The following is a 63,840-nucleotide window of genomic DNA, read 5'->3' as shown; positions in this document are numbered from 1 at the left end:
ACTTTGTAACATGTTTTAACAAGGTTTTAAATTGTTACATGTCTTGAATAGTACATAAAATATGACATGTTTGATCTGCTGCAGTTGTCAAGGCAGCACAATAAATGAATACCTTGAATATCATGTTTTAGTGAGTGTGTATCGCTTTACATATGATCGATGGTGCATCATTGTACTATTATTAACAGTGTGCTGAGGGAGTAAAGTCATGTTTTATCATATAGTAGCCTGAGAAGTGTGTGTTGATCGTATGGTATTTAGCCCAGGGGACATCTGGAGTTAATCTTAGAAATGCAGTCGCATGTTGGGGCTAAATGCAAAACATATTATGTAAAAAATTTTGTAGAAATCTAGATTTAATTTCATGCTGACTTCCACATCAAGCTAAAAATAAGTATACAACTTGCTTATAAGATTTAAAAAATAAACTAAGTTATACACTTGAACTCTCATTTTTTGCACACTATAAGACAAGATACTATGTTTTTCAACAGGGTCATGTATAGAAAATGTTATTTATATGTTATTTATAGCATGTCTGTCTCGAGATATAATCATAAAATACATATAGTTTGCTTACACCAGTGACCTATTTATTACCTTAAATCATACGACTTGATTTTGACCATGCACGTACAAAAAGAACACAGTTTTCAGTCTCTTTTCAGAACAGGGATTTGTTCAAACTTCTGGAGCCACCATCTTCTAAAATCATTTAATTTTCAATTTCTGACTTTTTCAGTGATGTGCTCACCAGCACATCCCACTACTGACCTGTGCTGGGTAGGTGTTGATAAATAGTAGGGAGTTAAAAAAAAAAAGCACTCAGCCTATACAAGTGAAAGTAAAAAAGCATGCTAAAGCAATAAATACATATATTTTTAAATGTATATTTATATATATTTTTTTGTGTGTAAAGCTGCTTTTTGACGATGTCCGTTAAAAATGCTCTACAAATACAATTAAACTGAATTAAAAAAGTAAAAAAGCAGTAAAGCAATAGCAGCGATTTCAGATGCCTTTACTGATAGTGGATTGAAATATTTTTACATGGTGCAATTTCATACATTACATTGTTCTAATTTGCCAATTTAATTCAGCCATAATATATTTATGCCATAATAGATCCTCAGGGCAGCATCCTGGGTCCAATGTAGTTCCTTAAAAAAGCTCCATTTCTACACAAAAGCAATTATCATCTTTTTTATCATTGTCATCATTTAATTTAATAAAATTAGGATTCTCAGTGGAATCCTGGTGTGCATTTGGAACTTTCATCACCATCGCCCAGGTTCTACACCTAGAGACATAGGGTTGTATAAATTATTGTACACTAAACAGTAATCCCAAGCTCAGATGATTTAGGGTGGGTTGCATTAAAAAGGGCATTTGGAGTAAAACTTGTGCCAAATTTATTATATGAAAAGAAGAGAAAAGATAAAAGAGAAAAAGGGGAAATTCAAAGGTATTTGTCTGGTTATGTAGGTTATAGGGTAAGCAACTAGAATTGTTCTTAGAATAAAACACAAAAGGGAAGAATAATGAATGACTTCAACCTTTAAGTGAGTTTTGCACTGGTCTAAGTAATATACTATAGCATAGTAAAAAAAAGGTGTTTAAGTCAATTAAAGCAGATTGTAGTACTGGAGAATAAGTGAAGCTGTAAGTATTTACATCACATTCTCTTGTGCATTGTAGCGCAGCTGAAAAAAAATCCATTGAAGGAGTGTTGTGCTGGCACAAACCCCCTGATGTCTGAGCTAATAGCACAGGGAAAAAATAAATCAGAGACTTAATGTCTAAAAGTATAGCAGCGACCTGAGACATGAGATCTGGAAAGAGATATTAAAGTCAGTAACGTATTTTTATTATTAACATATTATTCAAACACACAGGGACAGACACACTTTAAGTATTAGAATCTTACAATCCTTTTTTAAATTATAAAATCATTGAAAGCAGTTGCTATTTTCTGTAGTTGCTACAGCAAACATGGTCTCTCACAGGCATCATCACCCCAAAACCTAGATCCATATTTCATATTATAAATCATGCATTCATAAAAAAGGAACAATATGCACAAGCATTATATGGCAAAGCACTTTAAACATCCAACCTCAGCTACTAGTATGAGCCGTAAAACAGCAGGCTTTTTACTTTAGAAAGATTCTTACAAAGAGTAAATCAAGTTTTAAAAGTCATAAACTGAAGAATTGCTCCTTCAAGCTGAGCCAGGCTGTTTTTTTTCCAGTTTATTTCAAAGCTCATGCTGAGATTCACAAGGAACGAGGAGTTTTCCCAGCATTTTCCCCATTATGTCCAACTGATAACCATTACAATTCACCTCATGGCATATTACAATACACACGCATGGTATTTTATTCATAAAAAACATGAAAGATTTTTTTTTTTTTTTTTACACCAGATCCCAACCCAACTTTTTAAAAAGTTAATAAAGCAGTTGTTAGAATAAATACCAAACAAATTGGACCACAGGCCACAAATGATGGCTGCAGGTTTTAATGATATAAGTTTATGAGGGAATGAAGGGCAACGATATATGCGGTTAATTGGATGGGAGGCATCTGTTACTGCCTTATTAAAGGTTCTCTAAAAACTGCTTATTAAACACAAGGAGTTGGGAAATGGGGGGGGGGGGGTGTACACACCCTCTGTGACTGTTAATACATGTAGACTGTTTTCTGTTCTGGTAGGTAGGTACTTAGTTTTAGTAACCTAGTAACCCAGTATAAAGATCTATCCAATGACGGAAACTTAAAGCTCAGTGGTTAAGGTGTTGGACTGCTGCCCAGGAGGTTTGAGCCCCGACGCCAATGGGTTGCCACTGTTGGAACCTTGAGCAAGGTCCTTCACTCTCAAGTGCTCAGATACAAGCGGGCGTGGTTATCAGGACGGTAGACGACTGCTGCATTGTCCAGTTCACATGATCTTGTGCCCACTGCAAACGTTCACGGCGATGTCTTGGTGTCAGTGGAGTCACCTGCAACGGTCGCCTGGCATTTAAGCCAAAGCGGTGGAGGCGGTTGCGAATGGTTTGTCTGGAAACCCTAGAACCCCTCGCATCTCGTAAACGGGCCTGCAGCTGTGTGGCAGTTGCATAACGAGGTCTGAGTGCATAGGTCCTCAGGTACTGGTTATCGTTTCGGTCTGTCACTCGTGGGGCTCCACTTCTGGGTCTGTCATGAACTCTGCCAATAGTTCTGTGTATTGATGCAAGTCTGCTGATGACACTTTGAGACACACCAAGTTCACAAGCAACATCTGACTGCCTGCCACCGATTGTCCGTTAAGTTAATCGGCCTGGTCGTCCGTTAAGTGACGTCGTGTGTTCATGGCTGTTTGAATGATAAACTTGGAATGACTTACTGACAATACAAGCTTTTTATACCCACAGAATGTTGAAATTGATGCCACATTGAAAAAGGTTGTCTTTTGGGATTGGCCGTAATATACGTAACACAATGAGTGTACACAATGTACACAATGAGTCCATTACATGGAAAACACAAAATGAGGTGTGTTTATCACCCCAATACAATTGCCTCCCTATCCCAAAAATGTCTGAAGTGAAACACGGTATGTATGACATCCACTAAGTCTCTCACAATATCCCTAATTTATTGTGAGTATTGTATATACGCAAAATTTTACTGAAGCTACAAATTACTTAAAATGGTTTAATACTGTTGTGGCCAAGCAGGCTTCAGTTAACAAAAATACCCAGTCTACCCAGAAAATTACAACTTTAGTGCAAATAACTTTATATGAATTAATTTTAATAGCTAATGTACAGAAATCAACCCAGTTAATGTGCACAATAATCAAATTTTGTGTCATTCTACATTACTTAAGAATGGTGCTCCTTTAAAAATCAGAACTGGAAAATAACTTAATACACTTACTTTGTTAACGGACATAATTACAGTTTTCAACAAATCTGTACTTTATCTGATTAGTTTTACTACTAGATCATTTGTACTTTTTCTTTATTACATTTTGTAATAAATATCTGTACTTTACATGGTGTTGCGCTACATAACCGCAGTAGTGTGAAGCATTAATATCGCCACCTGCTGACTATTATACATGATTGTGTGATTTTTAAGTGTATATAAGCGTGGATTAAATAGTTACATGCAAATTAGTTACATGCAAATTGTGGCTCTATATTTATTTATTTAATTACAGTGCAAGAATTTAGTGGAAATTTTATCTAGCTTATATAAGTGCAATAAAATGTAGTGTGTGCGAGGAATTCCTACAGGAGTGAGTGGGAGTGTTCGTACACCTCTGCTTCTAGTGAATTCCTTCTATCAATGCAAAATTCCCAGGGTAGTCCTCCCAGCAGCAGTCGACCACCTCCCTTACTAATTGACAGACCACAGGGGTAACTAGCGAATGCATTATTCAGAGACTCAATGCGAACCCTAGCACATGGCTCACCTTCAGATAAACCCTTGGCCAAGGTGTTTGTGCTCATCCTCAGCTGCTGCCAATCCACTTTACTTCCCAGCGTACAAGTCAGATTGTGCTCATTCTGTATAGCAATGCAACACAGATGTGTGTGTTAATATCAAACACACACTGTGGCTGTGTGGCCTGAGCTGAACTCAACTGGTGTGTGAAGGCTGGCGGCACTCCAAACAACTGATGCAAATGGAAAGTGAATATCGATCTAGATATCTGTTTGTGTCATCAATTAACACGACTCAAATGTGTGTGGCTTTGGGTACAAGCCAGTTGGACGGGGAAGAAAAACTAAAGTGCTGCCAGTAATGTATTTTTTTCTCCCAGAAGACTTGCCGCTTGCTACATACAGAAAGTCCTCACTAGTGAAATCCAGACAGTTATGGCGATGTAATGAGATGGAACGGAGGTGTCTGGCATTTAAAAGAAAAGAAGACAGGAAGAAGCATAGCATAAAAATAAAAAAAAAATCAAGGAAATATCAGATGCTAATGTCAATGTCGTGCCTTTCGCTAATCCGTTTCAGCTGTAGCAGCTGTTTACTCTGAGGCTCGTTAGCGCATTTAAAGCAAGCAAATGTTTTTCTAGTTCGTCCAATCTTTCCATTTACTAAAGAGAGAAATGAAAGACTAGCATCCATTCTAAACCTAATATTAGCGCATCCTCTGAATGGATTGGAAATACTTGGCACTTCTTGGAATACAGTTTTCAGACCAGTGGAATTTTAATCTATTCTCTTGACCAAAGGACATGGAATTGTGAAACACGGTGAAGCCATTCTGTAGAAATGCTGACGAACCAGCTTTATTTACACAATGCAAGGAAAGGAAAACTAAGGGAGAAAAGGAAAGCCACATGAGTAGATTGAATTTAGGATACTGTTTGAGATTCTTTATGAGAACAGAGTCTTTGCACCAAATAGCAATCAAGATCAATGTTCACAGATGCTGGATATTTGCTGGATACCTGCTGGATATTTGGTGTGGTGTAATCATTAAACCACACCTCTTTTGTCTTGAACTTATATTGATTAAAAGAGAGATTGCTTTTGTCTTCTTAAGCTTGAGATGTGTTTTTTTCCATCCAACAGCTTTTAATCAGGCAGATCTTATTTATTCATAAATGATCATTATTAATGAAAATACAAGGTGGTATCAAAAAGTTTCCAGACTAGCTCTGTTTACAAGACACTACTTTGTTTATTCATGTTTACACACCATCACCTACTGTATAAAGCAGTCCTGGAGCATAGCAATACAGCACTACCAGCTTTCCTGACACTTCCCTTTTCTTCATTTTTGAGAAGTTGCCGAATCATGTCTAACATCTCTGTGGCATTTGCCTAATTTGCCCAAAATTTCACATTCACTCTTTGATATGACCCGCTGTCCATGATGAAATGATGCAGACATGGTAATGCACGTGGTCAGAATAGCACCATTTGCACAGCTCCTGATGTACACACGACGATGTCTTTTGGCACACTGACTTATGAAGTAAGGTGCTCCCCGTGACTGTGCTGCCATCTGTTGGTTGTTAACAAAACTAGTCTTGAAACTTTTTGATACCAGCTCGTAGTTTTGAATGTGGGTTTTGGCAGACCGTACAGACCTGTTTTCACCCATCCTGTGACAGATTGTTAATTAATTCATTAATGATTTTTAGAGCAACACAAAGCGATAAATATTATCCCCACTTGTGAAAAGCCTCTCATTCAATTAGATCGCTCAGTTGGAACAAATTGTTGTATAATAGAGTCAATACTGTAGCTACTGTACTGTATATCTGTATATAGTTAGCTCATTAATCAGGTTAATACAGAGTACTATGATTATGTAGCACATTTTTATGCCATGAGCTAAACTCTGATATGGATCATTGTTAGTATTAATGTTAAATAAAAATCTCTTTTTCAAATATTTTTCTTCCCCCGTTAGAGGTAGACATTTTAAGAAACCAAACAACAAACAATTTCATGTCTTCCAGCTCAACGTTTCCCAATCTTTCTTCATTAAAAAGCAGATACAATCCAGTGATCCTTTTTCTTTATTTTCATATTTGTCCTCCTGGCTGACAGGCATCTTGGGCTGCCACTCATGTTTCTTTCCATGCAGTGAGCTTTGATCAGGAGGTTTGGAGACCACAAGCTAGACAAACCACAGACCAGGCGTGAGGACGTGTAACACACGGCTGCTGCTGGGTGTGGGTTCATTTATCATCGTTATACAGTGGCTTTGATGAAAAGGAAAAGGCAAAGCCTCTTTGCCTAATCAGCTCTTAATCTGAACTGCTGGACATGTGGGCTCTCTTAGTTAGACCCAGATGTCGGAACACACACATACACACACACACACACAAAACATTTGACAAATTCAAATCCTTCAAGATTTAAAAGTTGAAAATACGAGGACAAATTTGTCTGCGAAAAATGCAAATAATGAAAAGCAGCAGGTTTCATCAAAAAGTACCTGCAAACAGGAGCTACTGCTTGAAACTAAATACCCTCCAGCTGTCAATCAAACCTATATAAAAGCTGACTTGTGTCAAGCAACTATAAACAGCTGTACACATCCATTTCCTGTTCTTCACCGATGAGCTGTTAAAGCGGCCTAAGGTTATTAGGAGGTTTTTTTATGCTACAATAAATTACACAATTGATGACGACCCTTAATTGTCAATAGTGCTACATCGTGCATGTGTCTGTGGAAGCTTGGTGGTTAAACTGTGGGTTAAGGCATTGTACTACTGATCAGAAGGTCCCAGGTTTAAACCCTAGCATCACCAAGTTGCAACTGTTGGGCCCTTGTAATAATCTGTTTCTTGTGCAGGAAACAGACCTTTGAGCCATGCCCTTTACTCCCAACTGTTCATGTATATATAATGAGATAATACATACAGTAGATTACTCTGGATGAGGGTGTCTGCCAAACGCTGTGATTGTGTCTTGACATTAGATGACACTCCTCCTGGAGCCCTAAGCTTCCTAGAATAGCCTTTCTAGGATAGGCTCCAAGGCCCACGTGACCCTGGACAGGATAATGCATAAATGCATGTACTCAATATACATCTCCATCAATTTCATTCCAGCAAACAAGTAAAATGAATAATGTGTAAAAAAAATAAATAAATAATAAAAAATCACATTAAATATGTCGCCACCGCCTACTTCATAATCACATAACACACACCTTATGGACAGAAGTATTTTTTCCATACTCCAAGACTGTATCCAATTACATATACTTCAACCCCTTTTTGCAGCTGTAACATCTTCTACTCTTCTTGGAAGGCTGTTCACGAGATATTGGAGTGTTTCTGTGGGAATTCAGGCTCATTCATTTCGTAGAGCATTTATAGGGTCAGGCACTGATGTTGGACGAGAAGGCCTGGCGCGCAATCTCTGTTCAACCCAAAGGTGCTTAATGTGGTTGAGGTCGGGGCTCTGTGTTAGGGCCAGTCAAGTTCTTTCACACAGGTTTTATCAAACCATGTCTCTATCATCCTTGCTTTGTGCTCTGCTACTGTATGTTGAAATAAAAAAGGGCTTTCATTAAATTGTTGCTGCAAAGTTTAGTGAAGTACAGCACTGTCCAAGATGTCTTGGTTTGCTGAAGCATTAATATAAGATTGCTCTTCACTGGGGATAAGGGGCCTGATTGAAACATCTGGATTCAATAATTACCAGGTTTGGCCAAACTTTTATCCATATAGCGCATGTATATGTATTATGTATATTCAATTGAAAGAAGCCACATTTTTAGATAAATGTCATTTTCAGCAATACCATAAAAACCGTCCTTTTAATCACCTGTAGAGTCTTAAAGTAATAGTTGTTGTTATTGATATTGTGTGTTCCTTTTCCTTAGAAAAATCCCTCCTTTTCTGTCTGTATTATTTGGGTTGTAGATTGTAGTAACACTGAATGTGTGATTTTGTGGAAGTAAAAGAATTGCTTTTAAAAAGTCAGTAGAAATGTGGCTGTGTTACTTTATCTGACCACAAGAGGGCACTGCGCACTACTTTACATGAGCCAGTATTCTCCTGCAGTAAAATTCTTCACTACAAATCTGAACAAAATGCTCTGAGGAAATGTTGAAAAGCAACTGCAAATGATTCAAGTTAATGTAAAAATATATAAATTTTTAAAGTATAAAAATACAGAAATACAAACAGAAACCAGGAGGGGAGAACATTACCTAAACATTAATCATTTGAATGTTAGCTAGCATGATAATGATCAACAAACTAACTGAATGCTAATTGCTAGCTGACCTCACTAGCTAAGAGTATTTAATTCATTATTAAAGATTTTTGTTTTCATACGTGTTATATATAGACAGAACATCTGATCTGTGCCTCATCAGTCACACAATGTAAATGGCATTGACCATTCATGTGTCTAAACAGCTCTGAATAAATCTTACCAGGTCCCAATTATTTAGGAAAAATATTTTAAGCACAACTGAATAATAAAATAAATATTATACTGTATGATCTCACCAGTCCAACAAAGGAAACAGAAGAAGAATAAACTGCTTAAACTGTGAGTTTATTTGTTTGTTTCAACAAAGGCCACTGCTAATTATTGTACGCCAATGGAAAATGCCACTGAACTTGATTATGTACAAAAATGTCCACTGGTAGGTGTTTCGCCTGCCATGCGGAAGCCATGGGTTCGATTCCCAGCCAGAGCCCAAACCCCAGCCACTGGATGCAGTGCCGGTCCCAAGCTTAGGTGAAATGGGAGGGTAGTGTCAGAAAGGGTAGCCAAGTCTCTGTGTGCATGGAGTTTGCATGTTCTCCCTGTGCTTGGTGGGTTTCCTCCCACAGTCCAAAGATATGCAAGTTAGGCTAATTGGCGTTCCCAAATTGCCTGTAGTGTGTGCTCTGTGATGGATTGGCACCCTGTCCAGGGTGTACCTTGCCTCAAACCCTAAGCCTCTTGGGATAGGCTCCAGGACCCTGCGACCCTGAACACAGTATAAAGCGGTATAAAAGATGAGTGATTGAGTGACTAAGTAATTATTTCAAATTTCAAGATTAGCTCTGTTTACAAGCTCTGTTTTTTCTTATCCAACTCTTTAAAACCTGACAATAGAATTCGCTATTGACGGCCCCTGCAGGCGAATTCTCCATACACAATGCCGTGAATATTGAAAAAGATGATGAGCATGCACTTGGTCGAGCTTGAACTTGCCTCACCTGTTTCAGCCGTGGAGATGATTTCACTGTGAAGACTCATGTTTGGTTGTAGCCGTACACCCACGTTTTGTCACCGGTAATGATCCTCGACATGAAGGACGGGTCATGTGGACTGTTCTCCGACAATCATCATGCACAAGTTGCCAAATGGTTGACATTTTCAGTGGTTAAGCTCAGTCTTCCATTATTCCTCTTCCATGTTCTTCCATTCTTGAAGTGCGCGAGACGCTCAAAAAACCTTGAACGACTCGCTGCAGCATTGCTGTAAACTTGTCAAATCATGTCAAACATTCACGGGGCAGATTTGTCCAGCATTTTATGCAAAATTTCATATTCACTCTTTAATCTAACTTGCTGTCCATGATAAAATAACAGACACGGTAATGCACATGGTCAGAATAGCACCAGTTGCACAGCTCCTGATGTACATAGCCGTGCTCCCTGTGACTTGTGCTGCCATCTGTTGGCGTGTTACAAATCTAGTCTCTGAATTTTTTCAGACCCCCTCGTATAGCTTGACTTATATACTATATTATACAGTATGTTCCTTTTTATCCATGAAACCATCCATGTAGCTTTTTTTCGCCTTTTCTGTAGTGACATAAAAAAACTGACACATAGTGATGAATATTTGAAGAATAAACCTCCACTTTTTTAAAAATCATCATTATCATGTGTCTCACAGATAATGGAAGTGCATATACTGTATCAAATAAAAATATACTTTTTATAATCAGAGCCACAGGCATATTTGCTGATCTGCTTATCCAGCAGCCGGTGTATCAGCACTCATTACCGAATCAATGGGCCATTACAAAAATGAAATGGCTCAGATCCAACTATGCTTTAAAGAATCTCATTTCATTCAGGGATGTACAGCGGTGGCCAGAAGTATTAAGACAGCATACAGTATGTGATGTATTATAGATCTCGCTGTGCACAAATCAGATGATGTCACTAATGAGTCCGAGTCTATCTGGCTGAAGAGTAGAATCAGCCGGTTTAGTTAATGGATGGAAAAATACAGTATGCGTCAGGACTTTTACTTTCCGATGCCGGGTGTTCATACAAAAATGGAGAAAACGTGGTAAAGTTTGATCCAGTGTCTATCAGGTTTTAAAGAATAAAGGACTTCATGGTAAATATTAGTTGTTTATAAAAATAACATACGTCATTATTTTTAAAAAATGAGAATCTGAATAAAACATTAAACTTCACTTTTTGTCTCAATAGTTTTGGCCACCTCTATCTGGCAGTACTATGGCTTAGTGGTTGGCACTGTCACCTTGCACCTTCAAATGTGCAAATTTACATGCCTAAATCATTACATCTTACCCAGTGGAGAGTTGTGAATCAAAAATGAGTGGGTGCAGTTTTTACCTCCATGCAGGTATGTTTATTTAACATTTATTAGCTGTATTTGATATGACATGGTGACACATTAACCATCTTTATTCATCCATATTCAGTTTCTATTCATTACCTTATCGGCTGATGAGCAGACTAAACTTGCAAAAAACAGCAGCATCAAGAAGAAAAAAGAAGCACAACCCTGCTTTACAAAATGAAAATGGGGAATTAGGATGTTTTCAACACTCACAGTCTTTGTAACAATGTTTATAAGAAAACATTACTTATTAGAGCGTGTAATGCATTGTAATGTGTCTTGGGTGAGTCACGTAGTCTGCATCATTACATCAGGACAAGAAAGCCATCTCCCTGTGCACGAGTCAAATACACCGGAGAGCTGATGTGTGTTTCTGCCCTAATAGCCATCCATTACAGCATATCAGACAGGCCATTACAAACAGCACTCGCCCATGACGCACGTTTTTGACATTTATGTGTTATGTAGCAAAGCTTGCTGGATAATGAGAGATAGTTGAGATTGAAAGGTAGATGCTCGAACGTCAAAATGGAGTTCTTGGCCGCGTGATCTTATCTCTAAACATGCTCTGCACAGGCATGAGGGTACAAATGTCCATGAATTATGGATGGTGGAGTATACATACTGTGTCATGAATGGAGACCCTAAGATGTGCTGCTGAGTTTTCAATTCTGATTGGTTGGGAAGGTGTTAATTAAGTTTATCTGACTGTGTCTGTGACAGTGCTTTCATCACAGATGACATTAATGTGACTGCTTCACTACACGGGACTTATGATGACTGTTTAAGCTAAACCAAGGACTTCAAGCACAGTACAGTGACGAGACTCTTATCTCCTAATGAGAGTCATCCTTTTTTGTCTGGAGTCGCCCTAAAGGGAACGGGGTCTCTTCATCATCTTGTCTCTCAGGGAGCTTTGTCTTACCCCTGTCACCCCTGGCATTCTCATTACTTATCAGGCGGTTTTCTTTCAAGCAGCTTCATGATAATGTCTATCATTTAAATAGACAGCGCTTTACACATAAAATTAATGTATTGCAGGGCAAGACATGTCCTTAAATCTTCTTAGAAGGTAAACGGCAGGGTTTGGCACCCCAGAGAGGAAACCCCACATCGATGTCAGCAGTCTCAGGCAGACTGTGGAGGAGTTGTGGAGATTAGGGAAGACAGCATGAATCACCTAGAGAGAAGAGGGGGGGTGGGGGGGCACGAAGAGCAAATGAGTAGGCTGAGATTAAATGTCAGGGTGTAGAGTAAAACATAGACGCTGGAGGTTGTAATGATTGGGAAAGTGAGTCATCAGGAGTCAGAAAGTAAAAAAAATAAGCTAGAAGTTTGGACACTCATCATACATAAGGCAGGTGTATTAACGTTAAAGAATAGATGAAAAAGTTTAAGAAACCGAAAACTGCAGGGATAAAGCTAAAAGGATCATGATCTGTCAAATATCTATTGAATATGTCATTGTACAAAATATTCCCCTAGTCTGTATACATCTAATTCAAAGTAAAACTGCTTTTCAATGGAAGATCTTATCTCCTGCTTTAATGAGATCTGATGAGTCCACACATTGGTGTACTCGTATGTTGCAGATGCAAGATGGAAAATGTTTGTACACTGACTGCTACTATTATTTTCTCGAGCCGAAATGGATCAGACACTGCATGTGAAGGGCATGTGATATAAAACACTTAGATTTGTCATGTTGTAGGAAAATAATCAGAGATAATGCGGTGTGTGTCCAGTATATACTGTATACAGCCAGACATTAGAGTTAAGGTTATAGGTCCCACTCACATACTGCAACAAAATCACCTGCAATTACATTTATGTATTTTTAAAATGTACATCATGTTTTTTTTTAAAGAATTTATATGTAGACACATTTAAACCTGCGATTTCTTTGCAGCTGGCACTACTGTCAAAGCTGCTGTTCGTGAAAATAAACCAGAACAAACGTCTGGAATTATCAGATCCGAAAATGGGCAGATTTAACAGCTTTAACAGTCTTGCAAAAGTATTCATACCCAATTTGGCACTTATATATATTTTTATAGAGTTGAACTTTTAAGTCTGACTAAACTGATTTTTTCACCCCTAATTTTTCACTCCTACTAATCTCTGCTTACAATAATCATGTCTTCCCTATTGATTTACATTTCAAATGAGTTATTTCGACCTGAACAGAATAATAAAGGATAACATTTGAAAATGTCATTTTGTGCACCACACAGCCTAAATAACAAATTATTCAGATTGCCAAACGACCTGTTCGTGCACTCTCAGTGTTAGGAAACGTCAGTATTCCGTGACTGCGTAGTAAGAAGTAAGGTGAGACAATGAGTCATAGAGTTCTGTGCTGAATCAATGAAGGCATTTCTAGCGTAACATTTCAGTTAATCAATACATCAGTTCACACAAATCAGACAGAAATAACAGAGTTTACTCGGTACATCCTGTGAAATGTCTCTGCAATGTGTTTTATAAATAAAAGAAAAAACTGGACATACTCACCATACAACTGATCTTCATGACCCAGCAAATCCACATGAGTCCTGAGTAAATCCTAATTATTAACACACTAAGTAGGGAACACTATTTTATAACTTAGCTGTGCGGTTTCACTTGAGCAGCATTTAAAACTCAGTGAAAAACATTAGACAAAAATAAAACGTTTATCTTCCATAATAAAAGATTTGATTATATGGATTATTCTGTATAGAGTTGTGCAGAGCATGGAGCTTCTATCCAATGGCACAAAGTGGTAGACAGTCCTGTAAATCTCATAGGTTTCTCTTTATACTATATTTCTACTTATTCCACTTTAGAATATCAGTTCTTAAACTTCCAGGCTCTGGGATTGAATCCCCAATAGCTTTAAATTGAAAGCTAGTGCTCTACGTTGGGTGTACAATCCCTTGTTCTACACACAAAGTAGTGCCCTTGATTAGGGCTTATAGAGGGATTTGGCATTCAGCCTTGTGTTAGAAGCTGCTTAGCTTTTTAGCTGTAGATGAAAGAACAAGGATGGTTTTTAGGGCTGTTTTGGAATGACTTAATAAGGACACAGCATGTTGTTTAAGATGACATGTTGTTATCCAATGTGTTTTCTTGCTGAAAGTGCTTCTGTGACTGGTTTTAAATGTGGGTTTTGGCAGGCAGCTGCTCTCTCCTCGGTACTGCAGACCGTACAGACCTACTTTCATAATACTTTCCTGTATTACGCACCATCAAATGTTTATATACACGTGTAGCATCCTGACATTAGAAAGTAATTGCTTCTTGTCCTCGCCATTGGTACTCTTGGCCTGCTTCTTTGTATATAATAATAATAATAATAATAATAATAGTAATAATAATAATAAGTAATAATAATAGTAATAATAATAATAAAAATAATAATAAGAAAATTTACTTGATATATATATATATATATATATATATATATATATATATATATACTAGTGCCAATAATTTCAGTTTTATGTATATTTATAAAGCAGATTTTTTTTTATTTAATTCATTTCACAAATTTTATTCAATAAATAAAGATCCATAGGCAGAGGATAGTAATGAAGGTGAAGACTGCATACACTATATTGAGCAAAATTTACATCACATTAACAAAGGGTTGGCTTTTAATATGTAAATGTCATTTTGTTGGTTTTATCTTATCTATTAACACATTATTTGACCTTTTATGTGTAAAAAACAAACATTTTAAAAGATATATTCAATGCAGTTTGTCTTTCATTTATCCTTCGGGTATGCAAACTTCTGCTCTTGTCTGCAAAATTTCAGTAAACACAGCCTGATGCACCAAACCAGCGCCCGATGAGTCACAAACATACCCAATCTGCCCTTCTTAATCTTAATAAGTTCATTACGCTGTGAGATTAACTGAATTGAATTATTTCCTCATTACACTGACTTCCTTTTCCAGCTGACCTCGTCCTTAAGCTTTATAAATAACCTCAGATGCTAAAGTTCAGGCAGTTAAAAAAAAAAAAAGTAATAATAATATCATTTTGGGGAGACACCTAGGTTAAAATATAAGGTTACCCTGTATGACGTCTGGTTATGGACTGGTAACAGACTCTATTAATTTAGTGTCATCAGGGCAGTGAGTTACAGCTTGGTCATGGCATCATGTTGTGATATGAACAGAAATGATGTTAGGAACGAACAATCGATCTTATCTTCATCCTAATAAAGCGCACTAATGTGATTGTTGTTCCTCCCAAGTTTGCCTGTGCTGTAGGAATAACCATCACAGAAAATGGATATAATGTGAACTAAGGACAATAACAGATGCGCTTCAGTGTTGTGGGATCTTCATGTTAGATATCAGGGGTGTGATGGGGTGTTTGTGGCTGAAGCTTCCTGTTTTGCTTGCACTAGTTTTCCGGTTAAAGCTAATCGATGATGGTGTTTTTGCGACTTCTTTTTTCAGTCTCGTCATCTCTGCAGGTACAATGGATTGTGATCATTACTTCTGAGAAAATACCAGGCCGCAGGCCGTATACTGTGTGTTAGCAAGAGATGGTAATGTGATGACAGAACTCATTAGAATGTTTATTTATGCCATCCTCATAGGGCTACATAACCCATACACAATGCTCTTTTAAAGCACTGGAGGTGTTTTTTTGTTTAACTGGTACCTTATCACGTTATCACATTATTAGACCCACCACTCCAAACTGGCTGTTAAACAAGGAACATAAATCATTGTTGGGGTGGTTGTATCCAAGTGAATATATATATATATAGTATATAAACTTCTTGTGAGGCTGTCCACAGGATTTTAAAGTGTTTCTGTGGGAATTCATTCTGTAGAGCATTTATAAGGTCAGGCACTGATGTTGGACGAGAAGGCCTGGCTCGCAATCTCCATTCCAGTTCATCCCAAAGGTGCTTAATGGGGTTGAGGTAAGGGCTCTGTGTTTGGGCCAGTCAAGTTCTTCCACACCGAACTTACCAAACCATGGGAACAGTCATCAGTCATGTTGGAATTGAAAAAGGCCTTTCCCAGACTGTTGCCACAAAATTGGAAGCATACTGTAGCATTGTCCAAGATGTCTTGGTATGCTGAAGCATTAAGATTCACTGGGGATAAGAGATCTGATTTCAATAATTAACAGGTTTGGACCAATACCTTTGTCCATATAGGGTGTATGCATGTTTTTACTCTTGTACTACAACATTTTATTTATTCATTTATTACAAAAACAAGTCTTACTGTACATTTCTGTTTATAACTACATACTGTAAATTGTTGGGATCAAGATCTCATTCATGTTATAGCAGCTACTGTATTAATAACCTCATGTTTTATCATAATAAGCCATTATTGTAAAAATACAAGAGCAATTCACGTCAAACTGGGACTTTTTTTAAACACAGTTATGAGAGTAAAACCTCCCTTTAATTTCTCTATATAATCTCCTGCTACACTAATGCACTTATCCCAGGGTTTCACTAGTGCTTGGATACCATTAAAGTAGACAGTTTTCTCAGTATGGCAGAGACATGATCGGACTGCATGCTTCTTCGTCTGAAACGCCGGCCTCCCAGGAACTCCATTAATGTCCCAAACATGTGGTAATGGCTCGGAGTGAAGTCAGGACTGTACAGAGGCAATAACTTCTAGACAAGTTGCTGTAATGTGCAAGTGGTGTAGTGCGGTATGAGGTCATGCACAATAAGAACACCTTTGGTGATCAAAACAGAATTATTATTATTTTTCATTAAGACCATTTCACTCAGTGTCAGTTGCTTTTTTGCCTTAATTCGAGAGAAATTTCATCATAATTCCCAATATGTCTTGAACTCTGCTCTGAAGCATTTCCCATGGTGAAATCTCCTTACAGAAAACCTCAGCAATTAAACTTATCTTTAGCTAAACTTATCTCAAGACTTTGGATTATGTGGCTTGTGTACAAGTCCATGAGCACATTGTTACTATTAAACACAATAACCTATAAAAACGAGACCTGTGATTCACCTTGTAGCTGGAACTCCTGTAAGAGCTGCTGTTTTGGAGAATTGAACACCTTCTGACCAATCAGCTGCGAGAATTTAAACAATTGTGGAAATGAATAGAATGGCCCCCCGACAGACTTCATTTGATTTTTTATTCTGTTTTCCGACTCAGATACACAAAAGAAAAAGACTTTTGAGAAAGCCACGGAAATCATACAATCAGACATTTTAAATTCTCTGTCAACTTTATTTGAAATCATACAGTAATGTACAGAAAGCGATGATTGTGCAACCTGTAGTGGAATAGTAAAGAGTTTATACAGTACACTACTGATACTTATGGATAACCAGAAACAGAGACACATTGGTTGTTTGTTCATCGTCCTAACGTCACAATATTATCATACCATAGTTTCCTATAAAGGTCTTATAAGAGTACAAAATAGATTTCATTTACTTAATTTCAGCATCATGAGAAAACACTGAGTATAATTATCTGAATCTGACCAGATTGGAGTGTATAAAAGCTACACTGTGAGTTTTTATGACCATCAAAAGTATCTTAAGTCCACATTGTACTGTAAGAGTTGTAACACAACATCATGTCATTAATTGTGTTGGAATTAAAGTCATATAAGACAGATTGGATTTATGGCAGCTTACAGGAACAGAAAGTATCTTACACAGTAATAATATATGTGAACACATGTTAAGGTTAAGACTCGATATGAGCAACGTGCGTCTGTGACATTCCCCACATCAGAAGATAACTGGTTGTGATGTCCTGGATTGTTGATGCTTGTTCAACTCCAAACCTGAAGGAGCATTGATTTCATGGTGTCAGTTTTGGGATACTTGGACAAGCTTGGAATCCACGTTGCCTAGCAACAGTGTTCTCCACTTGATCAGGAAGCTTATTGTATATAGTATGTTCGGCAAAAACTGGAAATTTATTAATTCTAGTGTAAACTAGATTAATTCTTGTCTCTGTAAACAGGAAACGTGCACTGCGCCACACAACACTATTCGAGCCAATCAACATCAAGGGGCGTGTTTGTACACAATGATATTTGTGTATTAATATTGGTTAGCTGGGCCAGTTGTTAGTGACGCTGCCTTGGCAATGCACATCCAGTGGAGAATCTGAACGAGTACTGAAGAGACAGAGTGCTGTATTGGTTTGAGCATTGAGTTGAAATATCAAAAAACTTTCTCCAGTATCACTTACTCCACCTTTAATTCAGTCTACAAAATACACAATGTAGTAATATTAAGTTCAGAAGAACAAAACAGCACAACATCCTATATCTCATACAGTGGGGCAAAAAAGTATTTAGTCAGCCACCAACTGTGCAAGTTCTTCCACTTGCAGAAAATCACATTGAAGGATTTCAATGTGACCAAATACTTATTTTCCAGCATAATTTGCATATAAATTCTTAAGAAATCATACAATGTGATTTTCTCAATTTTTTTTCTTCTTATTTTGTCTCTCATAGTTGAGGTATACCAATGATGCAAATTATAGGCCTCTCTCATCTTTTTAAGTGGGAGAAATTACACAATTGGTGGCTGACTAAATACTTTTCTGCCACATGTCATCTATACAAACAACAAAAGGTTTTGTCTGTACATTGGTCAGAACTCGCTCTTTCAATGATACTATTACATTTCATACATTGAAGGACCATAAACCAGTCTCAGAAAATTCTGTCTGTCTGTCTGTATGTATGTCTGTCCAGACAGATTTTGCTTCAGCATCACACAAAACTGGCAGGATAGAACTAAATGAAACTTTGCCAAACCTTAGATATTAACCCTGCGGCATGAATAAAATCAAAATGTTGAGTAAAAGTTGTGTGCCAGATTATAAACCGCAAGTTTAGACAGTGTACTGCATATGCGTTAACTGTGGGCGCGTCTTAAATCGACCGCTGGACAGAATTTAATAACACTTTTGCAGTACCTAGATATCTGCCTGAAGTTTAATCTGCACCTTAGGTAAAATCAAAATGTTAAATAAAAGTTATGAAACGTTATGAACAATTATGTGCTAGGTTTTATAATCTCCTTTAAAAAGACAGGCAGACATGTACAGTATGTGGCAACAAGACATCAACCTGAAATTATATCACTGATTACATTAAGGCTGATCAGATTATTTTTAACCTTTTACTGTAACTATTCCTGTTTTAAACAATTATGAGCAGTCGACTCTTTTCCTGTCTTTCAAAATCATGTGGTCAGCTATCTGTAATAAAACTTAACTTTATTTACTCAAATAACCACAATCGCTCCCTGACAGGAGGTTTCTTTTGTACACATCTAGACCTGCTGCTTTGTGACAACACTCTTAAACAATGCACAAAACAAATGAAACAGTTTTACTCTGGCACTCCATAGCAAAAATAAAATCATTTGCAACACTTTGCATTAATAAATACTGTAATCACGATAATAAATAAATACTTTATTTCTGTCCCAGTCCAAATAAAATGCTGCTGCTGCTGGAGATGAGTGAGAAACGCCACCGATTAGGAAGCATGTCCTTAGGGTGTATCTGATATTAGTGTGTGCCAGCGTGCCGTTTCCACCTGCCCTCGACTGCACATCTCCTTCCAGTGCTGTTGCCCCGCCTCCGGGCCCTCAGAGCCAATCAGAGCACGGCCTAGCACACTGCTTTTGGTGTACAGCCGTCCCTGAGGAAATGCAACGATGACAAGAGTGAACTTTTATTATCTTTATTCAGAATCAGAGTAAAAACTTACTTCATGTGCCTTCAAACAGAAAATACTGCGAAAACACTGTAACTAGTTATCACAGTCATAAATAAGATCTAAAACAAGAATGGGCATGATGGTATAAGGAAAGAATCAGCAACATTGTGATGTGATGTCACTAATTCCACAAATATTATTTATTATTACATAAATATATAATATTAGAAATATATATGTGCTTAAATTACCAATTTTTATTATTTTTATTAACATTAATTATTAGTCTAGAAAACGATAATAAAATTTATGTAGTCTGATTTTTTTAGCTATAAAAAAAATAATCAACACCTTCTGACCCATAATGATTGAGAATTTAACAGAGCCATGGAATAAACAATATTTTTATGTTCTTCATTGTAGAAACTGAAACACTGTACTGTAGATATACTGATGGGTGTTGGATTGGATCTCCTTTTATTTGCTAATACCTTTGCAAATACTGTAATATTAGTTTAATAAATAGTTTTTCTTTATTAACTGTTTGTTGTTGTTATTGTTTTGTTGCATCAATTGCTTATTTCTATTTTCTTAAGTGACCTTGAAGGCCTGGAAAAACACCTATAAATAAAATTTATTCTAATTATTATTTAAAACGTTCCATAATATTTTTGCCCTTGGGATCCGAAACATTTCTGGCTTCATCAATCCATTAAAGCAGTGACTTTCTGTCATTCAAACATACAGTAGATCTCTTTTGAGGGAGACGCATCTGTCTGTGAGAACTGTACACACAATCATTCACCAACACCACCTGCACATTACAGGAACTCGACTGGGAGTTATTGGCACATCCCCTGTAAGGTACATTTTCCACAGACTGATGCGTCTCTTCCACAAGGACATGTTCCACTCACTGAATGTTCACTGGAATAACTGTAGTGGGCACTAAACCACTTCATTCACTGACATGTGGCTGTCTGCAGAAAATGCACTTGAACGGTTTGACTTGAACGCCCCTCGTACATTAAAATATTTGTTTAAACTAACAAACTGGGATTATGAACTCCTGTTTTTACCTGCATAACGATGAACTCCAGGACGAGTGGAAGTCTGATGATGTCACCAGGAGGTAAATCGAACAGGAAAGGTGCGTTCCACACCGCGTTCGGTCCGCTCGCTCCCTTCGTCTCTTTAGTACTGATCACGTTCCCACCGTGACGCAAGTTGATGACAACGTAGTGATCTGTAGCAGTTGAACAGAAACAAAACTGCCTGTCATCGTTTAATACTTTGTATTGGCACTGATTAAGGATTCTCAATTATAGCCTATTCTAACTGAATTAATTGAAGCACTGGATTTATCACATTTCCCACACTAATTTAACATACTTAGTAACGTAACTGAATAAATGTTTGATTAAGAAGACTGGTGTCCTGTTAGCTTATTATCTCACTGGATCCAAGACATGGCTATGTGTTTAAGCCTGACTTGACCTCAGATAGCAGCTTCTGATAAAAAATAAAGTATGATAAACTCCGGTATACCTGCGGCTCCAGGAATCCGAGTGAGCTTGGCCAGGTTCTCAGCTTTGCGCACCATCACTTTGATCCGATGGGCCTGGGTCTGGTACTGGAGCAGGACAAAAAGTGTGCCCAAAGGCTTTGAAATGCACACTAAAGCCCTCAGGGTGCCCAAAGACTCCTGACTACTGTGACTCTGAAAACACACACATAAAGAAAAGTGCTATGTTAGTTGTCTATGGAAATATTGATTTAAATATTTAATTCTTACACCGGATTTGATTTAATTGTGTTGATTAATGTTCTGCTCTGAATAGCAATAGTGCAAGCTACAAAGAGAATAGGTGTTTCCAAATTTATATTGTGGTCCTAAAAATGGAAGTAAATCCAACGCTCACCATTCGCCCCCACAGTCCCTAGTTGGACTACAGAGGTTGCTAGATGGATGGATTATGTAATCATTATGAAGTAGAAGTGAAAGTTGGAAAGAATTAGTTAATGTAGTTTGAAATAGTTGCTGATGTTCAATAAAGAAAATGGTGTATTAATCATTCATGGAAGGAGTCTCCAGAGTCTCAGTGCATTTTGTTGCTGTTGTTGTCATTTTCAACATAAGAAATTATCAATACAGTCAGTTATTGGTTGTTAAATGAACACCTGATTATAAGTGATACAGCATAAGAAAAATAGGGTCACAATTCACAGTAAATATGACATTTTAATACATTTAAAATTCAACACTGATCAATTGCTGTGTTTTAAGTGAAATAAAACATTTCAGGACATGCTATTATAGATTATTATTATATTCCTTATCCAGTAAGTTGCACAATATCAATTACTTTTACTTTTGTTTATATTTAAGTAATATCACAATACAGAGAGTGCTGTTGTGCTGGATATCAGGATGGCTGTGATTTATTCAACAGTTCCACTTACACACACTCACAATCATTCATTATTACCAGATTATGATTTTAATGTTCGTTTATTTAGTTGTTTTATTTAGTATATCTGACAGAGTGGGCGACCGACAGGAGTGAAAGTAGTTTACATTTTTTTTTACTGATAATACAGTATAATGGCAAAATGTGAGAGAATAAACCATAGAGGTGGGAAAAGTCCTGAAAAACCTACAAAATGTACTTTACTTTATACTTCTTCTTATGCTGCTTTGGAATACCAGTTCCTTTTACTTTTGGGTTCTGAGGTTAAATCTCAAACAGCGTTATCTTAAAGCTAGTGCGCTGTGTAGGGTGTACAGTACAATGCCTTTTTCCACACAACAAGGTACAGTAGTACCCTTGATCAGGGGGTTCCAAAGGGATTTGGGATTCAGCCTTGTGTTTCAGAATGACTTAGAAGCAGTTATTAAAGAGACAAATTGCTGTTTAAGACGACTTATCGTATGCTGTTATGCTCTTATCACGACTCCTGGAATACTGTACTTCTCATCAATTATATACATATAATATATATGTTGTATAAAGCACATCAACACCTTGAGTGGTATTACAGTGTCATTTTTGTTAACAGATAACAGTGTAACAGATAAAATGAAAAAAAAAGAAAAAAAAGAAATAAGATGATGCTAGATAATGATAAGATAAATGCATTATTTATAGCTTTTGCTATAACCTCTATAAGTAGTTAAATGATAAAGTACAGTATTAATGACATCCTACACCAAGTAAAGTTCTGGAATTAATTTATCAATTATTAAGAAAAAACATATTTAGCTAGATCCTTAATCTCTACTCCTGTAAAGCAGCTTTGTGACAATTTCAATTGTTAAAAGCGTTATGCAAATACATATAATATTAAATTAAACTGAATTGAACTGAATTAATGAAAATGGAGACATCTTTTATTCATTGGTCAGTGGGTCAATTTACAGCCTGTCATACTGTATGTCCTGATACTTTGATGTTTTAGGTTTATACCCAGTGGTTTGATATGATTTAGCTGTGTTTTGAGATGTTGGTGCTGTGGGATGATCAGTGGGCAAAATTGTTGGAGTTTGGTTTTTATTACTCAGCAGGCAGACTCGGCTCCAATATTAAAATATACGGTTATAAGTCATTCTCAACCCACACACACACACACACACACGCACGTGTGGATGCCTACTGAGGATGATGTCATGGCCAAAGTTTTTGTGTGTGAAAATACTTAAAAAAAAAAAAATAATAATTCCCCTTACAGTGTTCACTGAGAGCAGAATTTATCAAGGTGGAAAACAAACTGTAAGCATTAAATAATAAATGCTGCAGGAGTTGTTTTGCCCCAAAACAGTCATTTAAGTATGCATTTTTCATAAGCTTGGGTGCAATAAATAAAGTCAGTTTTAAAACTGCATCACTACTCACTTTCTCTCTGTAGAGCTAATCCTGTACATCAGCTTTATATCGCGGGGTCACGGGGGACCTGGAGCCTATCCCAGGAGGCTTAGGGCACGAGGCGGGGTACACCATGGACAGGGTGCCAATCTATTGCAGGGTACACACACACACACAAACTTACACACTCATTTACACACTACGGGGAACCCCAAATAGCCTAATCTGCAAGTCTTTAGACTGTGGGAGGAAACCGGAGTACCCGAAGGAAACCCATCAAGCAGGTGGAGAACATGCAGTCTCCATGCACATAGAGACGGGAATCGAACTCTGACCCTGTTGGTGCAAGGAGACAATGGTTTACCGACCATTCGTAAAAATATTTTTGCAACATTCAGTGTTTTATCGCTTTTACATTAGGCGCATCAGACTGGACGCAGATACTGGGGGACCAACCATGTGTTGGCTAATGAACAACATTTGTGGTAAATGAAAATTTGTTTAAATTGAATTGAATTTAAGTTTGTTTTTAATGTTCCCTTACACTTTCTTCTTACTCTCTCAGTTTCTCTGTCTATGTCCCTTGACCATTCTCTCTCTCTTCGTTTGTGCAATGCCCTCTGGCACCGTTTTCCTTCTCCACGGAGGACAAAGCGTGGGTGTTGTGCCACTCCAGTCACTCAGCACTAATCCCTATCGCCATCTCGCAGTGGAGTGGAAAATGCAGCGAGTACACACACGTACGTGTGTACACTCGCACACACAGACACACACACACACAGACACACACACACACACACACACAGGGAAACCTACGCACTGATTACAAAGCCACATTCTCACGGAGATAGAGCGAGTGAGCGTGATATGGATTATTACAGCTGCATTTTCCGTCCACCTGCGTCACCTGGCTGAAGCAGGGACACCAGGGACACAGGGGCATGGTGCTGACCTGAGAAACAGGAAGCGAGAGGGAGCTGATGGACCTGATGACACATCACCAACCAGGCCAGGGGCAAATCTGATACGGCATGTTGCTGAATGACAGCTTTTCCGCATCTAAATCTAATCTGAGTCATGTCATTTTATAAGAACCACTGATTGTTTTATAGCTCTCAGGTTCAGGTTGAGCAAGATTTAGATTGTATATCACAAAACTGCGAGAGTGGTTTTAAATTATATGTGATATCCTTTCCTGTAAACAGCATTGATGTAAATCAGGCCACAAACACCCTTTCTAGGATATTTATAGTATTTCTACAACTGCTATCTGAGGGGCGTTCAAGTCAAACCGGGACTTCTGATGAAATTTGGCATGAAACGGATTGATATTTGAAGAAAGCTTGTAGTTTTTTTAAAACTTACACACAATCATTCACCAACACCAGTTGCACATTACAGGAACTTGACTGGGAGTTATGGTCACACCCCTCGTAGAGGCCTGACCTCACTCCAAGACATTTCCACATGCTATTAAAGGAGTTCCTTGGAGGCCGGAGTTTCAGATGTGAATCAGACAGGCAGTCTGATCATGAACTCCAGAGAGAACTTTTCATTTTGTATAGGTATCCAAGCACTAGTGAAATGCTGGGATAAGTGAATCTGTGTACCATAGCAGGTGATCATATGGACAATCAAAAGTCCCGGTTTGACTTGAATGCCAAAATGAATTTATAATGTCATCTTGAATGGATTATATGGCTAACTCATTAAATTTAAGGTTCAGTAATTTGCCTCAGCTAACAAAAAACTTCATTTGTAGGGACGCCCCCTATTGTCAATCATTTTTATAGTTGCTGTTGTGTAGTGACCATTCTGTCTCACAAGAAATATCCAATAAATATCCAGTACACAGAATGTACTAACTAATATAGCTAATTTACATATCACATTTACATAGAATACATGCATGGCCATTTTTATCAGCATTATTGAGCTTTTCTAGTATTTAGATACTATTTGTTATGTTTACTCTCTATAACGATCATCCTATACAGGGTCAAGGGGCATGAGGAGGGCAATATCCCCAACAAACACATGCAAACTCCCAACACCCACACACAGACCCAAAGGCAGGACTCGTACCCTCCGCCCTGGAGGTGTGAAGCCACAGTGCTAACCACTACACCACCATGCCGCCACATTTTTTTTTTTCAGATTTTTAATATTAAACCTCTGTTTAGCTAATTGGATAAACTTTTCCCAGTCTAGCTTTCCAAACACACTGGTTTTATCATATGTGCTAAATGACTAAATACACTGGTGGGTGGGTGAACACATGGCAACCACATGTTTACTAAATGTTTGTGTACAATGAAATCACACGCGATGCAACAGCAGTAAATTTGACCATATTGTAAATATTCAATGACTGGACCTTCCCGTAAAATGTCCAGTAAAATCCTCCAGGGGTAAATACATCCAGTGATTATCATTGTTTATTTTGGCGACATTATCTGTGGCGGGAAAAATGCCAAACATCACATGACCACAAGCGCGTTATAAACAAAAAGTACAATTTATACAAAATACACAATGATGAGCGGGAGCCATTAGCCAATCAGCTTAGCTTTACTTATGAGGCGTTGGCAAGTTTCCCCACTTTTTGTTTGCCCAAACCTTTGGCCATGTATTTGCTCATAGAGTTTAACTTTAGGTTTCAATACTTTCACTTTGATTTTTATACATCAAAGTTCTCTCATGGAATTTTATTATATTTTTGTACCTTTTTAACTCGCCTCCTTGCAGGATTGAGTTGGCGGCTGTATGTGATGATGGTATCGGGCTCCCAGTCCATCTCGCTGCAGTTGAGCTCTAGCTCACCCAGCGGCGTCTCCCGAAGGCCTGAGAAATCTTTACCAAACACGGCCAGTTTGAGAGTGCAGGCCCGGAGCTCTTCGACAGATCCGACCTCCAGAGTGAATGTCTGAGTCTGAGGCTCTAGGCTCAGGCTGTTTCTGCGTGATGGCACTGCCTGCAGAGCAGCAGGGCACAGTGGGGGCAGGCTGGCACGCACCATAGCACCACTGAGCCTCCTTGGGCCCCTGAACACACTGAGGATTGTGACTGTAAGGGTGCCATCTGCTGGACAGAACAGCAAGGAGAACTGTACTGCAGGAGTCTGCTTGTTCGACAAGGAGCTGCGCCTGGAACTCAAGCTGGAGCTGTAGTTTGATGGAGAGAGCTCCCCCTGCTGGATGGATGGCATTTGCTCAGGGTCTGGCAGAAGGCTGTCTCCAATCACAGTCGAGCGGCGATCCAGAGCACGGCGCGTTTTGGATGGAAGGCTAAGTTTACGGATACTTGGGAGGGAGGCGCGGCCATGGACGGATGGTTTGAAGGGAGAACAGGGGGCAGAAGGGGTGCTCAGGCGGCGCAGGGCAAATCGAGACTTCTGAGGGACTTTCAGCTTACTTGAATCCTGTGGAAAACTGCCTTTGTTGTCATCAGACGGTGTAAAGCTGCTAGCCTCTGACGGATAGTCTAATACATCACCGTCAAGCTCTTCATACTGCTGCTTGACTGGAAGAATTTTGATTGATGGGGACGAGCTGAGAGTCAAAGTCACGTGATCCGTGGGACCGGATTGCATGTAAAACTCATCCTCTTTTGTGTCAGACGACCGGGATTTCCTGCGGCGCCAGCAAATGATGCAGCCCAGGACGAGGCCGAAGCAGAAGACGGCCAGACCAACAGCCAGGAGGATCTGTAGATGAACTGAGACAACACGCATTGATATTACTGAATAATCCACTTAATTAAATAATCTAAATTGATGTTCCATGTGTATTGGTGTACGTATCTAGCTATATGATTATATCAAATCTTTCACTTTTGCCATCACAATGTCAGGCATTCAATTCTAGGGTTAGAAAACAAAAGTCAGATCTATGTCTGCACTTCTTGTGTGCTTCCCTTTTATCTGATTTCTTTTGGAGGTGCGGTTTTTTTCTCCTTCTCTAAACAGCACACATCACTCCTTATCTGATTACAGGACACAGGAAATATCCATCTGTCCTCATCACAGCTAGATGGAGACGAAGCAAACACAGGCAAAGCTCTGATCTAAAACAGAGCCACCATGTGACCTGGGCTGGATCAGAGTAGCTCCACTGCCAATGAGGACTTGTCTGACTAGGAGAGTTTTCCTTAACGCATATCTCTAATGTCAGTGTACGCAGGCTGATGTGTCGATGTGATAAGATTCCATAATCATGTTGACTCGAGTTAAATACTACTGGATGTAGTTTAAAATAACATGCATGACTTGAGAATAGCTTGATAAGCCAACAGAATCAATCTGGGCTCAGAGTTTTGCAGTTAGTGCATTAAATCAGGAGTTTTAAACTTCCCTTTTTACAGTCAAAGGGGTGTTTAACTGTAAACTAAATTCAATCAGCAGATTTGTGTCATGCATGCAGTAAAATATTTTCTATTTTTACAATCATAGAAATTTTTATTCCACCAACAGGACACATCAGGTCCAAGCTGATATTATTTATAGACTTGTTTTTGTATTCTGGTCCATTCACAAGTGGCTAGTGTTATTCCCTGATAAGTAGAAAAACCCTATGATAAGCCCAATATACTTATCCCGGTTGTGTTTCAACCACATAATCTTTTTAAATCACAGACCCCCTGGGAATCAAACAAATATTAAAACAGTATATATAAAAACAGATCAACCTACTGTACAATGCCATGAACGCTTAAATACTGATATGTTTAACTATGGATAGCAGCATTGCTACAGTAGGTGTTGACGCTGTCTGAGAAACGCTGTCTCTCTGACTCAGCACACTGCATTTCTCGATCAGATCTGACCCCAGTGGACTAAAACCTGTTTGCAGAAACAATTCCCCACAGTAAAGTGCTGTTTACACTTATTAAAAGGTGGAAAATGTTCTATATGCCTCGTGCAATTCCTCTAAGTGTCTGAGATAAGCTGAGAGCCTGTTTACGATAAAAATGAGTCACATGGTTGAGTTCCTTTTGTGGTTAAGCATCTAAAGAGCACGACAGAACTGCATACAGTACACTCACATAATACAGTAGCTTTATAGCAATGTCTTAAGAAGAGGAATAAAGCAGTGTTCGGATAATTATTGATTGATAATGCAGTGATGTTATGATGCTGTAAGTGATGTATATAACTATGTAAACTAGAATTGGTGATTAAAAGTAGATTTCTAAAATTTCTACATTTTAATTTTGTTAATGTTAATATTTTTAAATATAAGCATGTTTCTTAAAAAATATATATGTATATATGTCTGCCTTCTGAAATAAACTTCAATATTATTTTTATTAATAATAATAATAATAATAATAATAATAATAATAATAGTAATAATAATAATAATTTTATTACTACTAATATTACTTTATTGTTGTTGTACTTTTTTTATCATGTTGACTTTAAAGTCTTCAGTTTCTTAAATGATAAAAAAAATCTACCTGTCAAAGTAAGTTTCAATAATATTAATAATTATTATTATTATTTTAATTATTTTAATTATTATTATTATTATATTTTGTAATTTATGTTGCATAAAAATAACATTGAAAAAATTATATTTAAAAAATCTTGAATATTAATGAGAAAAAAAGGATTTTGTGCAATGTAATAAAAAATTACAATGATAATAATAAGAAGAAGAAAAAGAAGAATTTGTATTATTATTGTAAATTTTATGCTACAACAATTAGATTGCATTTTTTAAATTAATAAAAAATTCAGAAAAAGCTTCAAAATAACTAAATAATAATAATTTACAAAATTATAATAATAATTTACCTTCTAATTGAATGTGCATGGTTCCGGTGCGCGCCGCCGCAGTGAGTGTTAACGATCAGTGCACGCGCTGGCCGCTCTCAGTTTCCCGCCTCTGCACCGTGCCGCATCGCGCGCTCACCAGAGACACACTACGGCACGCGATCATTCAACAGAAAACACAAACCAGACCCCGCCCACTGCTGCAGCCAACGCGCTCCGATTGGTCAGGATTTAAAAACGAATCATTGTGGAGGCACGTGGGGAAACTCTCACGCGCAGTGAACATTCCGGAGGGTAAGACACAGGATTAGACCACAGCAGGTCTGGGTGGGATTCGACAAGGTATAAATAAATGATCAGGTTTATTTTAGAGACTATTATTGGTACTGGGGTAGAAGTAGAACTTCTAGTACACGATAATGGTTCCTGTTTGTAGTCTCTGTTTCCTTCTGGGTCTGACTGTGGACAGGTGGAGGTACTGTAAGATGGGACATTATTCCCAACAAGATTATGATGATGATGATGTCAGAAAAATGTGCAAAAAGTTTAATCTTGGCTTGTAGAGTTTACATCAGTGAGTGATCTCTGATGAGTGACTCTCTACTATAACTGTCTAACTATCTATCTATCCAAAACCGAGTGAGCTGGGTTTCACAGTGAGTGTCAGAAACCACATAAACATCTGCAAGAGCGTTATGGAGATCCATGTGTTACAGAACAGGTAAGATGATGATGTTCTCCATAAAGGTGCATAACTACTTTGTTAAAGTTGAGGATTAATAATATATAAACCATGATGTTTTTTAGGTAAACAGCACAGTGCAGTAATGGTTGACACTGTAGCCTCTCACCTCCAGGGTTGAGGGTTCAATTTCTGTCTCCTGTGTGCAAGTTATCCCCATGTTTGCTGGGTGTTCTCCAGGTACTATGGTTTCCTCCCACAGTCCAAAAACATACAGATTAGGTTTATTGGTCATTCCCAATAGTAGTGTGTGTGTGTGTGTGATGCATTGGCAGACTGTCCAGGGTGTATCCCGCTTCGTGCCCTAATTCTACTGGGATAGGATCCAGCTGTCTGGATAATTTGGCATAGAAGATGAATTAATGAATAAACACCTAAAAGGTACAATAAGGAGAAAAACATCCTGATGATGCCTGGCAAACCTGAGTGTCCACATCATTTTATACTGTGCAGAACAGTTTCTTTTTTATTTTTTGCTGATTCATTTGCTAACACCATTTGTCTAATGCATAATGAAAGCTTTGTAGTTCCTAAGGGAAAGATTAATACTGTATTGTGCTGGTAAAATATTCTGACCAATTCCAGTATAAGGACTGGTTTTGATGTGATGTGTGTACTGTATATAGATTCTTCAGTATTTTTTTCATGATGCAGACTGGGGCATTATTGGCCGAAAGTGACTGAATGATACAGTAAATAAAATGTCTTTATATGCTGTATAATTATAAAGAGGCCCAAATATATTCCAGTATGAATAAAGTTTTAAAGCATATTAGGATTTATAGCCTATAGCATAATAAATAAGAATATAGCATATAAGTTTTTAAAGCACATTAGTTTTAAAGCATAAAGAGGCCCAAACATATTTCAGCATGACTAAAGTTTTAAAGCACTAACACTGAAAACTTACAGAAACGTCTCCTCATGGAAAGCATTTTAGAAGTGGTTACTCCTGACTGTGTGAGGTGCGTTTAAGTCAAACCGGGACTCTGTGCTAATATTTCTCATGAATTGAGGAGTAAAACTGATTGACGTTTACAGAAGACTTACGAAGTTTACAGAAGACATTTACAGAAGCACAGTACGTGATGAGACTCTTAGCTGCAGTAAAACATTTGAATGGTGCAAACGTTTCTTTTGATGTGAAATAATTTGTTGCTCTTTGAGACTTGCAATATAAATAAAATGTATCATTATTATTATTAATGTTTTAAAGAAGCCTGTGCTTGGCAGTGACTGGCTGAGGAGGCTGCCATCATACCAGTAAACTTTCAGCGAATGGAAAGCCTGATCCTTCAAAACATGTCGCCAACTTGTGGAAGAGAAACATCTGTCTGTGAGAACTGTACACACAATAAATCACCAGCACCACTTGCACATTACAAAAACTTGTCTGGGAGATGCACTTAAATCAGTACTTTAATATAAACCTGTGATTGGCTTTGCTATTACAGGTATACTATCAACACTATCTGTTAAATTAGAAACCAAACCAAAAACAAATAAGAAAAAAAGTCTATTATCCAGAACCAACATAGAGACTCGTGATTCATTTAGTTTTTTAAAGAATCCGCTTTTTACTCTGTCTTTCTCTGGAGCTGATATAATGCAGCTGATTTTGCCGCAATGGCTGCAGCTTCTCTTTTTTATGCTTGTTTTCACTAACTGTGAGAAGTCTGGTGTTATATTATTGAAGCTCTGACTTTTATCTTGATCTCTCTCTCTCTCTCTCTGACTCAGCTTTTACAAATCGTGCCAAATGAATTTGTTCAGGTTCTGTCTCTGTACAGTAAGGGATCCTCTGCAGTGCCAACTGATGAACCTAAAAATAAAACTCTACAACCAACATCAGTCACAGAGAGATTCCACCTGTCTGTTAGATTAAACGCATATCAATTTTTATTTAGTGCAGAATTAAATCTATAATTATCTAAATATTTTTTTCTCTAGCTTTCCACCCACACAGCACAGTGTGCTTTGAGTGCCAAACTGCCTGCCTCCATTGCTCGATCTAATCACTCTTTTATTCAGGATCAGATTAACTAATGTGTCCTAAGGGTTATTGGACATAGTGCAGTTTTTAAAACACCAAGCTGCTCTTTGGAATGACTAATACTCTGCCTGGAGTAAATTATGCCCTGTAAGTGTAGTGAGAAAAAAAGGAAGGGAGAGTCCTACAAATCAGTTGGTTCATTATTACTATTCAAAATATTCCTGTCTAATAAATAAAATAATTGAGCGAATATAAATAATTTGTAAATCTTAGAAATACTTTAAGCTAAAATAGCTTAAAATAAAATAGTTTCCAGAAAACTGTTAATCTTACAGAAAATTAATAATTTATTTTTTAAGTGAATCTTAGAGATACTTTAAGCTAAAATAGCTTAAAATAAAATAGCTTCCAGAAAACTGTTAATTTTACAGAAAATTAATAATTTATTTTTTTAAGGATGAGTCAAAAATTATCCTTATTTCCGTTATATTAAAACGAAACGGAAACATCCTCAATCACCGACCGAGAAAAAGTTCAAAAGTCAACCATTACCTGAAAAATACACCAGCGCTTACAGTTTCCTGGGATTTTCAAGGGCCAGTTTTGGAAAATTATCAGAAAAAAAGGTTCAGCAATCAACAGTGCTCATTATAGTGAAATGCTTATTGAAGAGCTAAAGTCTAAAATTTTGATTAGATGCAAAGGACTGATATCCAAGGACGTTGTGATCTCACATGATGATGCACACTTCTGCCCACTCAGCAAAAACTTCATTTTAAGATGATAAAGTGTCCTCCCTATGGTCCTGATCTCGCTCCATCAGACTTTCACCTGTTTGTTTATGCCTTTGAGGATAAAGATTCACTTTTGATGAAGAGCAGCGGTGCATTTGTGGCTCGCAGGTCAGTCTAAAACATTTTTTAATGAGGGAATACGAAAGCTTGTTGATAGATGGACAAAGTGTCTTAAATAAAATCTACAACCAGAGCGCACATAATTTTTGACTCACCCTCTTATAAATTATTAATTGTATACTTGTTAATATATATATATTTTTTAATCAATTTTGGAAGGAGCCTCCAATGTCAGAGCTTTGTAAGCACAATGGATGCTGTTAAAAATAAATAATCCACTTCAGGACGGTAACAGGAACTTTGTATTTGGCCACAACACACCATCCATCATTGATTCATCTTATAGATCAGCTAGATCGATAGATCACATTAAATGATTGTGTTGCACTGAATTCCAGAGTATTGTCATTTGCATATTACTCATGTTCTGTTACATAATACAAAGTGCTTGCTCAAGCACGCACATATGTGTGTGTACACACACGCACATCAAACAGAAGATTTATTGCATTGTTTTTTATTGACTTTGTAACAGGCTTTTAAATGTCATTCACACATAAATGAATTGTTATTATAGTGTTAAAGTTCCTTTAGTCACATTTCTGCCCATGCTTCAGTAACAAGTGCCTGATTAGAAGAAACAGCAACCACAACAACAGAGGGAGTTTGCATGTTCTCCCCGTGCTTGGTGGGTACCCAGGTTTCCTCCCACAGTCCAAAGACGTGCAGGCTAATCCGTGTTCCCAAATTGCCCTGTAGTGTGTGAATGCATGAGTGAATGTGGACCAGAGGTCCTACCAATTTTGTTAAAATGGGAATAAATACAAGGGTCAACAGTGGCCTTCACGGTCCCTGGTTGAACTACAGAGGTTCCTAGATGGATGATAATATTAACACAGGTAATAATAATAATATATGATGTACAATAATATATGTACAAATAAAAATATTTTTATAATTTATTTTTGCCCATCAAATATTAATTTTAAATATTAAAAAGCCAGTTGTATATAAAAAATATTTTATTTTATTTATTGATTTATTTATAAAACTTTTACATCATTCATTTGTATTTTTGATTTATAAAATACTTTTGCACAATAAAAAAACGCTTAACATTTAATTAGACTGATTATTGATTGTGTTTTCAACATTTCAGCCATGACTTGTAAGTTTTTGTTATTGTTTCACGGCTCCCTCTAGTGGACGTTTGACCAAACTGCCATTTGTTATCAGATGGTTCTTAGCCACACATTTGCCTTTGTAATTACACATACAAGCATGTGATATGTTTTTTTTGTGTTTTTTTTTTTGTTTGTTTGTTTTTTATTGTTTTTGTTTTTTATATCAGATGGCCCTATTACCTTTGTCTCCACAACATGTGTAGATTTTTCTATGCAGAAGTGACTGTTTGAGCCTGTGCTCTTGACATCTCAGCTCCTTTATGGAACACAATGGATAAGATCTTATTTGTTTATCAGAGTCTCAGTAATTGTATAAAACAATTTAAATCGAGTTGTTGAGATTACATAAGGACAGATTATTTAGAATTGTAATGCTGGAGATTTGATTAGACTAATTATTGTCTATTTGAACAAGTTTAAATAGTTCAATGTTTGTTTTACAGCTCCCTCTAGTGGACATATGGCCAAACTGCTAATAATTATCTGATAGTTCTTTGGAACAAATTAGATTTAACTCACATTTTATTATTTACACTTACACACATATCATTTTAAAGCTACAGCAGTGATGTTATCAGATATTATTAGATTATCACTGAATTATAAGGGTCAGAAGGGTGACGGCGTCAACAAACTGTTAGTTGTAGGTCGTTGAGGGTCTAGTGACAATGCAGCAGCTTTAGGAGAGATGTTTGATCTGTGCTCTAAACATTAAATTTTAAATAGCCTGGACGGAGACTTATGAAGCCACCTGAACAATTATTATTAGATATGAACAAACATGCTCCCCTCTCATTGATTTCCCATTGGGGACAATTAGTCAGTAGTTTTTAAAAATGGTTTTACTGTATGTTTTATGCAGATCCAACGGAGACAACTTACCTTTTTGTAGATGAAATGTTGGAAAAGTCAACTAAATATAATTAATTGAGCCCAAAACCAATACTACTTCACATTGCTTTAAATCCACTGTTCAAAGCAATGTGAAAGATTTTGTTTGGCCATGTAACTTTCTCTAAAATTTAAGTTAACGTAAAAAAGCTGTGCAACTTGTTACTAAACTTTGTTTTGGGGCAGTTTTTCTTTTTTTTTTTTTTTTGCAGTGTACTGTCTGCAACCCAAAACTATATTATTATTATTATAAATTGGCACTACAAGGTGAACACACATGATCTATGTAACAAATTGTATCGAGGTTTGACTATTACCTCTGCAATGGCAAGTAACAGCTTTGCATTTCTTTTTAATATTAATTAAAAAGAATAAATAAGAGCTGCATTTTTTGGAGACTAGAGATCATAATGTGGCCCTTGTCAAAATCACTCAAATCCCTTTTCTACCCACATATCAGCTTCAAGGAAAAAATGGCTGCCTAATATATTCCACACACTTTCAGTTGCAACTGTAAGAAAAAGGGCCGAATTGTGATGGCTATAGAGGACTGGGTCAGAGCAACTTCAAAACTGAAGATCTTGTGGGATGTCCCCAGTCTACAGTGGTCAGGACATACCAAAGTGCTTCAGGGAAAGAATCATCCCAGGGTCATGGGTGGACAAGGCGCACTGATGTACTGCATGTGGAGAGCAAAGACTGGCCTGTGTAGTTCAATCCAATAGAAGAGCTACTGTAGCTCAAATTGCTGAATAGATTAATGGCGGGTCTGAAATAAAGGTGGCAGAACTCAGTGCATTAGTGTTTTATAGTGGCAGAAGGGGAAACTGTTTTATAGCTAATCAGTGTGTGTGTGTGTGTGTGTGTACTGTATGCACAGATGAGGAAGTGAGAGAGCACAAGAGACTAAAGGACTGAAGCAGTGTGCGTGTGGTGTCTTTCAGGAACAGGTTCTAGGATCACTCGATTTTTTTCTTTAGTTAGAGATGAAGTGAGGATTACATTTACATTTACATTTAGGCATTTGGCAGACGCTCTTATCCAGAGCGACTTACAAAAAGTGCTTTAATGTTTACATCATTGGATACATACTTACACTGGGTTAACTAGGTTAATAACTCAGTGCCATTAGACCAACACAACTGGGAAGAGGGTTTTTTTTTTTTTTTTTTTTTCGGGGGGGGAGGTTAGTCCAAGTACTGAAGAAACAGATGCGTCTTGAGTCGTCGTTTAAAGATAGTCAAAGTCTCTGATGTACGGACATCTAGCGAAAGTTCATTCCACCACTTAGGTGCTAGAACAGAAAAGAGCCTGGATGAATGCCGCCCTCGATCCCTGAGAGATGGTGGGATGAGGCGAGCAGTGCTGGAGGATCGGAGGGAACGTGGTGCAGTGCGTGGTGTAATTAGTGCAGAGAGGTAAGTGGGTGCTGGGCCATTTTTAGCTTTGTAGGCAAGCATCAATGTTTTGAATTTGATGCAGCAGCTACAGGAAGCCAGTGCAGGGAGCGGAGGAGTGGGTGGTGTGGGAGAACTTGGGGAGGTTAAAAACGAGACGTGCTGCTGCATTCTGGATCAGTTGCAGAGGACGAATCGTGGACAGAGGCAGGCCTGCCAGGAGTGAGTTGCAGTAGTCCAGTCTTGAAATAACAAGGGACTGAACAAGCACCTGAGTAGCCTGTGAAGAAAGAAATGGGCGAATTCTTCTGATATTGTAAAGAAGAAATCGACAAAAGCGAGTAAGGTTAGCGATGTGTTGGAAAATGATAAATGATTGTCCACGGTTACCCCAGCGGGCGGTGGTTGTAGGAGTGATTTGGTTATAGTTAAGTTATAGTTAAGTTATAGTAGTTACAGTAAATGGCATTGTGGGTAACTGATAGTAAAATTTGTGCAAGCTTCTAGAAGCATATTATCTGTAAAAATTGTTACTTAAATAGTTTTTTTTTGATAAAAGCTTAAAAAGCCAAAAACTATGTAGTGTCCATAAATTCATATTGCAACATCTTAACAATTTTGACAATCTAAACTAGCCAAGTTCCACCTGAATGACAATTAAGATAATTGAAAGATTTTAAGAAAAAAAAAATGACAGATGATACATCAAATAATTTTTATGAAAAATGTATTTTACCAAATGTGTTTCTTTTGATCGAATAAAAAAATTTAAATGTGTATGCGTGTTTACAAAAGTAATGAAGCATGGATCGGAAGCTTTAAGTATAATGAAAATTCTTTCACCTATAGGTGAGGCACATTAAGTACCAGTAATACCCGACTTTCGTAAGCTTAATTTCAATAATTATCCCGTTCATGTATTGTTTAGTTTATTCCCTTTTCAATGGGATACTTTAAACCAGCCAAACGGGGAAAGACAGGTTTCCTGTTTTACGTTTTAAACTGCAGGGCGGATCTGGTCTTTCGTGCTTTCGTTTTCCAAGACGGCAGTCCGTTGGTGGACCTGTCGCGGGGTGTCCCGGAGTGTCCCGGAGTGTCCCCCTCCCGTCGTGTCCCTGTTTAGTCTGATGATGGCTCTCAGAGAAGATCACACGTTGCTTTTAGCTTTAATCTGGACCACATGTTCCAGCTTCACACTCGGGACTCATGAGTTAAAGGCGAGGATCAGAGTGAAGAGAGAAAGTAAGACATATAATGAGTCTAATTATAATCTCCTGTAAATAAGCTTTATTATTATTATTATTATTATTATTATTGTTGTTGTTGTTGTTGTTGTTGTTGTTATTATTGTTGTTGTTATTATTATTATTGTTGTTATTATTGTGTTTATTGATTTCATAATAGATTAACGCCTTGTTATCAGACACTGACTGTTTTTGCTCATATTCCCGCGTCATTGAACAATTTGATTGAGAGACGCGATTACATTAAAACTATTTATCATGACTACCAGATTTAAAGAACTCTTTTGCTTAATAAACTGCCTGCGTACTGCCTGCATACACTGTGCGTGTCTTAGACTTTCCTGACCAAAAGAAGATACCCGACTTATCTTGTGCATCTCGAGATCAGGATAAATGATCGTTCTCTGTCGCACGAAACAGGCAAAAAAAAAAAAGAAAAAAAGTGATAAAGTTTGATTTTTCACTGCATATGAAATGCATTTGTGATGGTCAAGTCAGAACAGTTGGAGAAAAAAAAGAAAAAAATAAAGCCAGGCGCGGCGATGAAAATGGTTCTTTGATTTACATCTCTCTTACTTTCTCTCTCTCTCTCTTTCTCTCAGATGGATCGTTTCTTAGTTTTGGCACATTGAGTGGACACAAGTTGAATAACCTGAAGCTGGTCCATGATCCCTACAGTAACAACATCTATGCAGGAGGTCCACATGGCCTGTACATGTTAAATCCAGGAGAAACTCCAGCACTGAAGAAGGTGAACTCTTTCCCAAGCATCTCATATCTCACATACTGTAATATCACATAACACACACTGCACATTATTTTAAAATTAATATTGGTAATAGTAATAATAATAATAATAATAATAATGAGACGAACATGAAAGAACAGACAATAAGACTAGATACCAGACAGTCTGAGATGGACTAAAAAAAAGGACAGAAGGACAACCTTAGCCCTAGTTCCTTTTCTTCTTTTTTCTTGTGCTTTGTCTTTTTATCCTTTGGGATATCCTTTGGGATTTATCCTTGTACAAAGACTGATAAACTTTGTCATTGTTTCATTCATTTTTTTTTATTACATACTGGGCGCATTATTTCATGGGGGTATTTTTCTACATTTAAATTCTCCAATAATTATGTTAAAATACAGCATTAAAACCTGCTTCACTTCCTGTTATAGTACATTTGCTATCAGTTTTTTTTGTTGCAATTTATGTTAAATTAAAAGAAAGAATACAATTTTAAATTCTTTAATGAGAATATTAAATAAAATGTTTTGCTTTATGGACAGGTCTCCGTACCAATATTTAAACCAGAATGTTGTGGCGGAATGCCAGAATGCATCTCTAGTGTAAGTTTCACACACACACACACACACATTGTATGATGATTTATGCTATGCAATTTATATAGTCCAATGTTTATTAGAATTTTAAATAATGCACAAGTGTTGAAAGTATTGTTTTATTCTTGTTCCTGCTCTGCCCTGTGATAATTAAGGACATTGGGTTTCAGGCTTGGTTTGTGATGAAGCATAAAAGAGATTTAAAAAATATATGTTTTTGATCCTCAGGATTGTGGATACAAAATCTCTCTGCTGAAAGAAGGGAGGAATTTAAATCCACTGTTCATGTGTGGAACCAGGGACAAACGTACAAAGTGCTGTGATGTGGTATGTTTATGTTTTTTGCTTTAAGTGCTCTTCAAGTACAAGGACGCAGTGTGTACATAATGATGCACTACGTACTGTACTTTGTAGGTCCTTAGACCTAGCGAGGCTTACTGCATTTATTATAAACTTTATTTTATATTGTACAGGAAAGAAAACAACTTGTGAATGATTTATAAATGACAGTATATATTTTGTCATGTCAGAACTCAGAGCACAATGCCACTGGCTGCTTCGAACTGATTAATCCAACACAAATCACACAGCCGTCCTTGCACGTTGGTAAGAAATCATTCAAACCTACATTACATTTATTCACAGGTCAAGCTGCATATTCTTGTTTTATTCATTCATGGGAGACAAAGTACCATTGTAAGCTACTGTGTTGAATGTACATTACTGTACATGCATTTAGCTTCAGAATTATTGCCACACTTTGGGATTACAGTCCCCTAACCTGCTCCTGTGTCCATGTGGAGGGATTTTGTTCGGAGAAGTGCGCTCAGATTCCCTGCTCAAACATTATGAGGCTCAGTAAAGAACATTTACAAAAGAGAATGAGCATGCATTTACTTTTCCTTTATTTTCCTTTATTACTTACTTCTTTCATACTTAATAAACTAAGCTAGTTTCAGAATACTGAATTGAATATTAATGATCTAGAGGCAGGAACGTGTCCAGTGATTCACACAGCCAGTGATCTGCTTCCTGGAACGTCTTGTTTTGTTGTGGAGAGAGCGCGTGGTGTTAGCACGCTGGATGATTGTACACACAGCCCTTATGCAGGGTGTCAAAGGGGAGGCTGTGTGGGTGTAAGCTGCAGAAGTGCTTGTGCAAACTTTTTGGGGAAAGTTTCCTGTTGGGAGATAACGATAAATGAACACAAACACAAACATGAACTCAAATCCCGTGCTTTCTCGAGACAGGGCTTGTCTCAGTTCCTGTTCTTTTTTTCTTTATTTCTTTCTTCTCTTTTCTTTTCACTTGGGCTTTTCTTTTGTTTCTCCTTTCTTTTCTCTTATACCAGAGCAACTCTCCACAGCCTGGTGTTTTCTAAATGTCAGCACGTCTACTGCTTTGTCTTGGGGACCTACTGTACTGTATATAGACTTGCATTCAAGTGTCATGCGTTGTCCTTAACTGCATTCAAGGAAGTGTGGCCAAGTGACAGCATGAGAAGGCGGTGGCGGGTTTGCCAGACTGGAAACCCGTGGAGCAGCTGACCGTGGGTTTGCCTATCGCGAGACCTGTGACATTACACTTCCAAAGTTTAATTGTAATGAGTAATTGTGGTGTTAATCATTAATATCACAGCATGTGGCCTTTTTGACCTTTGTAACATGGCTAGTACAGCTGGTGAATTCTTTATGTGTACCCTGTGCTGATGTGTGTTAGTGGTGTGTATTCCAGGTGATTCTCTATATTACACCGTCTCCACCGAGGACCACGGTCAGCCAGGCCTCTACAGATCTTCCATGGGTAAATTCACCTGGCCACCGCCGAGAACAACCGGTGAGACAGACACGCTGCATGCAGTAAACCATTCTCATAACTACAGATTTTTAAAGAACCAGACTCAGTAGAGGATTTACAGTCTGTGTGCAGAGTTTAGCTGATTTAAATAAGCGGTCAAACACAGAGGAACATCAGGGACAACACAGCTGAAAATTTTCACAACTCAAATAATTGACAAGACTTCAACGAGCTGCATAAATTGTACTGTATGTCTACAATGCATGTAGGTTCCCCTTGTATCAATGGGGCAGCTCTAGCCCCTTTAAGTATGACTGATGAAGGGGTCAGAATCGAACTAGGATATGAGCTAAGAAATGCCCCACATCTCCTTTTTAAAGCACGGACCAAGCCCTTGGTCCCTATGGTGATTATTTCTCACAATTCGTGCCAGATTTAGCAGCTTACCTACCAGGTAAGCTCTTTGGCGTGAGTGACTGCTATAGCAAGCAACCCAAAAAGCAAACAGGAAATGAAAAAAAGCATGGTCTACCCCAAAATAAAACAACACGCAAGAGAGAATAAGACTATTAAGGACAAAAACATTGTATGAGTGAAAACCCATGTTGGGTGTAACGCGTTAAAAAGTTACTTTATTGATGTAACAAGTAATCTAACGCGTTACTGTAGGTCCACCATTTAAGTACTCAGTTATTTAGTTATTTTTTTCAAAAACGTAGTCCAGACAATTTATGTAATCCGTAAGCCAGACGTTATTCAGACAATTTATGTAATCCGTAAGCCAGACAGCATACATTTCCAATCCATCATTGTGTGTGTGAAAGTCGTCCTACAAACCCCGCCCTCTGATAAGACCGTTATTCCTGCTGTTATACCCCTATCTCACCTATGCAGTTTGACAACGTGAAGACCGACGCGTGGAAATATGGAAACCCTAATCACAGCACCAAAACTCGCGGTGAATTATGATGTATAAACCGTACTTACGGCCACCGCACCAAACCGCGTAGGTGGGATAGGGGTATTAGTAGTTAACAGATTATGGACCAGACTTCGCTGAGTGATGATGGTAGAATAATTATAAAGGTCTTGACTAAAACAACATGCATGAGGAATCACAAAGGAGTTTTCATTTTCTGCAATGGAAAAGTACTCGAACTAGTTACTTTTATCAGAACGTAACCCTGTAATGTAATGGATTACTTTTTTAAGACAGCAATTTTGTAATGTAATTAGTTACTTTAAAAAGTAACATTCCCCAACATGTGAACAACACGTGATCAACACGTGCAAAAATCAAACCAACATTGACTAAAATCTTATCCTACATTAATGACATAAACAGAAAACAGGAATTATTTTATACACAACTAATTAGGCTTCTGAAAAACTTAACCTCTAATACTATCTTGAAAGGGACTTTGTTGTTTTCATTTCAGAGCAGAGGTATGTAACAATCTTTGGAAATCAAGGCAGTGAGTTGCTGGATGGAAAAGTGTACTCCTTCTACATGGAGCAGAACCAGAACCAGGACCCGGAGACACCCGTCTGGATCCCCCGGGTTTCTCAGATCTGCACGGTGAGCAGTATGGCGTGTTGTGTTTTGATGGAATATTATTTCTACAATTTTGTTTTTATTTACATTCTGCCTTTATAGAGAGCAGTAATTTTTTTTTATTAACAACTAATAATAGATCCGGTGTTGTGAGATGGCCTTGTTATGAACATGAGACTTAGACTAATCAGCCTAACATTAAAGCCTGTGTATTATATTATACTGTAGATACAGTGCATCCGGAAAGTATTCACAGCGCATCACAGCAGAGTGGCCAGAGAGACTTATCAGACCTGAGAATTTTGTTTCTCATGGTCTGAGAGTCCTTCAGGTGCCTTTTGGTAAACTCCAGGCGGGCTTCCATCTGGCCACTCTACCATATATGCCTGATAAAAACTTGTGTCATTATGTCATTATAAAAAAATGTTTTTATTATGGGGTGTTGTGTGTAGAATTCTGAGTAAAACAAATTAATTGAATCCATTTTAGAATAAGGCTGTTACATACTGTATACTTATAATATATTATACTGTATTATGTAGTGTATTTTGTCTATATTGTACACTAAAGGCTCTGGCCAATTAATTTTTCTAAACAGTAGTAACATATACAGTACAGTCCACAGAAAAATATATATGTATCAATCAAAGTTTTGATATTTAATTGTCAATAGTGGGTAAACTGTAATAATGCATGTTGCGTAGATTCCGTGCACCTGACCAGCACCTGCTCTGCCCAGTCTAAACTCTTACCTCCATCTGTTCTTAGGCGGATCAAGGTGGCAGCAAATCAGTGCTGCAGTACCGCTGGACGTCCATGCTGACCGCACGCCTGTTTTGCGGAGATGAGAAGAGACATCTCTCGTATACAGAGCTCCTGGACATTGTTGTGCTGGAAGATGGAGAATGGAAAAACACCATAATTTATGGCCTTTTTAAAAACGCCTAGTGAGATAATGCAGTCAAAGTCAAACTGGGACTTTCACTCACGCACCGTTGGGGGCGGCTCTGATCTGCACACAAGCTTGGCTTAGGTTTTACACCAGATGCCGTTCCTGACACAACCCTCCTATTTTATCCAGGCATGGGACCAGCACTGTATCCAGTGGCTGAGATTTAGGCATTAGCCAGGAAATGAACCCAGGCCTTCCGCATGGCAGACGAGAAATCTACTACTAAACCTGTTAGGCTTACCACTAAGCCACTTCACTATTTGGAAGTGAGCTGAAGTGCGTGCTTCAGGTTTAAATGCTAATTCAGCAGTCTGTCTGTTTACAATTAATGTGGAAGTTAAAAGTCAACCTTGTGTTTCCATCAGCTGTTTCTGGTCCCTTTGACATGTTGACAGTCTGTGGTCTTACAATTCACGCAATCAATCATGTTCACGTGCTCTTATGCCACACTTCCAATTTCTTATGCTTTAATATTCAAAACAATTCTCTGTGGAAGATACAAGCTAAATCATCGAGCTCCAGTCTCTTTGGTGAATCGGCGATGAACGTTTTTTATTCTAAAGTCAAAACAATACTAAGGTTTAGTGAGGCTGAAGCGCACCGGTACGAGGCTCTGCCTAAGATAATCTACATGTCTTTGGAGTGCAGGAGGAAACCCACCAAGCACTGGGAAAACATGCAAACTCCCTGCACACAGTCCCGAGGTGGTAATCAAACCCGGACCCTGAAGGTGCAAGGCGACAATGCTAACCACTATAAGTCATATAAATATAAACAGTGACCCATTGTTTTGTGTATGAATAAACTTAATGCAAATACTGTATGTAAATTATTTTATTGCCCTGAGGGCCATCATAGTTTTGGGGTTGGGGTTGTGACCGACTACCCAGGGCCCCAATGACATGTGCGCGTGATATACAGAATATACAGCTAAAATATACAGAACCTGAACCATGCAGGGTAAGGTGTATGGTTAGTGTTAGACAAAATGCCTGGGCACGCGTACTATGGGGGCGTCATGTGCGTATAAAAAACAGAACCAATGACTGTATTTTAAGAATCTTACTCAAAGTTTTTTGAAAAGTTGGCAGCTATTATTTAATGGAGGTAAACATAGTGTGTGCATGTGTGTGTGCATAAAGCCAAGAATGCTGATCTTTCTATCTTTGTGTCCCTCCCATAGCACTCTGAGGGCCGTGTGTTTTTACAAAATGTCCGACATTATTAACGTTTTTGCGAGCAACAATATCAAAGACCAAACTGAGACTTTTTCTTCACCAAGTCCTGGAGAGGTACAGTACCATTCAGTTAAACAGAAATAAACCACGTCTTTATCTCTCCCCCTTTCTTAAATGAGTTATAACTGTGTTTTACAGTGTGTAGAAAACAGTCGAACGTTATCACCAAGCTTACTAAAGTTTATGGAAAAGCATCCTGAGATGAGCCAGTGGATTAAACCTGCCCAGGCCCCTCTGTTGTTCATGCACCATCACTACACACACCTGCAGGTGGACAGAGTGGAGAGCAGGACGTCAGGAAATAGCCATCATGTTGTTCTCTTTATGGCTCTAGGTGAGTGGGTTTCTGTTCATATCTCTTGAACTTTTCCACATTTTTTTTTACAAACATAAATGTAATTTATTGGGATTTTATTTGATAGACCAACACAAAGTGACACATAATTGGGAAGTGAAAGGAAAATGATAAATGGTTTTCAAAATAAAAAAAAATAAAAAAAGTGTGGCATGGCCTGAATAGAACCACCTTTCGCTGCAATTACGGCTGCAAGGGTTTTAAGGTATGTCTCTACCAGCTTCGCACATCTAGAAAGTAAAATTTTTGCCCACTTTTTTTTTGCAAAATGACTCAAGCTCAGTCAGATTGGATGGGGAGCGTCTGTGAACGGCAATTCTCAAGTCGAGCCCCAGATTTTCAATTGGATTTAGGTCTTGATTTTGACTGGGCCATTCTAACACATGAATATGCTTTAATCTAAACTACTTCATTGTAGCTTTGGCTGTATGTTTAGTGTTGTTGTCTTGCTGGAAGCTGAACCTCCGACCCAGTCTCATGTCTTTTGCAGACTCTAAGAGGTTCTCTTTTAAAATTGCCCTGTATTGGCCTCCACTAATCTTTGTATCAACTCTGACCAGCTTCCATGTCCCTGCTGAAGAGAAGCATCCCCACAACAGAATGCTGCCACCACCATGCACAGTGTTAGGTTTCCACCACACATAGTGTTTTGCATTTACTATAGGCCAAAAAGTTCATTTTGGTTCCATATTTGCTGCGTCCCCCACATGACTTGTGGCAAACGGCAAACAGGACTTCTTATAGCTTTCTTTCAACCATATTTCTTCTTGCCACTCTTCCATAAAAGCCAGATTTGTGGAGTGCACAACTAATAGTTGTCCTGTGGACAGATTCTCCCACATAAATTGCAGTGGATCTCTGCAGCTCCTCCAGAGTTTCCATGGACGTCTTGGCTGCCTAACTGATTAATTGCCCAACCTGTCAGTTTGACTGGACGGCCATGTCTTGGAAGGGTTGCAACTGTGCCATACTCTTTCCATTTTCAGATTTTTCGGTTTTGGGATTAAATCTCACCTGTAGTCTGTGTGTGGAGTTTCCATGTTCTCCCTGTGCTTGGTGAGCTTTCTTTGGATACTCAGGTTTCCTCCCACAGTTGAAATGGCTAATTGGAATTGCCCATAGTGTATTACATTTAGCCTAAATGTTGGCAGACGCTCTTATTCAGAGCGACTTACATTTTTATCTTATTACACATCTGAGCAGTTGAGGGTTAAGGGCCTTGCTCAAGAGCCCAACAGTGGCAACCTGGTGGTTGTGGGGTTTGAACCTAGGATCTTCCGAACCGTAGTCCAATGCCTTAACCACTGAGCTACCCCTGGCCCCAGCACAGTATTAATGTGCGCCTTTCCCCTGCATTGAGTTTGTACCCTATACAGGGTGTACCCTAACTTGTGTTGTGAGACTATCGTGAGATAATCTCCAGGCATCTTGCAACCCTACACAGGATAAGCCATATGGTTCTGGGGAAATTATCCATCAGGACGATTCATACAGTATTTGTTTTTTGTGAAAATTTTGCAGTGTTTGGGCTTTTGGAGCCATTGGCAGACATACAGTAATTTGGGCTTTGTGGAATTAAAGGTTAATGTTCATTTATTTGGGGATACTGTATGTATAATTGTTGTAAAATTAAATATTTAAACACACTAAATAAGTCAATACTGTAAGTCAGGAAATATGTGAATTGATTTCTTTTTCTAGAGAATGGCAACATCCATAAAATTCTGGAGCAGGATGGTGACCCCTTCATCATTGCAGAGTACGAGCCCTTTAAATCCAAGACCCACATCTCCAGCATGCTGCTCAACAATAAAACAGTAAGCGTTTCTTTTCCCCCAATATTATACTATATGATATTTTCCTGTAATAAAACCTATTAAGTTATAATTAGTTCCATTGCCTGGCCAAAAGAAGAAAAAAAAAAATCACACACTCCAAGATGTCATTGACCGAATTTAAGTTGATAATTGATGCAGGACAATGATTCCTCATGCTCCCAAAATCCTAGATTATGCCAGTTCCTTCGAGGAATTAAAACTCCATTGATGCGATACCCTGGTCTTTCAGGTCATAAGCTGACTTTTGCCACATAACAGTGCTGAGTCTAGACCTGAGCAACTGAAGCAAACCCAGATCATAACACTGCCTCCAGAGGCTTGTACAATGGCCACTATGCATGATGGGTGCATCGCTTCCTGCTTCTGTCCTTCTTACCCTGATGCTTCCATCACTCTGGAATAGGCTCAATTCTCCAAAGTCTAATCATTATGTTAACTACCAAATTTAAGTGTTTTTTATTAGTCTCACTAACAAGTGGTTTTCTAATTGACACACACAGCTGTTTAGTCCCAGTCCTCTGAGTTCTGTCACATTGTGCATGTGAAAATGATCCTACTTTCAGAGGGCCATGGCACCAGTGGGAAAGTTCATTTTAAAGGACGGTAGAGACCAGAATGAGTGCCTAAACCTGATTAATGAGACTTGCAAATTTGTCTTATACTGATATTGGCAATCATTTTACAGGGTCAGACTAAGAATGCCTCAATGTCTCATGTCTCAGAGTGTCTTTCACTTCTGTACCAAGCACTGACTCAGTTGCTGTTAAAGCAGAACTGTGTTTCTTCAGACATGTTCTTCCTGTGCCTTCAGTATATATTTTTAGTTCTGTATAATACCTTAGCGTTTCTTCATGCAAAAAAAGCTGTTTGTGAGCTCCAGCAGCGATGTGATCCAGATCGACCCGTACAACTGCAGCATGTACGGTAATGACTGCGGCTCGTGTGTGATGGCCCGAGACCCGTACTGCGGCTGGGACTTGGAGAAGTGTTCAGCTAACAAAAGGTACATGCTGAAACTCACTCAGATTTTTTTTCTGTTGACATTTAAATTGGTTTCAAGAAGTATATATCTAAATAAAAAAACAGTGTAGGGCAGCTGCAGCATTGTGGCATTTAGTGTCCAGGTGTTTGAACCCTTTAACACACCATAAGCAGGACATGCAATACAGAGCTTTTATACGTAGGTGGTACTTGAATAAGCTTCGTTAGGTTTATGCATGCAGTATGTCTGACACGGATTTTAAAACCATACGCCCGTATTATGTATGAGTTGAATTTTAGAATTGTGTCTTGAGCTGAAGTTGCAATAATGCTTACTCCTGGGAAGATCAATGACTCTTTACGGGTGATTATTTGTAAATAATCACCCGTAAATATATAATGGTGAAATTGTAATTGTTTGAAGTCATGAGTGATGTCCCTTATTTTTTGGCACGATATTTATTAAATAAAACTGCACCGTATCAATGTTTCTTCTTTCAATAACCTCTTATTTTTTTATTGGTTTATTAGTAGTTCTAGATTAAATTCTCTGAATTAGCTGTTACTATAGAAACGATGATGAGCACATTCATATGAACCTGAGATTGCAACTGATGTCATGTAGACTGTCCCAGTCTGAAGTCTAATTATTTATTTTATTTATTATTATAGATCATTAATTCAAGACGTGACCCATGGAAACCACTGTGTATGTGACAATGGTAAGTTGTGTTTGTGTGTGTGAGCGGATTTGCATGATAACTTAATGCTTTCTACGTTACACTGTTGCTAACTGTGTTTTTTTTTTGTTTTTAGAATGTTTATTTCTGCTTGTATTATTTTTTGACCAGTGGTGGCCAAAAGTATTAGGCCAACATCTGCCACATCTGCCATGTATTGTATTATAGTTCTCCCTGTCCACAAAAGAGGTGCCATGGAAAAAGTATTTGTCCCTTTTCTGTTCTTTTTTTTTTTTTTTGCATATTGGCATTCAGGTAAAATATTTATTTGTCACACAACAATTATGCAAAGAATAGTGGGCCAAAATTCATCCACAGTGACGTGAAAGACCCATTGCCAGATATCGCAAAGTTATTAATTATTGTTATTGCCACCAAGGTGGCACATACAGTTATTTGTGTTAGGGGGCAATTACTTTTTTAAATAGGGCCTGGTAGGTTTGACTATTTTTCCCCTTAATAAATCTAATCATCTTGTGTTATATTTTGTGTAATATAAAAATGTGTTCGATGACCTTAATTATTTACGTGTGACAAATATGCAAAGAAATATAAAAAAAAACAAGGTATTATTTTCCATCAAATAATGAGATGACAATAACATGAGGATGAGGATTTAGAACAAAGTTTTAATCTCGTCTCATCTTTAATACTGTCCCTGCGCGTCTTTTACAGATGTCCCCACAACCGATGAGTTCCGTGACAATAGAGACTCTCCCATTAGCGTGTCTCAAGACTCTAAATTCTACCTTAAATGCCCCAAGGAATCCCAGCATGCCTTATACACTTGGGACCACCAGGGCAGGACGATGCCGTGTGTCTCAACTGATCAGGACTGCCTTTTACTGATCGACAGCATGAGCCAGAGGGACGAGGGAGTTTATACATGCATCGCTACAGAGAACGGATATGAGAGAACGATCATACGTCACGAGCTGCAGATGAACACTGCCTCGGAGACAAGAGCGACTAATGTAGCTTTAGCAGGCATTCTGTTCCTGATCTCTGAGATCTGCAAGCGCTGTGTGTGATGCTGAATTTCCGTGTAGTAACTTATGTTTTTTGATGGAGTAAAACAAGCAAAGAGAATAGGAAAAACAACAACAACAACAACAACAAGCAAATTGAATGATGTCCAGCACCATACTGGTCCTCGATATGCAGTATCGTTGACACAGTGCTCCTAGTGGCTGATGCCAATACAGCCTCCTATGTTTTAGTAAATTAAACCTGTTTACAATGCTGAATGTTCATCTTCCTGTACACAGAAGTATACACCATAAGGTGTAAAAATTGCAAGATTTATCTTAGCAACTGACCCACATTTTCCTGATAAATACAGTAAAATTATGCCATATGTTTTTCCATCCCATGGGACTTAGAAAAGAAGTAAGTGTGACCTAAAACCATTTTAAATCATGAATCACAAAGAGAGGTTTTAGCTGAATTTCAACATATTAATTAGGGCAGCAACAACGAATCGATAAAATCGATAAAAATCGATTACTAAAATAGTTGGCAACGAATTTCATAATCGATTCGTTGTGTCGTGCGACGTGGAGACATTTAATTATTTAAAAAAATACAAAAAATACAAGCCGAGGTAGGAGAAAGATACATGGCGGCGGATGCTGGGTCCCAGTGCGCGTTTCTTACTGGTATGATCAACATCCGTGTAAAACATTTTTTTTTTGTGTGTCTGTAAGCGTGTGTGTACAGTGCGCGTGTACAGCAAAACACGCATATAGACAAGTCTCATTAGAGACGTTAATTTTCTGTCTCTGCTCAAGACTTAGCCTGCTGTGTCTGTGTGGGTATGTGTGTCTGTGTGCGCGCGTCATTGTTATGCCCTAAAATGCCCCTCTGCCATGGATTGCCCCCCTCAGCATAATCGCTATTAAATATTGTATTAGAACATAAATTCATAGGTTAATGGTTTACAAATTACAAATTGCATGAGACAATAAATTAAACTAAGAAATATAAAAATAAATATGTTGTATATGAAAAATATTAATATTATTTTTTTCATATACATGTATACTTTTATATTGTTTATTTTATAATAAATTAGTTTCGTCTAATTTTTTATCATAAACAATATTTATTTTTATTATATATAAATGTTTATTTGACAAACCCCTGAAAAATAAATGTGCCACAAAATAAACATTATACAAGAATTTGTATTAATGGTCTTGACAGCTGTCACGTGCCTAGATGTTATTATAATAGTAATATCATATTTGATGATAATAGACCTATGAATTTATATTGTAATATAATATTTGATAGCGATTATGTAGGTGGGGCAATCCATGGCAGAGGGACATGTTGGCGCATAACACCGGAACGAATTATGCTCGTACTCCAAGGTTCCACTGTATATATTTGGCAGATGTAAAGCATACATGTCTATGTTTTTTGTGTTAGTCCATTTTTTTTATTTTTTATTATTACTATAACAGCTTAAGGAGCAATATGTTTTTGGATTTTCTAAAGATTTTAGTTCTGTTTTGAATAAAGGGTTGGAAAGAAACTATTTTCTCAGTTTTCTGTTGCTTATCCAATTAATCGGGAGAAAAATAATAGACCGACTAATCGATTATTAAAATAAACGTTAGTTGCAGCCCTAATATTAATGCTTTTTTTAATTATTAAAGATCAATGCTAAGATTTGTCATACTGTGCACTTTTAATGGGATTAATTCAACAAATAGATGTATTGATACATTCATAAACTCTAATTTCACTTTGTTTGTACGTGATAAAGTCGTCTATCTATCTGTTCCTGTACGTTTGCTTACTTAAAAGTTGTGCAGTAGGTCTGCCACCAAGGTGCCATGCTCTAACTTGTTTAACACATATAGGTGTAAACATCAAGATATCTATTATCTAATATTCATCGTTTGATCTTAAACACAAATGTGTTCAATGTATAAAAAAAAAAATTAAAAAAAGCTGCGTTGATGTTTCAGTACTTTTGGATTGATCTGTAGTTCACGTGGCTGTGATTGGGGAAATATGGATTGCTCAAGAGTGCTGATGCCACAGTTTTGAGTTTCTACTGCAGTCTCTTAGTTTTAAAGAAAAGTTCAGTTCTTGAATTTTACACTGGTGTTGATTTCACCACTGGGAAATTCACAAATGGGAAATTTGAGACACAAATTTCCAAATGGGGCCAAGGAGGAGAGGTCAAAGTGAGGAGATTTGCGGGAGCCATTGGGTCTAAACAACATAACTTCGGTCTTTTCCTCATTGACATTCAAGAAATTAAAAGCCAACCATCTTTTTACATCAACAAGACAGTCCAGAAGAAGCTTGACGAACATGCACCACTGTGCTTTAATGGGGGGTAAATGGATGGAGGCCATGTGGAGGCCACACACAGAATAAGGAAAGCACAGAACCCAGATTTATTTAATGATACACAATAGAACAGACGACATTTTATCTAAGGAACATTTGTCCTTTTAGTGAATGAATTTTTTTGCCTGGGCCAGAAACCAAAAATATCATGCATTAGGCAAGAAAAGCTAATTTCTGGATTTATTTTGAATTTTCTCTAATATTTATTACAAATATGGAACAATCATTAAGATTTAATTCGTGTCAGTGTGATTGTTATAACCGTCCTTGTTTGCTTATTCTTACATGACCTTGATTGTATTTTTCTTCCTTTCTTGGCCTTGGGTTCATGTGTTGACAACTCAGGATAAAAATAGGTGTCTTGCAGCTCATCTTTGCATTTCATTGTCCAGCCTGATGGAAGAACGCAAATTAAAACTTTCTATCCTGCCGAGCTCTGGCTTTAACTCTCCTGATTGCATTGTCATCTATTGTTCTGGTTCGATCCAGAGTGACTTATTACAATTTACAACAAGAAAACAAAGTTTGGTTTAGAGTCATAGTGTGTGACTTTTTCTTTGTCTGGACAGTGTTGATAATCAGGGAAGGCAAGATGACATTGGTTTTGTTTTCCACCTTTTAACTCATCTTTTATTATTTACACATACACACAGGAGTGATATATATAGCAATTTTGAGCGTGGCATGGTTGTTGGTGCCAGACGGGCCGGTCTGCGTATTTTACAATCTGCTCAGTTACTGGGATTTTCACACACAACCATTTCTAGGGTTTACAAAGAATGGTGTGAAAAGGGAAAAACATCCAGTATGCTGCAGTCCTGTGGGCGAAAATGCCTTGTTGATGCTAGAGGTCAGAGGAGAATGGGCCGACTGATTCAAACTGATAGAAGAGCAACTTTAACTGAAATAACCACTCGTTACAACCGAGGTATGCAGCAAAGCATTTGCCACAACACGCACAACCTTGAGGCGGATAGGCTACAACTCCTCTCCACTACAAATAGGAAAAAGAGGCTACAATTTGCACAAGCTCACCAAAATTGGACAGTTGAAGACTGGAAAAATGTTGCCTGGTCTGATGAGTCCCGATTTCTGTTGAGACATTCAAATGGTAGAGTCAGAATTTGGCGTAAAGAGAATGAGAACATGGATCCATCATGCCTGTGTAGGCTGGTGGTGGTGGTGTAATGGTGTGGGGGATGTTTTCTTGGCACACTTTAGACCTCTTAGTGCCAATTGGGCATCGTTTAAATGCCACGGGCTACCTGAGCATTGTTTCTGACCATGTCCATCCCTTTATGACCACCATGTACCCATCCTCTAATGGCTACTTTCAGCAGGATAATGCACCATGTCACAAAGTTCGAATCAATGAGTTCACTGTACTAAAATGGCCCCCACAGTCACCAGATCTCAACCCAATAGAGCATCTTTGGGATGTGCTGGAACGGGAGCTTCGTGCCCTGGATGAGCATCCCACAAATCTCCATCAATATGGGCCAACATTTCTAAAGAATGCTTTCAGCACCTTGTTAAATCAATGCCACATAGAATTAAGGCAGTTCTGAAGGCGAAAGGGAGTCAAACACCGTATTAGTATGGTGTTCCTAATAATCCTTTAGGTGAGTGTATATAGCTTGGGTAGAGAAGTTTCTTCCCTACAGCATCTGTATTACTATATAATATGATTATTACTGATTTATTGGACTGAGGATATAATCTGACAGATTTATACAGAAATCGTTGTTGGACGTCGTTGATGAAGGCCTGGAAGACGGCTGGGGCGTTGGTCAGGCCAAACGGAAACACCAGGTACTCATAGTGTCCTGTTGGAGTGTTAAAGGCAGTCTTACACCCATTCCCCTCTCGGATACAGACGAGGTGGTATGCGTTGTGTAGGTCTAGTTTTGTAAAATATTATACGTATTTAGGAAATAAACATTTAATTAGACTGATCATTGTTTACTGAATGTGTTTTGCTTCTTTTCATAGCAGTGTTTCTGCTATTTCTGCCCTAACTTACTTATAAGTTTTTTTATTGCTTCACAGCTCCCACTAGTGGACATTTAAACAAACTGTCACTATTTATCAGCAGGTTTATTTAATTTCAACCAATTTGCTTTTCTACATAATTACACAAGCATATAAGCAGGAGGCCTACTGCAACATCCGGGTTAGTGTGCAGGATTTTGGAGCAAAAAATACAATCTGAATGATTTATACCGAAAGACACATGGGCCACTCACTTGCTTCATCCTAGTAGGGTCATCGTGGAGCCGGAGTCCTGATCAATACTGGGCATGAGGAGATAAAGTGGGAAACACACTAGATAGGAAGCCAGGCCATCACAGAGCACCATAAAAAGACTCTCACACGCCTGTTCATATCTGGGGCATGTTTATTAATATTGCATCTCTTTCTATGCAGATAGATAAGTGCGTTGATCGTACGGGCGCCGCCGACAAGTAGCGTGTGTTTTGTAGTGGCCACTACTATGTTGTAGACCACATTATGTATGGACACTACTGTACTGGTGCTGATCACCACCGAAACGCTCTATTGTTTTACCCTTTTCTTTACTTTTACTTTACGTTTTCTATTATAATTTTGTGATGCTGAAAAAGGCTGAGAAAGGCTGAACGCTATTGTTGGCTTTAAGGATAACAATCAACTGAACAGGTAAACTGGAATAAAATCAGTGGCAGCATTAGCTCGGGCTAGTAAACTAGTTACTCATTTTATTATTATTATTATTATAGTCATGTAATGCTGTCACGCTATGCTGCAACACATTATTTTAAATTAATATTGACTACCATAATAATTAATAGCATCAGCTAATGCTGCTACTAATTTTATTCCAGATTACCTGTTCAGTTTGATTGGCATCATTTTCACTCAGGTGGAGAAGGGGAGAGGTGTTGGTCATCATCATCACTGACCTGCTGCACTAGCAGCTTACACTGATTAGTGGTGTATCTTACACTGACTGCATCAAAATGATTCCCCTGACCTGCTAAAAATATTGTCTTTATACTGTAGTTTTATATGTTGTTTGTCTTAATGTTCTTTCCTTTGTTTCTTTGTTTTACACATATGACCCAATATACTGTATGTTCAGTGATGCTTCAAATAATATGTTTAAAAAGCATTTATTTCTGTATCAGGTTATATTGTTATACTAAACTCAGCAAAAAAAAGAAACATCCCTTTTTCAGGACTGTGTATTTCAACAATAATGCTGTAAAAATCCAAATAACTTTACAGATCCTTATTGTAAAGGGTTTAAACAATGTTTTCCATGCATGTTAAATTAACTATAATCAATTAATTAACATGTTTGATTGTATTACTATTATAGGTAAGTATATTGTGCTAATTTGTAATACAATATACTTGCAATTTGATAGTAATGCAATAAGTTAATAATTTTAAGTTAATAGCTTTTTATTTTTAATAGCTTAAAAATAGAAAGATTTGGCCGTGGCCACGCCTCTTTGTCTCCATAGAGACCGAATTTGAAGTTGATGATTGGCTGTTTCTTTGGGCAACACACGAGATGAATGTGCACGCGCCATTTCGGTTATTGCACCCGTATGATTCGACCACAATCCGTTTTCCACCTCTTATTTATTTATTTATTTATTTATTTATTCTTTCATTTGAGAGGCTGATTGTGAGCCGTTGAAATATCAGCTCGAAAAAAAGTTTTATTACCTGTTACTTGGACTGCCGTTAACGGAGCTGGTGTAAAGGTCGCTGTGGGTGGACGCTGCCCCGCATTAACCTCCCGCCAGGTGACTGAGCCGAGGCTGCTTCCAGCAGGTGAGACCGGAGAGCGACTGGTCGGGCTGCTGTTCCACAGTCTACTGAATATGGTGAGTGCTATTGACGAGAAGTATAAGCGTGGTGCTTTTTTTTTTTTTTTTTGCTTTCTTAATTTTGCACTGGAGGGGCTGAGTATAGCAGTATTAAAGCTTTGTTGTAATGTTCAACAATTTTTCACGAACGCGCATTTCACGTAATTTCACCCGCTAAGTTAGCTAGCTATATTGTATAACGTTGTTTTATCACCCTTTTTGCTGTTTTGGAGCAGTACAACATGATGTTTTAATTAGTTTGATGGTTGTTTTACCTGTTAGTCACCTGTACGGCAATTTAGCCAGCTTATCATTTCATAGTTTGTTTGCGAGCAGTGAAACATGCTTTAACCAGTGTGATAGGCTATTTTCCACTTCTTCCTTCATTATTATTTTTAAGGACTCCTAGGTATTTAACTTTTACTATTTAATGGTTTACAGAATGGTTAATTTTATGCACATGAAAAATGTAAATAGGTGGAGGTAAATAGAGGTACTTTTTGTTGGACAAGACTGCATTATCTACCTGCTTAATTACAGCATATCATCTTTGTTAATCTGTTTTTTTTTCTGTTAGGATGTAACTAATATGGACTTGTACAGAAAAACACCAGTGTGAGTTCTCTACATTGATCAAGAAAAACCTCAGCTCAACCCATCCAGGGGTGCGTTTTCCGTACAACGATGTAGTTCTTTGCCTAACCACCATTGTACGATGCAACGTTGAAGAAACTAAGTAACTAGTCACGACTGTTTCCCAACACTGTAGTACCTGTTTCACAAATCCATCGTTAGAATGCATGGTTTAATGAGAGGTGACGTGAAAAAATGATACGAAAGCCACAATTTTCTAAAAAATAAGAGCTTGCAGTTCCTTCGGAGGAGGAACAATAAAATCATGCTTTTCCCCAAATTAAAAAACACTGACAAATTCTGACAAAAAAACAAATTTGGAAGGAAATTGCACTAAAAGTGAATGCTGCTGGAAGTGGCTATGAAAGAAGCCCAGAGGAAGTGAGAAACAAGTGGAGGGACTTTGCAAGTGTGACAAAATGGAGGGCTGCAGCACATAGAAGGGAAGGAAAAAAAACTGGAGGGGGTATCAATTCAGTTCATCCTCTGAATGAAGAGGAAGAAAATGTTTTGGCCATCCTGGGGCCTGAAGCATTGGAAGGGGTCCATGGAGATATCGATGCATGTGCATCAATCAGGCCTCCTTCAGTCTATCCCTTCATCATCAGGCCTCCAGTCTGGCCCTCCAACATCAGAAGTGGGTCCTGGTCCTAGGCTATTGCTCCCTTCTCCTGATTCACCTCAGTCTGAGGCCTCCTCATGTGCTGCGCAATGTCCTCCTGATATACCAGAACACCAGCCATTAATTTCCCGGCAAAGGAGAAACAGGGGACGTTGTGGCTGCAGTGAAAGGCTGCTTTAGTCAGAGAAAAAAAAAATTAACCGAACTCCAGGCAATCAGAAAGGAATTAACAGCCCTGAGGGAGCAGCAAGAGAGACATCATCAGGAGGTAATGGCCTATAGGAGGGCCAAATTAGACCTTCTACAACAACAGGCCAGCAAACCCTCTTTAACCATGTTTTTACCACCTGACAGTAAGTGCAAATGGCATTATTCTTTTATTGCCCAGTATGTAAAGTCAAATCATATATGGCTGACAGCTTTTTAACTTTTAGAAACTGTATTTTCTTTTCACAGATTCACAGATGTAATCCACTACATCTTCATATTTTTAATTTTATTGGCTACATTGTGGGCCACCATGCATCCCAAAATTCAACCCCTCGTCCTTGTCGTGGGAGGTGGAAACAGACTGGGTCTGGCAAATGGGGCTCTGGTGAAGCTGTGTGGGTTTGCAGTGATAAAGCAGTTCAAAGCCTTCATCAGCTGATTTGAAATACAGAATAAAATATACTATTTTAGGTCCAAACATACTCTTTTGTAAAAGTGTTTTTTGTATATGTACTGTAATTCCTTTTTTTTTTTTTTTTTTTTTTACATTTGACATTCAAACAGTAGGTTAATATGTGAAAAAGTAACTTGACTTAAAGTAGTACACTAATGGCACTTAAAAAAGCTAAAGCACTTTTACCATGCCCTGTCATCACTTTATTTAATATGATTAAATATCTGAATAATGTGACTAAGCCTAATTATGAAACATGTGTATGGAATGGAATTCAAACTTATTTTACAGTGGTAAGCCACCATCAGATACACTAAAACCATAACAGAAATGTCTATGTATGTCTGTCTATGTATGTAAGATTTTATCAATGACAATATGAGGCCAAACATGGCACAAAACTCTCTAAGCATGCAGATCATTTTAAAGAATGGCATATGGAAAAACAGTATGACAACAGCCTATTTTAAAACAAAAAGGTCATTAATGCATTAATAGGAGAATGTTGTACCAAATTAAGATAACAAATCTTGGATGGATCGCTTGCTTAGGTAGTTAATTTAGACAGATTTTTAGCCATTGTGTTTCTATAATCTCTGATGAATCAACAGCAGGTGTACATTCTCAAGTCATCAACAATGGCAGCTTTACAAAGAATTCTACAGCTTGAGCATAGAAGACGGTGCAGAAATCAGACAGTTTACATAAATGCTTACATAAGGACACATTTTACTTCCCTTGATGCACTATCTGAGAAAGTTCTGGCTTCCAAGGAACAAGATCCTTGACTTACTGGAGATTGTGAAATTACACGAGGGCCACAAGAAGACATTATGCCCTAATTTCAGCGGTGCAGTTGTTAGCTACACTGCGTTTTTATGCTGTTGGAAGTTTTATGGAGGTGGTTGGTGATGGCCTAGGTTTCAGCAAGTCTTCGGTCAGCAAAACTGTAAAAGCAGTAACACCTTTGCTGTTACAGCTTATGAAGCACAGCCTGATTTTTCCCAAACACCAGAAGAAATCCAGCAGGCCAATCAACAGGTTCACAGCAGTGATTGGCATCATTGATGGCACCCTAATTCCAGTGGCTAGCCCTGTTGTAAATGAGCCATTATATATTTGCAGGAAGGGCTATCCAGCTATTAATGTTCAAATAGTATGCAATCACCAGGGGATGTTTACTGACATTGTTGCAAAATGGCCTGGGAGCACACATGACTCTTTTGTTTGGGCCAATTCTGCAATTTGCCAGGTGGCTGAAGAGGGTGACTTGGTGATAGTGGCTTGGTGAAATCGAAATAACGATTTCGCTGCATCAGCAAGTCCAGTGGTGGCCTAAATCCGAACCCCTCCAAAAGCTGCTATGTAATTGTAGTTACTGCAATTCTCCACCACATTGCAGTCAAGGAAAATGTCCCGTTTTTTAATGAGGAAGAGAGGGGTCTTTCTGGTGCTGCTGAGGATGAGAAAGATGACATTTATGATGATGATGATGAGATCCTTTGAACACACATCAAGGCAGAATGCATCCTGCAGGAGCAGGAGTCAGACAAGTGTTAATTCAGAATATGTTTAGTTAGTTTTTTTTTTTTTTTTTTTTTTACAGTTTGGATCCTGTATTTTTTGTTTAAATAAATGAACTTGTGTTAATAAATATTTTGTTTATTTGCCTACATGGTTTCCCACTGCAGACGTACTTTAAATACTTTTGCAAACAAGTAGGCTATATATATATATATAGAGTACGGATAACATTCATTATAAGTCAAAACCTCTAACATACTACTAGAAATATTGTTACGAAAAATTTCTCTTTAGGTATGTTTTAACAAAGATACTTGAAAACTCAACTTTTCTTTGCACAAACAAAACCGAGGCAGTGTTCCAACCGGCATAAATAATGCTTTCGTAGGGCACTTCGAAGGGAGAATATTTGCGATGGTACTGCTGTTATATCGCTTCAAAGTGAATTTGTAATCAAACCAACCGAAAAATGAATAACCTAATATCTGAGCACCAAAACATTAAGTTTTTCAAATCGCTCAAAGTGGTTGGGAAAAATTTTAGAAACTAATAGGTCGTAAGGTCGTTAACTGTGAATAAAACACACCCAGCTGCGGCGAAATCAATGCCGTCGACACAGAAGAACTAACAAGGAACTATGCTTTAACCACAGGTCGAAGGCTTTAGTTCCAACCACGTACGTTTGCGACGCTGTTTGCAAATGTTCGTTTGAACTATGGTTTCGAGAAACACCGAATTGTTGAACTATGTTGGTAACGACAGAACTTGCGACCATAGTTGGCTAACGATGCTTTTGGGAAACGCACCACAGGGGCTGCATTTCCCAAAAGCATTGTAAGCCTAAGTAGTTTGTAAAAATGATCGTACGAATGATCTTAATATTATGGTCTGTTTCCCAAAACCATCGTAACTTAAGTAGCACTTGAAAATCTTTGTAGATCTACGAGTGCTCTGAAGTAATCGTAAAGCCTTAAGTGCATCGTAAGGAGACAGAATTATGAGGGCACTTGCTGGACAACCGGCAAATTGCACCTAAAATTTACTTCTCTTTAAAGTCATTTTTCATTTTATTTGTACGTATATTTTTATTCATTTCTATTTTGTACTCATTACACAATTCAATATAAAAATAAAAATGAATAAAGAAATAAAATAAAAATGACAATAGAATGAAAAAAAAGTACACTGCGGTATATGGACATTTCGAGGGTATATAGTACAAATGTATTTAATAGAAAATATTTAATGGGCTTTAAAGATGACACAAATAAGCAATGACTTGCTGGCGTGCATGAAACCCAGCCGTGTATTGAACATGTCTTGGTTGAGCATCATGAAGTCTCATCTCGACTACATTCTCTTCCTCCACCTTTTCATCTTCTTCCCTGATGTTCAAGGGCATTCTTGCCCTCACTGCAATGTTGCGCAACATAGCTGTTACTGTTATTACAGCACAGCACTTTTGTGGCACAAAGAGAGCTCCACTTCCTCTAAAATAATATTAATTTATTCTTTTTGAAATATATCTTTTCTTTGTTTTTTTTTATTTTTATTTCAGCCATTTTGCTAAGTTCTCCACCCCTACAGTAGGTATTTGCTTATTTAATTTTTTCTCCTATTAGCAAATGCACTTCAGGTGAAAATAATTATCTACAAGGCTAAACTTTTCAAAAATAAATGTAAGAGCTTTTTCACTCATGTATTTTTTTTTTATTTTGATGTGAGATAAGCAATTGTTGATAAAGAAATTGATAAATAATTTTACTTAAATACAGTAATTAAGGTTTTATATAAATATCAAAAATGGTGCTGTTAGGACTGTTAGAATTTTTATTTATGCGAGATTGGAGAAAGAGTGTTTTTACAGAACGACATTTCAAGTTAATTTTTTTTTTTACTTGCTCAGGAAGAAATTGCAGGACTTTTTATGTTTTTCGAGTTATATACATTCACACAAGTAGAGAAACGGAAATAAAAACTTTGATGGATTGCTAAAACAGCATGTGCAACAATGACGAGCCATTCTACAGCGTGACATTTCAGCACGTGACCAACAGATACCGACTCCTAAGTAGCACTTAAAGCAGCGCTACGTGCAATTGTGTTAAGTGCATGTTTGAGAAACGCACGTGAAACAATAACGAACGTTCGCAAAATGACTCGTAAAAAACGCTCTTAAGCGCTAAGATCAATCGTTATCGGGAAACTGGGCCCTGATCCTCGATGTACACAGGGAGGTGTAGGAATGACACCAATATTTTGTTATTCTCCAGTTCCTTTACTAAATAGAAGTCGCCTTTAATTTTTCGGCTTCTGTTTTATCCGTTACTGAGACTTCCTATTCATATGTATGTGTTGGACGACCTGCCAGTAACCACCTCTGCCGATTGATTGACAGATTGATTGATTTTATTATGTCTTCCGCTTTAATCGTTTTGTTTTGGCTCACGTCGATTATTACAGTTGCTTCCTTTTTATACATTCTCTCTTCTTTTTTCCATTTTGACTTATTTTCCTTTGCTTAGTTTGCCATCCGTCTTTCCCTTGTTTTCCATCGTCTTCCTCGTTTATTGTCGATTCCTTGTGCCCGTTCATTGATTTTGTGTTTGTTTCATTTTTATTCCTTGTGTCTCTATTCATCCGCAAATCCAATATCCATGTCCTTTTGTCAGGTCTTTGGTTTTGATCTTGAATTTTTTAATTGCATGTCGATGTTCTTCTTTTCACTGTCCTCCATTGTACTCCAAAGAATTTTAAATTTAAAAAGAATTTAAAAGATTTTTTTAAATGAAAAAAAGCAAAAACAAAAAAACACAAAAAAGCAGGTAAACTGCAGGGGAGTTAACGTAACAATATAAGAAAAAAAAATAAAAAATAAATGCGTAGGTTTACTGTTTAAACAAAAAAAAACTTTTACAAACAATATAGGGTGGGCCTCTTTCACCTTCTGCAGCCATTCACAATCGAGACCAACAGCGACCTCTGGCACTCTCAGACTGGTATAGCGCTAAGTGGAAGCTGGTTTTAAGGGAGGCCTATTTGAACAATATCTATGAATTTAAAAAAAATAATAATTATACGGGAAATGAAACTGAAAAGCTTACAGCACCTGCTATTTCCAGGCAGTCTCCCATCCAGATACTAAGCAGGCTCAAGCCTGCTTAACTTCTGATATTAGACAAGATCTGGCACTCTCAGACTGGTAAAGCCCTAGGTAGAAACTCGTTTGAAGGGAGGCCTATTTGAACAATATCTATGAATTAAAAAAAATGACATAAAAAAATAAATGAGGAATGATACTGAAAAGCTTACAGCACCTGCTATTTCCATACAGTCTCCCATCCAGATACTAAGCAGGCCCAAGCGCGCTTAGCTTCTGACATCAGACAAAATCTGGCACTCTCAAACTAGTATACAGTAGACCTAAGTGGAAGCGGTTTAAAGGGAGGGCTATTTGAACAATATCTATGAAATAATAATAATAATAATAATAATAATAATAAAATAAATAATATGAGAAATGAAACTGAAAAGCTTACAGCACATGCTATTCCCAGGGAGTCCCCTATCCAAGTACGCTTCTAATATCAGAAAAGATCTGGCACTCTCAGACTGGTATAGCCCTAAATGGAAAGTGGTTTAAAGGGAGGCCTATTTGAACAATATCAATGAATAATAATAAATTATTAGTTGAGGCCTATTCAAACAATATCTATGAATTTAACAAAAATTAAGAAGAATTATATGAGGAATAAAATTGAAAAGCTTACAGCACCTGACATTCCCAGGTAGTCTGCCAACCAAACACTAAACAGGGCCAAGGCTGCTTAGCTTCTGACATCAGACAAGATCTGGCACTCTCAGGCTGGTATAGCCCTAAGTGGAAACTGGTTTGAAGGAAGGCCTATTTGACCAATTTTTTTATTTACTTACAAATTAAAAAATAATATATGAGGAATTGAATTGAAAAGCTTATAGGACCAAGTATTCTCCCATCCAAGCACTAACCAGGGCCAAACCTGCTTAGATTCTGCTATCAGACAAGATCTGGCATTCTTAGACTGGTATAGCCTTAAGTGTAAACTGGTCTGAAGGGAGGCCTATTTTAAGAATATCTATAAATAATAATAATAAAAAAAAATAATAATAATAATAATAATATGAGTAATAAAACAGAGAAGCTTACAGCACCTGTCTATTCCTAGACAGTCTCCCAACCAAGCACTAACCAGGGCCTGCTTAGTTTTCTAAATCAGACTAGATACTGTATGGCACTATCATACTTGTTTGTAAGTGGAAACTGGGTCGAAGGAAGGCCTAATTGACGAATAAAAAATATTTTTTAAATGTAATTTATTTAAGAAAAAAAACTATATGAGGAATTAAACTGAAAAGCTTATAGGACCAGGCAGTCTCCCATCCAAGCACTAACGAAGGACAAGCCTGTTTAGTTTTATAAATCAGACTGGATCAGGCATCAGTACCAGTACATCTGTAAGTGGAAGTGGGGTTGAAGAAAGGCCTATTTGACCAATGAAAATATATTTTTTTAATTACATTATTAAAAAAGATATTAAAACAGCTACAGTATATAAGGAATTGAACTGAAAAGCTCATAGGACCAGGTAGTCTCCCATCCAAGCACTAA

General features: G+C 37.7%; 2 protein-coding genes across 3 annotated transcripts; one reads left to right on the top strand and one right to left on the bottom strand.

The window, feature by feature from the left end:
* Positions 1-17,818: 17,818 nt before the first annotated feature.
* LOC128528013 (synaptotagmin-5) lies at positions 17,819-29,545 on the bottom strand. Of its 2 annotated transcripts, XM_053500723.1 has the most exons (5): positions 29,437-29,545; positions 26,365-27,356; positions 21,325-21,496; positions 20,856-21,022; positions 17,819-19,758 (listed from the first exon to the last, which is right to left on the bottom strand). In XM_053500723.1, exons 1-5 carry the CDS (start codon positions 29,453-29,455, stop codon positions 19,609-19,611), a joined length of 1,500 nt encoding a protein of 499 aa, XP_053356698.1. In that variant the 5' UTR covers positions 29,456-29,545; the 3' UTR covers positions 17,819-19,608. The 2 variants fall into 2 exon arrangements, with proteins under 2 accessions (XP_053356698.1, XP_053356699.1); XM_053500724.1 differs by lacking the exon at positions 29,437-29,545 and having other exon boundaries at positions 26,365-27,372.
* Positions 29,546-36,628: 7,083 nt separating this feature from the next.
* Positions 36,629-51,306, top strand: LOC128527919 (semaphorin-7A-like). The gene is made up of 15 exons (XM_053500578.1): positions 36,629-36,817; positions 37,485-37,718; positions 38,323-38,471; positions 39,011-39,070; positions 39,293-39,391; positions 39,595-39,670; positions 40,799-40,900; positions 42,301-42,440; positions 43,185-43,363; positions 44,552-44,660; positions 44,745-44,940; positions 46,663-46,778; positions 47,642-47,802; positions 48,453-48,502; positions 49,196-51,306. Exons 2-15 carry the CDS (start codon positions 37,604-37,606, stop codon positions 49,549-49,551), a joined length of 1,908 nt encoding a protein of 635 aa, XP_053356553.1. The 5' UTR covers positions 36,629-36,817; positions 37,485-37,603; the 3' UTR covers positions 49,552-51,306.
* The last annotated feature ends 12,534 nt before the right edge of the window (positions 51,307-63,840 follow it).

The sequence above is a fragment of the Clarias gariepinus genome, chromosome 7, assembly GCF_024256425.1.
Source record: "Clarias gariepinus isolate MV-2021 ecotype Netherlands chromosome 7, CGAR_prim_01v2, whole genome shotgun sequence".
NCBI classification, from domain to species: Eukaryota; Metazoa; Chordata; class Actinopteri; order Siluriformes; family Clariidae; genus Clarias; species Clarias gariepinus.
This window is presented reverse-complemented; position numbering and strand designations above follow the sequence as displayed.

What these genes read in the sequence shown, in the direction of transcription:
- LOC128528013 (XM_053500723.1), bottom strand. An exon ending in CAAGGAGGCGAGTTAAAAAG is followed by an intron (nt 21,497 to 26,364) that starts GTACAAAAATAT and finishes GTGTGTTTTCAG; the next exon opens with AGTCACAGTAGTCAGGAGTC. An exon ending in TCGGATTCCTGGAGCCGCAG is followed by an intron (nt 21,023 to 21,324) that starts GTATACCGGAGT and finishes CAACTGCTACAG; the next exon opens with ATCACTACGTTGTCATCAAC.
- LOC128527919 (XM_053500578.1), top strand. Translation starts at nt 37,604, where the DNA reads ATGATGGCTCTCAGAGAAGATCACACGTTGCTTTTAGCTTTAATCTGG. An exon ending in CTTCACCAAGTCCTGGAGAG is followed by an intron (nt 44,661 to 44,744) that starts GTACAGTACCAT and finishes TGTGTTTTACAG; the next exon opens with TGTGTAGAAAACAGTCGAAC. An exon ending in TGCTGCTCAACAATAAAACA is followed by an intron (nt 46,779 to 47,641) that starts GTAAGCGTTTCT and finishes ATAATACCTTAG; the next exon opens with CGTTTCTTCATGCAAAAAAA.